The sequence below is a fragment of the Monodelphis domestica genome, chromosome 1 (genome assembly GCF_027887165.1).
Source record: "Monodelphis domestica isolate mMonDom1 chromosome 1, mMonDom1.pri, whole genome shotgun sequence".
Taxonomy (NCBI): domain Eukaryota; kingdom Metazoa; phylum Chordata; class Mammalia; order Didelphimorphia; family Didelphidae; genus Monodelphis; species Monodelphis domestica.
The window spans coordinates 205,748,564-205,820,208 of record NC_077227.1 but is presented as its reverse complement, the minus strand read 5'-3'; the positions used below and the strand labels follow the sequence as shown (position 1 = coordinate 205,820,208).

The 71,645-nt window shown below is 39.3% G+C and overlaps 3 protein-coding genes across 7 annotated transcripts in view; 1 reads left to right on the top strand and 2 right to left on the bottom strand.

Annotated features, from left to right (window-relative positions):
- Positions 1–22,792, bottom strand: part of STARD9 (StAR related lipid transfer domain containing 9) — a 181,729-nt gene extending 158,937 nt beyond the window's left edge. The window contains exon 1 of one of the 2 annotated variants that reach the window (XR_001629692.2): positions 22,656–22,790. Coding sequence is in view for 1 of the 2 variants with exons in the window: in XM_007472427.2 (XP_007472489.2) it covers positions 22,656–22,702 (47 nt within the window). In the remaining variant the exon portion in view is untranslated. Of the gene's footprint in view, positions 1–22,655 lie in introns of both variants that reach the window. The other variant, XM_007472427.2, reaches the window with a different exon arrangement.
- Positions 22,793–32,230: 9,438 nt separating this feature from the next.
- Positions 32,231–63,541, bottom strand: HAUS2 (HAUS augmin like complex subunit 2). Of its 3 annotated transcripts, none has more exons than XM_007472424.3 (6): positions 63,520–63,541; positions 46,452–46,544; positions 46,064–46,133; positions 41,242–41,374; positions 34,313–34,421; positions 32,231–33,645 (listed from the first exon to the last, which is right to left on the bottom strand). In XM_007472424.3, the coding sequence occupies exons 1-6, from the start codon at positions 63,520–63,522 to the stop codon at positions 33,493–33,495; spliced, it is 561 nt and encodes a 186-aa protein (XP_007472486.1). In that variant the 5' UTR covers positions 63,523–63,541; the 3' UTR covers positions 32,231–33,492. The 3 variants fall into 3 exon arrangements, with proteins under 3 accessions (XP_007472486.1, XP_007472485.1, XP_001363338.1); XM_007472423.3 differs by lacking the exon at positions 63,520–63,541 and adding an exon at positions 61,426–61,557; XM_001363301.4 differs by lacking the exon at positions 63,520–63,541 and adding an exon at positions 60,658–60,832.
- Positions 60,945–71,381, top strand: LRRC57 (leucine rich repeat containing 57). Of its 2 annotated transcripts, none has more exons than XM_007472425.3 (6): positions 60,945–61,255; positions 61,860–61,988; positions 62,099–62,237; positions 64,147–64,415; positions 69,720–69,905; positions 70,297–71,381. In XM_007472425.3, the coding sequence occupies exons 2-6, from the start codon at positions 61,905–61,907 to the stop codon at positions 70,336–70,338; spliced, it is 720 nt and encodes a 239-aa protein (XP_007472487.1). In that variant the 5' UTR covers positions 60,945–61,255; positions 61,860–61,904; the 3' UTR covers positions 70,339–71,381. The 2 variants fall into 2 exon arrangements, with proteins under 2 accessions (XP_007472487.1, XP_001362682.1); XM_001362645.4 differs by lacking the exon at positions 60,945–61,255 and adding an exon at positions 61,625–61,762.
- The last annotated feature ends 264 nt before the right edge of the window (positions 71,382–71,645 follow it).

The window sequence follows — 71,645 nt, the reverse complement described above, 5'->3', positions numbered from 1 at the left end:
CTTACTTCACCGCCTGTTATTTTTCCACTTTATTGGCTAGCTATGCTCGTTCCTCCACAGGCTCTAACACAGTTATCTAAGGTCACTGGGGCAGCTGGGTGGTGCAATGGATAAAGAACTGGGCCTGAGGTTAGGAAGACTCATCTTCCTGGGTTCAAATCTGGCCTTGGACATTTATTAGCTGTGTGGCCCTGGGTCTTAAGCCTATTAGCCTCAGTTTCCTCCCTGGTCCAATGAACAAGAGAAGAAAATGGCAGACCACTCCAGTCTCTTTGCCAAGAAAACCCCAAATGGAGTCATGAAGAATTGGGCATAAATAAAAACAAATCTAAGGCCATGGTCACCGCTGGTAGCTAAAAGCTTACCTCTCGACCCAAGTCCCCGAGGACATACTTTCTAACTCCAAATCCTAGTGCCACCCAAACCAGAGATAAAACCAAGAGACTCAAGCATCTGTCCTGCTTTAGGAAGATCATGGCTGGCACCATTATGAAATGATAACACTGATCAGGGTGTTCCAACAAGCCAGGGGAGATCTGATCCCCAAATCTGCCTTGAGGTGACTGTATTTAGGCGACCCAAGCATACCACTGACAGCAAAACTGTAGCTTGGTTTGGTAGAATTCCATTTTTTATTTTTTTTGTCTTCTGACTGAGAATCAATACTAAGTATTAGTTCCAAGGCAGAAGAGTGATAAAGGTCAGGCCATGGGGATTAAGGGACTTGTCCAGGGTCACACAGCTGAGAAGTGTCTGAGGCCAGATTTGAACCTAGCACCTCCCATCTCTAGGCTTGGCTCTATTCACCAAGATACCCAGCTGCCTCTTTTTTTTATTTAAATTTTTCTTTTTTTCTTTTCTTTTTCCCCACAGGTACACTTGGAACTAGAGTAACAGAGGAGAAAAATCTAATGTTTTACAAATCCACTCCTTGCACAATCTTATTAAAATGGGTAGAACTCTCACTTGGGAAAGAATGCCACTGACCCATGACAATTCTTTCTCTGTTATACCTATCCCCAGCTTCCCACAGACAATGTACCCAACCTCCTGAGGACCTTTCTCTTGAGTCCTTTTTATTTTATTTTATTTCATTTCATTTGATTTTTTAAACCCTGACCTTCCATCTTAGAATCAATTCTATGTATTGTTCCTAGGCAGAAGAGCAGTAAGGGCTAGGCCATGGGGGTAAAGTGACTTGTCCAGGGTCACACAGCTGGGAAGTGTCTGAGGCCAAATTTGAATCCAGAGTCCAAGGCTGACAATCCACTGAGCCACCCAGCTGCCCCCTTGAGTCCTTTTTATACTGTCTGGATACAGGTATTATGATCCACTCTTGCCGTATAAGTAATGAACTTCCTTTTCTAAAAATATACATCCTAAATAGATTTTGAACAATAATGACCCATGTATAACTCAGTGGAACTGCTTGTCAGCTTCGGGACGGGGGAGAAGAGGGGGGAATCATGAATCAAGGAACCATAGAAAAATATTCTAAAGAAAAAAAATACATCCTACACTCCTGAAGGACTTGGGTGAAAGAATGCTATCCATATTGAGAGAAAGAACTATGGGAGTAGAAATGCAAAAGCAAAACATATCACTTATCACATGTATATGTAGGTATGTGATTTGGGGTTTAGGCCTTAAAAAAATCACTCAATAGCAAAAATGAGTAATATGGAAATAGGTATCAAATGACAACATTTGTACCATCCAGTGGAATTGTTTGTTGGCTCTGGGAGGTGGGACAGAAGAGGGAGGGAAAGAAAATGAATCAAGGAGCCACGGGAAAATATTTTTAAAAATAAATAAGTAAACATTTTAAAAATTAAAAAATAACAATATACATCCTAGGTAATATTCTTACAACACACTTCTTGTGTATGGGTCCTTCTTGAAATGTGCTACAGCCTACTTCCACCCGCTGTTTTTCGTTTCATTGACCTTTGGGGCCACCCACAACAAATCTGACCTCAGACACTTCCTAGCTGTGTGACCCTGGGCAAGTCACTTAACCCCCATTGCCTAGCCCTTTCCACTATTTGCCTTGGAACCAATAAACAATATTGTTTCTAAAATGGAAAGTAAGGGTTTTTTTTTTTAAATGATGTTCAGTATTTGTGAAAATATTTGTGTTTAAAAAAAAAACCCACAGGTTTGTATATTAGAGAGCATGAGATACTCCAGTGAAAGTTCTCTGCAGCTGGTGGTACACTGGATAGGGGTCTGGGCCTGGAATTAGGAAGACCTGAGATCAGAGATGGCCTTCCTGGCTAGGTGACCCTGGGTAAGTCACATTACCATTTCTTCAAGTATAAAATAAGGGAAATGATAGCACTTAGTTTCCAGGATTGTTGTGAGGATCAAATGAGTTAATATTTGTAAAGCGTTTGCACAGCACCTGGCATTTGCTGTTCAGCTTTTTTTCATTTGTGTCTTCATGACCCCAATTCCCACTTTTATTGGAGTGGTTTGCCATTTCCTTCTCCAGCTCATTTGACAGATGAGGAAACTGAGGCAAATAGGATTAAATGAGGAAGAGTCTTCCCGACTCCAGGCACATCATCCTATCTCCTTCACCACCTAGATGACACATAGTAAGCATTTAAGAAATTCTTATTTCCTTCCATCCTTCCATGTGTGAATTTCAAAACTACTCAACCCTATTCAGACCATTCTTTAGAGGATGGGATTTGGTTATTTCCTGATCAATAACAATAGAGATACTTGGAATAACATAATCAGGTCTTGGAAACTACAATCTCCACCCTACTCAGGGTAACAAGATCAGGAAGGGCTACAGCAAAACTCAAGATTTAATTATTTGAGAATATGGCCTTCAACATAGTGGTAGTCTCTCGGTGATTGAGAATGACTATTGTCTTTGTGCAGTTTCATCTACGGTGTACCCTCATGTGGCTTTGGAGTCCAAAGGCTGAGGCGCAGAGTTTGTGGCACATGGGGTGCCAGTTGTTACGGGAGGTGCGGTTGTGGCCTGGTGACTGCGTTCACGCGCAGCTGGGAGACGTTGACATCGCTCATCTTCAAAGGTGGTGGCGGCATGGTTAATGTGGGTTCGCCAGCTGCTTCTGTCAGAAGCAGCGAGTTCTAGTTGCTTTGGTGTAATGCCAGCCCACTTCAAGTTTGACTTTAGCTGATCCTTGAATCTTTTCTTTGGTCAGCCTTGTTTCCTGAGTCCAGCTGACAGTTCACCGTAGAATACCTGTCTTGGTATTCGCTTTGGGTCCATGCGGATGACGTGTCCAGACCATCGCAGCTGGGCTTTGAGGACCATGACTTCGATGCTGGTGGAGTTGGCTCTGTCGAGGACTTCCTGATTGGTGATTCGGTCCTGCCATCTGATCCTCATGATTGACCGGAGGGAGCGTTGGTGGAATTGCTCCAGCTGTTTCATGTGCTTCCGGTACAGTGTCCATGTCTCGCAACCGTACAGGAGCGAGCTGAGGACCACTCACTGCGTTATACACTTTGAGCTTCGCCACAGTGCTTACAACACTGTGTTGGAGGACTTTGCAACGCAGCCTCCCGAGTGCCTGGCTGGCCTTTTGGATCCTGGCATTAATCTCGTGGTCTAGGGACCTGTCATTGATGATGGTGCTGCCCAGGTACTTGAAAGTGTTGACATTAGAAAGCTGCGTGCCGTCGATTGTAATGCACGGCTGGTTCGTTGGCCTCCCTGGTGCAGGTTGGAACAGCACCTCTGTTTTGCTGAGGCTGATAGTCAGGCCAAACAGTTTTGTTGCGGTGGAGAACCTGTCCACAGTGGTTTGGAGATGATTTTCTTGGTGGGCCATGAGAGCACAGTCATCTGCGAAGAGAGCTTCCAGGATGAGTCTCTCTGTTGTCTTTGTTTTTGCAGTCAGGCGGCGAAGGTCAAATAGTGAGCCATCCAGTCGGTATTTGATGTAGACGCCCAGGTCTAGATCCATCACAGCATGTCGTAGTACTTGGGTGAAGTATAGGTTGAATAGTACCGGAGCGAGGACACAGCCTTGTTTCACACCATTGGAGATGTTGAAGCTGTCAGAAGTCTCTCCTCCAGATAGGACTTCCCCTGTCATGTCGACATGAAAGAGCTGGATCAGTTTGACGAATTTTACTGGGCAACCAAGCTTGCTGAGGATCACCCACAATGCGTCCCTGTTCACTGTGGCGAACGCCTTTGTCAGGTCTATGAAGACAATGTAGAGATTCAGGTTCTGCTCAAGGCATTTTTTCTGCATTTGCCTTACTGTGAAGACCATGTCGATGGTGCTGCGATCTGGTCGGAAGCCACATTGTGATTCAGGCAGGTTCTGCTCTGAAACAGATGACATCTGTTGAGTATAACACGAGCGAGGATCTTTCCAGCAGTGGAGAGTAGTGAGATGCCTCTGTAGTTGTCACAGGCTGCTCGTGAGCCTTTGTTCCTGTATAGGGCTACGATGGAGGCATCTCTGAGTTCTGAGAGCATGTCTTCCTCTTCCCATATGTTGGTCAGCACTATGTGGAATGCCTGGAGCGCCTCTCCATTTAAGGCCTTGTAACCTCGGTTGGGATCCTGTCTTTACCGGGTGCCTTGCCTGTACTCATTTGTTTAATGGCTTTTTGGACTTCCTCTATTAAAGGAGGGACGTCAAGTTGTTCAATGGAGCAGTTTTGGGGGGGTCTGGTCAAGGGCGCTTTGGTCGACTGAAGAGGGTCGGTTGAGAAACTGACTGAAGTGTTCTTTCCACCTGTTGCTGATGCCTTTTTTATCTTTTATGAGAGTGTCACCATCAGAGGATAGCAAGGGAGTGGTGGTGGGTTTTAATGGCCCATAGACAGTCTTGAGGGCACTGAAAAATTGTTTGTAGTTTTTCATATAAGCAAACCGCTGGATTTCTTCTGCCTTTTTTTCCCACCATTGGTTTTGCATCTTCCTGATCTTATGCTGCGCCATGGCTTGGAGAGACTTGAATCTGTCCTTTTTAGGAGCAGAGTTTGGGTTATTTTGCCACTCCATAAAGGCTTTGTTCTTCTTGCTCAATAGGTCTTCAATAGCAGTGTTGTTCTCATCGAACCAGTCCTGATGGTTGCGTTGTTTTGGGCCTAGGACTGTCTTTGATGTTTCCTTCACTGCATCTCTGAACTGGTTCCATTTCTCAGTTGAGCTTCCAGTGAGTGGTCCCTTGGCAGACAGCTTGTTGTCCAGGCAGGACTGGAATGTTTGCAAATAAGATGGATCTCTAAGACGACTCACATTGTAAAATGCACGAACTGTCTGGGCACGTTTTGGATGGCGAGGCACAATGCGCATTTGAAGAGTCGCTCTAACCAATTGGTGGTCTGTCCAGCATTCAGCTCCTCTCATGGCTCTGGTGATCTTTACATCCTGGATGTCTCGCCGGCTTACAATGATGTAGTCAATGAGATGCCACTGTTTTGATTTTGGGTACATCCACGTTGTTTTATATTTGTTCGCCATTCTGAACACAGTGTACATGATGGTGAGTTCGAACTCTGAGCATTTGCTGAGTAGCAGTAGGCCATTGTTGTTCATTTTGCCCACACCGTGTTTGCCAAGCACTCCTTTCCATCTTTCATGGTCCTGGCCAATGCGGGCGTTGAAGTCTCCCAGTAGTATCAGCTTGTCATTTGTGGGCACTGAGTGCAGGACGGCACTCAGGTCAGAATAGAACTGCTCGATGGTCTCCTCTGTGCTGGTCAGTGTTGGGGCATATGCGCTGATGATTGTGGCATGCCGGTCTTTGCTGAGAGGCAAATGGATCTTCATGAGCCTCTCGCTGATGCCCACAGGCAAGTCTGGCAGCTGTTTGAGCAAACTGGTCTTGACGGCCAGGCCAACACCGTGGATTCTGTCTTCATTTGAGGCTCTACCTTTCCAGAAGAAAGTGTATCCAGTGGTGGGTTCGCTGAGTGATCCCTCTTCTGGTAAGCGTGTTTCGCTTAAGGCTGCGATGTTGATGTTATATCGCGCCAGTTCTTTACCGATTAGAGCTGTTCTTCTCTCAGGTCTTGGGGTATTCTCTCTGTCAAGTAATGTCCTGATGTTCCATGCTCCTAGTAGGAGTTTCTTTGTATTTTTTCTTTGATTACGACCGCTTAGAGATGACCCGCCAGCCGCGGTATGCTGACCAGGTGTTTGTAGGGCAGACAATGTTTGGGACACCTTTTCTAGTCCCCTCCCTTGATTAGGGTGAGCAGTGCTGTCCTAGAGAGGGCTGCTCAGTTGCCCAGGATGCTGCCGAACGTCCCTGCTGCCCACAGGGCTGAGCGACCACTGGTCCATGGGCCGTCTACGTGCAGGATCGTGACTACAACTGCCAGTGGTCACCTCCACCTGTTGTGTCGCCACTCCCCCATCACTGCAGGTCTTGAAGAGGGTGGACGGGGTTAGGATAAATGAGTGTGCACAAAGATACTTGTGCGTGAAGGAGATTTAAGTGGAAAAGTCGATGCACAGAGAGAGTCCCACTCTCTCGGCATTGGAAGCCTGGGTCCAGTGGCACGAAAAATTGTTACGTCTGGAGACTTCCTCAGCTGCATTGGATGGCCGTGTTGTCCTTTGTGCTCCAACATGCCCTAAGCACTCCACAGTGCTTTGCTGCGTCGCCCTCTCAGCCGTTGAACCTTCTTATTGGTTTCTTCCGTCTGTTCAGCCGAAGCAGTCTTCACATGCTGGGTGAGCAAAGCCCTGGTTCACCATGGGTCGACAACCCGATGGCTACCCTCACAAGGTTTGGCCGGCCTGTCGAAGCCGTTGCCCGGGGTGTGGCCGTTGCCACATGCTAGCAGCTACTGGGAGCCACAAGTGTGAGAGCTGGGTGTCAGGTGGGGGTCAGAGGCTGGAGAGCTGCCCTAGGAGGGCACGACAAGCCCTCCATACTAGAGATACTACCCCTCCCTGAGTACCCCATACACCCCATGTGAGACACAGGAAGTGAGGTAGAGGACAGCTCAGGAGTACTCGGGACTTCCTGTGAGGAGGGAGAGAGGTGGTTGGAGCCTGGTGCTTGGGGTGGAGGAGTCCACAGACTGTTTCTCCATTTTGGTCACGTGAGTGATAGGAACTGATCTCTTTTCTTTGCCTTGGCTATCCAAGGCCTTGGGCCTTTTGGCTCAGCCTAAGCAGAGTGGGTGTTTAAGCCCTATTTCCTTCTCTCCCCTTTCCCTCTTTCTCTCTCTCTCCCTCTCCCTCTAATACTTTTCTTCCTCCTGTTTGTAAATTAAAACACCATAAAAAGGTTGACAACTGACTTGAGTTTTCATTTAGGAATTACATAGCTGAATTCCTTGGCGACCTTAAATTAATATATATCAGTCTTTTAAAGTGATTTCCACATCACACATGCAAATTAACCCAAATTTGGAATTTAAGGCTGCTAGACTAGATATTAGAGAAATGAGGCTCAGGTTTTTGTTTTTGTTTTTAACCTTGTTTTTCAACTTAGAATGTTGGTTCCAAGGTAGAAGAGGGGTCAGGGATAGGGAATAGAGGCTTAGTGACTTGCCCAGGGTCACCCAGCTAGGCCAGATTTGAACCCAGAATTTCCAGTCTCTAGACCTGGCTCTCAATCCACCGAGCCACCCAGCGGCCCCCATCCAAAACCTTCCATCTTAGAATCAATATTGTGTATTGGTTCCAAGGCAGAAGAGTGTAAGGACTAGGCAATGGGGGTTAAGTGACTTGCCCAGGGTCACACACAGACCTAGGAAGTGTCTGAGGCCATATTTGAACCCAGGTCCTCTGGTCTCTAGGCCTGGCTCTCCATCCACTCAGCCATCCAGCTGCTTCTGCAATTCCCCATTTCTACAAAAAGCACTCACTACCATTATCTAGCAGGAATGACTCCAGCCAGCGTGCTAAGGCCCTGACACAGAGTTCAATCCCTCTGGCCTCCTCACTCTCCCTCGGTCCACACAGGCACCTCCAGATGCAAGCCCTGGTCGCTCCATCTCCTCGCTGGCCTCCCTGCCTCCTGGGTTTCCCCACTTTGGTCTGAGGGCCCCATTTCTGCCAGAATGATTTTCCTTCCACACAGACTTGAGGTCCTACAGTGGTTAGATCGCTGAGCCTGGAGTCAAAGATGGAGTTCAAGCCGGGCTATAGACCCTTCCTAGGAAGGTAACCTGGGGCAAATCATTCCACCTCTGTTTGCCTGTTTTCTTCAAATCTGTAAAATGGGGGTAATCATGGCACCTATCTCCAAGGGATGTGGTGAGGATCAAATGAGATGATGCTTTTTAAAAAATACTTACCTTCTGACACAAAAGAAAAACATATCACTTATCACTTGTATACATGGGTATGTGATTTGGGGTTTGGGCTTTAAAAGATCACTTTATAAAAAATGCATAATATGGAAATAGGGATCAAAGAATAACCTTTGTACAACCCAGGGAAATTGCTTCTTGGCTCTGGGAGGGGAGAGAAAATGGGAAGGGAAAGAAAATAAATCATGGAAACATAAAAAAATTTTTTTAATAATAAAGTTTCAACAACGAGGGGATGCCTATCAATTGGGGAATGGCTGAACAAATTGTGGTACATGTTGGTGATAGAATACTATTGTGCAAAAAGGAATAATAAAGTGGAGGAATTCCATGTGAACTGGAACAACCTCCAGGAAGTGATGCAGAGTGAGAGGAGCAGAAGCAAGAGAACATTAGACACAGAGACTGATACACTGTGGTACAAACGAACGTAATGGACTTCTCCATTAGTGGCGGTGTAATGTCCCTGAACAATCTGCAGGGATCTAGGAGAAAAAACACTATTCATAAGCAGAGGACAAACTGTGGGAGTAGAAACACCGAGGAAAAGCAACTGCCTGACTACAGCGGTTGAGGGGACATGTCTGAGGAGAGACTCTAAACGAACACTCTAATGCAAATATTAACAACATGGCAATGGGTTCGAATCAAGAACACATGTGATACTCAGTGGAATCACGCGTCAGCTATGGGGGGTGGGGGGGGGGGGGGAAGAAAATGATCTTTGTCTTTAACGAATAATGCTTGGAAATGATCAAATAAAATATTATAAAATTTTAAAAAATAATAAAGTTTCAAAAAAAAAGGAAAAAACAAAACAAAAATAAAAAAATACCTGTCTTTTGTCTTTGAATTGATACAAGTATCAGTTTCAAGGTGGAAGAATGGTAAGGGCTAGGCAATTGTCTAAAGTCACACATCTAGAGAATGTCTGAGGCCAGATTTGAACTCAGGTCTTCTGGACTCCAGGCCTGGCTCTCTCTATCTGGCTGCTCTTGATAATAATTATAAAGCACTTCTGCCACATAGTAAACCCTGTGTGTTATTATATATTTTGTATATAGTTATGCTGTATGTATTATGCCTATGATAATATTTCTATGAATGCATTTTTAATAATAATAACCATTCTTATTAGCTGTGTGGCCTTGGGCAAGTCACTTAACTCTGTTTACCTCCATTTCCTCATCTATAAAATGAGAATAATAATAATCTCAAGGCAGTCATGAAGATCCAATGAGAGGATAATTGTAAAGTACTTAATACAGTGCCTGCCACACAGTAAGCACTCTATAAACATTAGTTATTACTGTTTAGTAGCTGTATGACTTTGAGTAAGTCACTTAGACTGTTTGCCTCAGTTTCCCCAAATATAAAATGGGGATAATGATAGCACCTACCTCCCAAAGTCATCATGAGGACCAAATGTCAAGCTAATGGTCAAGCATCTAGCATAAAGCCTGGCACATGGTAGGGCACTATAGAAATGCTTACTATTCTGTGGTGATTACCATTATTATTATTATTATATCTTTTTTAACTCCCATGGCTTCCTATTACATCTAGAATCAAGTATAAAATCATTGGTTCAGCTTTTAGCGTCCTCTAGGACCCGACCCCAGCATTACTGATCTCCTCCTGCCCTCTGATCTGGCCCCACTGGCCTTGCCTCAGAGTCTTACCCAGGAGGCTCCACCTGTCCTCTCCCTGCCTTTGTCCACCAGTTCGGTGGCCCATGCCCAGAAGGCTGAGGATCCCCCCCTTCCCTTAAGCTGCTGCTCCAGCATAACCTGCTGATGTGAAGCCTCTGCTGAGCCCTTCCACTACTACAGTCCTGCCTCCCAAACTATCGAGTTACTATTTAGTTTGGGGTTTTTTACTATTTTTAAAAAACTAATCAGAAGGTAAAAGACCAAGACAGAAGGTAAATAAATAGTTTACTAGCTGGCTGATCAATGCTGGGAAAGCCTCTCTATACTTCTCCTTGCCTGCTATTGGTATATTTGAAGTTTCTGTTGTTGTTCAGCTATTTTTCAGTTGTGTCCGACTCTTCATGACCCCATTTCCAGTTTTCTTGGCAGAGATACTGGAGTGGTTTTGCCATTGCTTTCTCCGGCTCATTTGACAGGTGGGGAAACTGAGGCAAACAGGATTCACTGACTTGCCCAGGATCACACAGCTAGTGTCTGAGACCAGATTTGAACTTGGGAAGATAAGTCTCCTGACTCCAGGCTCACCTGGCTACCCCTTGCCTTATTCCCTGCCTAAGTTGAATAAGCCACAGCCTAGATAGCTCCTGGAATGTAAGGACTGTCCTTTACCTTTCTTTGCCTCCTCAGAGCTTGGCACATAGTAGGTGCTTAATAAATAAATGTTAAAATGCTGGGAAAGCCACTCTATACCTTCTTCCTGCCTGCTACTGGCATCTGAAATTTACCTCAAATGCGAATTTCTAAGAGAGGTTGAGTCTTTCACACCATAGTGTGAATTTGTTTCTAATATTGCTGTTCTATCAGTCAGCCTTTGTCAATCCCTAGAAAATTGGGACACTACCGTGATTTTGAATTAGGGAAAATTTTGAATAAGGCAAAGTAAAAAGTACAACAAAACAGACTCTTGTACACAGTCTTAAGAAGCCATATGAAATGAGCAGGGTTTCTGGGACGCTTTGTGAAGGGGAGGAATGTTTAATGGATGGAAGTGTCCAAAAATTGACCAATCATCCGTTTTTGCTGGGAGCCAGCTCTGATAAGCAGGTGCTTGTAGAGGGGAGCTCAGGAAGGGCTCTTACTCTCAACCCCACTGCAACCTGGATTCCATCCCACTGTTCTAGTTAGATCCATAGAGCCACTCATTATCTCTTTACAAAACCAAGAGCCTTTTTATTTTTTTTAAGTTTTTATCCTCCCTCAACCTCTCCACAGTATTTGACACTGCAGATCAGCTCTTCCTTTTAGATTCTTGCTCCACCCCCGTCTCTGTCTCTCCCCCCCACTCTCTTTCTCCCCATGTGTGCCCCCCCCACCTCTGTCAACAGGAGTGAAACAAGGAGGCCCAGCATCACCACCACTATTTAACATTGTACTAGAAACACTAGCAGTAGCAATTAGAGAAGAAAAAGAAATTGAAGGTATTGAAGTAGGCAATGAGGGGACTTCTTGTAGCACTTCTTGTAGATGGCATAATGGTATACCTAGAGAATCCAAAAAAAATCAACTAAAAAGCTAGTAGAAATAATCAATAACTTTAGCAAAGTTGCAGGATACAAAATAAACCCACATAAATCATCAGCATTTCTGTATGTTTCCAACAAAAGCCAGCAACAAGAGTTAGAAAGACAAACTCCATTTAACATCACTCTAGACAGTATAAAATACCTGGGAATCTACTTGCCAAGACAAATTCAGGAATCATTTGAACATAACTACAAAACACTCTTCACAGTCTCTCTCTCTCTCTCTACACGCTCCTTTTTCTGTCTCTGTCTCTGTCTCTCTCTCCCCTCCTTTCTCCTCTCTGACTCTCTCTTTCTCTCCCTTCCTCTCTCTCCCTTCCCTCCCTCTCCCTCTCTCTCCTCCTCTCTCCTTCTCTCTCTTTCTCTCCTCCTCCCTCCCTCCCCACCCCTCCTTCTCTGTCTCTCCTTCCTCTCTTTCTGTCTCTCTCCCCCTACTTCCCCTCCTTCTCTCCCTCCCTCCCTCCCTCTTTCTCTCTCAATCTCTCCCCTTCCCTCCCTCTCTCTCGTCCCCACTCTCTCTCCCATCCCCACTCTCTCTCCCTCTCCCCTCTGTCTCTCTGTCCCCACTCTCTCTCCCCCCTCCCTTCCCTCCTTCTTATCCTCCCTCCCTCTCTTTCTCTCTCTTAATCTCTCCCCTCCCTCACTCTCCTCCCCACTCTCTCTTTCCCCTTCCCCCTTCTCTCTGTCTCTCTCCCCTTCCCTCTCCCTCTGTCTCTCTCTCCCCTTCCCTCTCCCTCTGTCTCTCTCTCCCCTTCCCTCTCCCTCTGTCTCTCTCCCCTTCCCTCCTTCTCTCTGTCTCTCTCCCCTTCCCTCTCCCTCTGTCTCTCTCCCCTTCCCTCCTTCTCTCTGTCTCTCTCCCCTTCCCTCTCCCTCTGTCTCTCTCTCCCCTCCTCTCCTTCTCTGTCTCTGCTTCTCTCTTGCCCCCCAACCCTTGCCACACAACTTGTGTTTCTCCTCTCTAAGACTCCTTTCTCTTTTACTTACTCCTTGTCCTTGGCATTCTTCTCTGGTCTCTGGTGTTTGCTCCCTTGGTAATCTCATTCACTCCCCCATCATATCTGGGCAGATGATTTTCCCAAATCTGTATTACCAGCCAGGGGCCTCTCTCCTGAGTTCCAGACCCACATCTCCAGATCACTAAACTACACATCTACTAAAAGAAATGACCCGAATCTCCGGAAAGACGTGTCCAAAATTTAACTTATTATTCTTCGTTCCAAATTTCCTCCTTCTGACTTCACTGTATCGTTTAGAGGCACCTCCATCCTCCCAGTTCCTCCTGTTCCAAAGCTTCCTGGTCTTTGTCTCTCTCCTCTCCCCTTACCTCTCAGACAGAATCTGCCAGGTTCCCCACTCATTCTTATCCTTCTGCTTTGCCATCAAATTAGAAGTGTGTCCAAGAGGTAGGAGTCCGGCCTTCTTAGGAGCATGAGGGAGAGAGGAGGTCAGTGCGCATCTTCCCTGAAGCAGATTCTTTGCAATCAGGAAAGATCAGGCACAGCTTTATGGTTCTGGGGCTTCTCCTCACCCTACTCCTCGTGGACCCAGTTCACTTAGCTCCCTAACTCGGACAACATTTTCTGTTCTAGTCCCTGATCTGTTATGATAACAGCAGCAATAAAGACTCTTCTAGTTAAGATGGTGATAGGAAAAGTCACCCATTTCTTGCATATACACCCTTGAAAACATACAAAAATGGTACAAAATAGAGCACTGATCTAGAAAATTAAAGAGACACATAAGTGATCCTTCATACTCAGGCCTATACAGCCTCTAACACTGAAAGAAAGGCCATGGAAGCCATTGAAAACTCTGGTTAAACAGATCTAAAGGGCTGCAAGGTGGCTCAGTGAATAGAGCACCAAGCCTAGAGATGGGAGGTCCTGGGTTCAAGTCTGCCCCCAGACACTTCCTAGCTTTGTGACCCTGGACAAATCACTTGACCCCCATTGTCTAGCCCTGACCACTCTTCTGCCTTGGAACTAATACTCAGTACTGATTCTAAGACAGAAGGTAAAGGTTTAAAAGTAAATAAAATAGACCTAAAGCCTGAACAATGCTCTGAATGAAGAGGCTGAGGAGAGGAGAATGAGTGTCAGAAGCCAGAGTAAAGCCCATAATAAAGTCAGTGGGATCTTGGTTTTGATCCATTCAAAAAAAAAAAGGAATAAGGAACAGAACCAGAGACAAGAAACATTAAAATCAAAAGACTGAAAAAATAAAAGGTGATCTACTATCTGAAACAACTTCCTGGAAAACAGGTTGGGGAGAAATCATTTAAGAATCAGAAAACTCCCTAAAAACCATTGATTAAAAAAAATTCTTTTTTAAAAGCCTAGGTACCATTTATCAAAATGAGATCAAAGAAAATTGTCCAGATCCATCAGATCCAGAGGTCAAAGTGAAAGCAATTACCTACTAAAAGAACCCCATCAACTGAACACACAGAAATGTTATAGCCAGCATGTGGAATTTTCATGCCAAAGAAAAAAATACTGCAAGCAGCAAGAAAGAACTTCAAAGTACCAAGGAATAGTCAGATTATATAAGACTATGCTACAACTATTATAAAGAAGAGTAAAATCTTGGGATTTGACCTTACAAAACTGAATAATCCCGGTGCAGGGAGGGGGTACAGATCTCTTTAATAGAATAAAATATTCAAGTTTTCCTGATGAAAAAATCTTAGTTGAGTAGACACTTCAAAAGGCAAACCCAGGAGTTATGAGAAACCTAGAAAGGTAAATACTTTTGAATAATTAGAAGAGGCTAAAAGATAAAATGTAAATATTCTAACATGGAAAAAAGATACAAGCATCCCTTCAGAATTCTAGTGTCTTCAACAGTCGCAGAGGAGATTAAGACAAGCAGGGGTCATAGGTGGTTTTTTTGTTCTATTTTGTGCTTTTTAAGAGATTAATGGAAAGGAACATACAGGGTAGCAAGGTGGCTTAGTGGATAGAACACCAGGAGTAGAGACAGAAGGTCTTGGGTTCAAATGGGGCCTCAGACACTTCCTAGCTGTGTGACCCTGGGCAAATCACTTAGCTCCAATTGCCTAACCCTTAATACTCTTCTGTTACTGGTTCTAAGCCAGAAAATTAAGGATTTAAAAAAAAAGGGGGGGGAATATACTTAGGGAAGAAATGAAGATGGGGTGGGGTTAGTATTTCTCATAACTGATATTTATGAAAAGAACAGTAGGCAGGAGAAGATGGATAAACATGAACCTTCTCTTTACCTGAACCTGACAAAGAAAGAGTACAAATACATACATTATGTGCACACAGAGAATTTGGTATAGAAATGTGGTGGAGCCAGTTCAAACCAGCTTGGGAGAGCCAATTTTTAAATTTTCAATGTTTGCCTCAGTTTTCTCATCTGTCAAATGAGCTGGAGAAGAAAATGGCAAATACTCCAGGATCTCTGCCAAAACATTCCCAAATGGGGTCTCGGAGAATCAGACATGACATGACTGAAAATGATTAAACAATAACAATGACATAAACACTAAAAATCCCAGTTGTCTGATCAAAGTTGTCATTGCTGTTATTTTAAAACAATAGCAAAAAAAGAAAAATTCCCATGCTAAAAATAAAAATAAAGAGATATAAGAGGAGAAAAGGGAGGAAAAAATATAAAGAATATAATGGAGGGAAATACATAATTAATAATAACCAAAAATGTGAACAGGGGGAAAAGAAGGGGAAAATATAAGTAAACAACAGAAAAAGAAAACAGAAATTACAATTGGCATCTTCTTTCCAGGCAATGAACAAAGGAGGATCAAGGAATACCAAGCAAAAACACAGAAACTCCAGCGAATTGGACATAGGCTTTGGAAGAACTCAAAATAAAATTCAAAAAACAATTAAAAGAGGCTGAAGACACCTGGGAAAAGATCTTAAAAAGCAAGATAGAATACTTCCAAGCATTCATAAAGAAAAGACCGGACTTAAACAGAAAATATGATGCCCAAACACAAAACTCAAGAGAATCACCAAAAATTAAGAAAGAAGGAAAAAACAAAAAAAACTTTTTTAAAGGGACCCAATAAGTTAAAATGATTGGTATCCCCACAAGAAAAGAGGATACTGGTAACTCTTAAAAATTGTTATTATCACCTGGGTAGCTAGAAGAATTATACTTGGAGGGAACAGTGACAAACTGTATAGGATGAAATGCAAAAACATATATAACTAGAGGTAAAAAAAAAAAGAGGTTAATACTAAGAGAAATGGGAAAAGAGACAAATGGGGTAAATGTATATGTCATAAAGAAGCTCATGGCGGGAGTGGGAAAAACACAAATACAATGGAAGGGTAAAGAGGCAGGAGACAGGAAATACTTAATTCTTATGGGCCCTGAAATTGACTCAAAGAGGGAAGAACAATCAGATCCATTGGGGTAGAGAATTGATTCACACCCTAAAGGGAAGTAGAAGGGTAACAAATGGACTGGTGGGGAGGGAAGCAATACAAGGGAGGGAGAGGGTGGGGGTAGTTTAAAAAGACCGTAAAAAAAAATAAGGGGGGGGAATAAGAAGGGAGGGGGGTAGAAAGGGAAGTAAAATAAGGGTGGGAATTAGGGGGACTGATTAAAAACAAAACACTGGTGTAGAAGGAAATAGTAAAAGAAGAAAGGGCAGGACTAGGAGTGGAAATCAAAATGTTGGGAAATACACAGCTGGTAATCATAAATCTGAATGTGAATGGAATGAACTCACCCATAAAATGGAAGCAAATAGCAGAATGGATTAGAAACCAAAATCCTACCATATGTTGTCTACAAGAAACACACATGAGGAAGGTAGACACACATAGGGTAAAATTAAGTGGATGGAGCCAGATATATTGGGTATCAGCTGAGAAAAAGAAGGCAGGAGTCGAAATCATGATATCTGATAAAGCCAAAGTAAAAATAGATCTGGTTAAAAGAGATAGGGAAGGTAATTACATCATGATAAAAGGCAGTATAAACAATGAGGAAATATCAGTACAACATGTATGCACCAAATGGCATAGCATCCAAATTTCTAAAGGAGAAACTAGTGGAGCTCATGGATGAAATAAATAGAAAAACTATACTAGTGGGAGACCTGAATCTTCCTCAATGAGAACTAGATAAATCAAACCAAAAAATAAATAAGAGAAGTGAATGAAATCTTGGAAAAATTAGAGTTAGTAGATATGTGGAGAAAAAGAAATAGGGACAAAAAGGAATATACCTTCTTTTCAGAAGCACATGGTATATTCACAAAGATTGACCAGGTAGTAGGGCATAAAAGCATTGCAAACAAATGCAAAAGAGCAGAAATAATAAATGCAACCTTTTCAGATCAAAATGCAATAAAAATAATAATTAGCAAGGGTACATGGAGAGGCAAATCAAAAATTAATTGGAAATTAAATAATACGATACTCCAAAATCATTTAAAGAACAAATCATAGGAACAATTAATAATTTCATTGAAGAAAATAACAATGATGAGACATCCTTTCAAAATCTATGGGATGCAGCCAAAGCAGTACTCAGGGGACAATTTCTATCTTTGAGTTTATATATTAACAAATTAGAGAGGGCAGAGGTCAATAAATTGGGCATGCAAATTAAAAAACTATAAAGTGAACAAATTAAAAATCCTCAGATAAAAACTAAATTAGAGATCCTAAAAATTAAAGGAGAAATAAAGTCAAAAGCCAAATAACTATTAATTTCATAAATAAGACTAGAAGCTGGTACTTTGAAAAAACAAATAAAATAGACAAAGTACTGGTCAATCTAATTTAAAAAGGAAAGAAGAAAACCAAATTAATAACATCCAAGATGAAAAGGGAGACCTTACCTTATGAAGAGGAAATTAAGGCAATCATTAAAAACTATTATGTCCAATTATATGGCAATCTAGATGATATGGATGAATATTTACAAAAATATAAATTGCCTAGACTAACAGAGGAAGAAATAGACTTCCTAAACAATCCCATATCAGAAAAAGAAATTGAACAAGCCATCAAAGAACTCCCTAAGAAAAAATCCCCAGGTCCAGATGGATTCACAAGTGAATTCTATCAAACATTCAAAGAACAACTAATCCCAACATTATACAAACTATTTCACAGAATAAGCAAAGAAGGAGTTCTACCAAATTCCTTTTATGACACAAATATGGTACTGATTCCAAAGCCAGGCAGGTCAAAAACAGAGAAAGAAAACTATAGACCAATCTCCTTAATGAATGTAGATGCAAAAATCTTAAATAGGATGCTAACAAAAAGATTCCAGCAAGTGATCACAAGGATTATTCATTATGACCAGGTAGGATTCATACCAGGAATCTAAACAATTGGAAAAACATCAATTGCTCATGGGTAGGAAGAGCTAACATAATAAAAATGACAATTCTACCCAAATTAATTTACTTATTTAGTGTCATACCCATCGAACTTCCAAAAAGTTTTTGCTGAATTAGAAAAAAAACATAACAAAGTTCATTTGGAAAAACAAAAGATCAAGGATATTCAGGGAAAGCATGGGAAAAAATGCAAAGGAAGGAGGTCTTGCAGTCCCAGATATCAAACTATACAATAAAGCAGTGGTCATTAAAACAATTTGGTACTGGCTAAGAGACAGAAAGAATCAGTGGAATAGACTTGGGGTAAGTGACCTCAGCAAGACAGTCTATGATAGACCCAAAGATCCTAGTTTTGGGGACAAAAATCCACTATCTAATAAAAACTGCTGGGAAAATTGGAAGACAGTATGGGAGAGATTGGGTTTGGATCAACATCTCACACCCTACACCAAGATAAACTGAGAATGAGTGAATGACTTGAATATAAAGAAGGAAACTATAAGTAAATTAGGTGAACACAGAATAGTATACTTGTCAAATCTTTGGGAAAGGAAAGATTTTAAGACCAAGCAAGAGTTAGAAAAAATTACAAAATGTAAAATAAATAATTTTGATTACATTAAATTAAAAAGTTTTTGTACAAACAAAACCAATGCAAACCAAAATTAGAAGGGAAGCAACAAATTGGGGAAAAAATCTTCATAATAAAAGCCTTTGACAAAGGTCTTAATTCCTCAAATTTATAAAGAGCTAAATCAATTGTACAAAAAAATGCAATCAAGCCATTCCCCAATTGATAAATGGGCAAGAAACATGAATAGGCAATTTTCAGATAAAGAAATCAAAACTATTATTTTTCATAATATTATCTCAATTAATCCTGAGTTCAACTCAGCAAAGAAAATGAATAATATGGAAATAGGTATTATCACATTTGTATAACTCAGTGGAATTGCTTGTCAGTTGCAGGAGGGGGAGGGAAGAGGGAGAGAAAGAAAATGAATCGTGTAAATGTGGGGAAATATTTTAAATATTAAAAATAAATAAATTGAGGCCAGATTTTAATCCAGGAGGAGAAAATGAAGTAATGTGGGTAAATGCTATATTGACAGTCAGAAAAGCGGGGGTTGAAATCTCACCTCTAACACTTATTAGTTATGTGACCCTGGGTAAGTTCCTTCACCTCTAGACCTCAGTTTCCTCATCTGTAAAATAGACATAACACCCTAATGCCAACCTAGATGGCACAATAGATTATATTTTAATGTTTACAAAACAGTTTCCTCACAATAATCCTATGAGGCAGAGGTAACAAAAAATCTTTCCATTTTTAAAGAGACTTAAAGCTCCAGACCTTACAAAGTTCTTTAGTCTGGCTACTTCGATATTCTGGCCCAGAACCAGTAACATATGGGTCTAGAACAGATCCAGAAGGTACACACTAGACCAAGGTTACTCTTAAGTCTTCCAGTGCCACTTGAAAATGTACTTGAGGTAGCTTTAGAGTAAAATCTCATACTGAAGCACATCTTCAGGCCTGCCCTTAAAATAACAATATATATACAGAAATAGAAACAGCTCCAATTATTAGGATCCAAAATTGGCCCAAAGCAGGGTCCCTCACAATTCTTATGGTCCAGAATAGAACTTACCCTAAGAGATACCGAGGACCAGACTTGCTTCCCAAAAGCAAAGCCACTTTTACAAAGCTACTTTTACAAAAATGATGGCAGATATAGTTCATAAAAATATTCAATATTCACTGTCAGAGATGGCCCAAATTACATATTTATTGTTGTTCAGTTGCTTCAGTCATGTCTGATTCTTCATGACCCTATTTGGAGTTTTCTTGGCCAAGATACTGAGTGGTTTGCCATTTCCTTCTCTAGCTTATTTTATAGATGAGGAAATTTATAGATGAGGAAACAGAAGCAAATAGGGTGAAGTGTTTTGCACAAGGTCACACAGCTAGTACATATCTGAGACTGGATTTGAACTCAGGTTTTCCTGGTATTCTACTCTCCTACCACCTAACTTCACAGACTAGGTTTTTGTTTTATCAAATTACCAAGGAAAATTTTTATGGAATTAGACTAAATAATAACAAATTTCGCATGAGGAACAATAGTTCAACAACATTAAGGCAAAGAATTTTTAAAAAGTAAGAAGGAAGGAGATTTGGCATAACCAGATTTCAAATTATATGTCAAAGCTATTATAATCAAAATTTCTCTGGGAATGAATAGAAATTAAAAAATAGATCAGTGAAACAGAATTACATAAGCAAGGTCCAGAACTGTAAATTCAGAGCTGGCTAAGTGTTCACAAGGGTGCTCACTTCCAATAACAAGAGAAAATTTAACAATGTAAATGGCCTTGGCAATCATCATCTTTTCTAATCAGGTTTCTAATCCACAGAAGACTGAAGAAGTCTTCTAGTCTAGAAGACTAATCCACTCTTCATTATTCCAGTAAGGAAAATGAATAAGGAAAAATGTGAAATGTTACTTTAAAAAAAATTCATTTTATGTCCCCAAACTCAAAAAAACTATTTTGGCCCAATGCTTTGTGGGGGAAGGGAGGGGGGACATCTGCCCCTTGATGTTTTAAATGACATCATATTTAAATCAAACAGTATTGTATACATTTAGACTCAGTTCCTGAGAGACCTGTTTGGCCATAGGAATACCTGAAATTCTCAATCGGTTATAGTTCTCCAGGTCAGGTTTAACTAAATACAGCAGCCTAACCAACAGTTTTTCCAAGTAGAGTAACAACAATTCTATGACAAAGAAATTCCAAAGGGAGGGAAAAAGTAGTAGAGAAGGGCACAGAAAGTAAAAATATAAGAGTCCCAAAAGGGGAAAGGGAGACTAAATGAGTCAAGAGCCAATCTATTGTTTTGTTGTTTAAAATAACAGCCCTAAGAGAAGTAAGACTTCAACCCCCAAAGGATGACTATCTGCAGCTCTCTATCAATCACGTTTCTCTCTCAGAGAGTTGTGTAGTATGTCATTGAAATAGCCCCAAGGTGCAGTTAACTTCCTGACTTTTTTCCTTAAAGGCCAGGAAATCCCTCTTGGCCCTGGGATCCCAGTCTTAAATCTCCCTAGAATCCACTGTGGATGAGTTTGGTGGTTCCAGTGGAACTGAGGTTTCACTGAGGTTTACCACTGTAGTTTTCAGGGTCCCTGCATCCTTGAATACAGGGCTAAGGCTAACTGATAGATGCCATGAGGCAATCTAATTCCTTCAGAAAGATGCCCCTAGACTCTAGCAACACCAGAGAATATGAAGAGACTCCTATTTAAATTTTCTAGACATTTTCTGGATGATGCTGGAAAATGGAACACTTTTTAATAGAAGTCTTAAGGGAATTGGCAACAAAGCTGATTCCCCATCTTAACCCCAGTTCAGATGATATAAATTTAGTACAGACTTCAAGATTTCGTCCATGTAAGAATTTCCTCCACAGATAAATCTCAAGGTGTTTTAAACCTCAGAAGATAAGTGTTCTTGAGTTATTGTGCCCCAAAAAATTCATTACCTGATGGCTGGCTGTTTGGGGACAATCCTCTCCAAATTTAGTTAAGCTAGACCTCACAAAGGGCACACACAAAGTGAGGACTCTTATGTCTCCCTCCCTCCTCCATTAGCCCTCTTTCATTCTTTCTTCTTCCTCTGTTTCTGTCTCCCTTTCCTTCCTCTCTCTCTCTCTCTGTTTCTTTCTCTCTCCCCCTCTTTCTCTCAGCTGGCCAGAACTCCCCTCGGAGTTATTCCTTTGTTTTAAAAACCTAATTAAAGCTTGCATAATCCCAGGAAACATAAAACTTTAAACTAACACTCACACTTTATTAAGAGTGAGTTTTAGATCTTTGCTTCAAAATAGGTTTGCAACCAAAAAGGAACTAGTGGAATAGGAAGGAGACAATACCACTCGTTAGGGGGAGGACAGAGTTTAACTTCCCAGACTTCCTAATTCTGCTCCCCCAGAGCTTCCTTCCACAATCCCTGAAGTCTCACTGTTTGAACAGTTCTATGTGCGTAAGAGAAAACAACAGTCCTCTCTTAGAACTTTCATGCATACCCAGAATACCAATAAAAGAAATGGTTAAAGAAATTATTTAAAAATGAACTATTTTAATGAGCTTTTGCAAACATGAAAATGCTCTATAAAAACCAACTCTAGATACTACGGGTGCCAATCCTTCTCCCAGGCTGTGGATAAACTGTCTTTCTTTCTTTTGATCAACAAAAAAAGGGCATTAAATGAACCGGGATCTAGCCCCTTACCCTGAAGTCTCTTTCCGTATCCCCAACAACCTGTTAACTTCGGCCCAAGCTTGCAGGAAGCTTAGGGAGGTAGTCAGATGGACTGATAGGAAAAGGACACACCCTACCCAGGGGACTTCTGCTCCACTGCGGATCGGTTAACAGGCATTTATTAAGCGCCTACTAGATGACAGGCACAGTGCTGGGAGGTGGAGGCTAGAGCGGAGCACGGACCCCGAGCAGGCGCAGTCCACTCAGTTCCCCACAGCAGTCCCACTACGTGCGCCCCACCCCCGCCTCCAGTCTGGGAGGGCAGAGCCCTGCAGGCCCGGGTCTCCCTTTAAACTTCCTTGGACCAGGCTCAGAGGTGATACCCGAGAACCTGGACCACTCTTCTCCATCCCAGGGCGGGCCTTCCATCCCTGGGTGGGTGCAGGCAGCCCCACATCGCAGTGGGCTCGGACCTCCACTGCCCGCTGTCGTCCCTGCTGCACCCTTTGGTCCCAGCCTCACCTCTTGCTGAGTGGCCGCACGCGTACAGCCACCCGGACGTTCGCCATCCGCCGGCTCCAGCCCCTGAAAGCCCCAGAGCTCCGACGCCCAGGCGGCCCATCCGCGGCATCCCCCAGCCCCAGCCTCAGCCCGCTCCGCCCCACGCATCTCCTCGAACAGCTCCGCCCAGCTCCATACGGGGGCGGGGCCTCCCCAGCCTTAGCCAATCCCAGCAGGCTTCAGCCCCAGCGCCAGAGCCAAGAGACCCCAGCAGAGAGGGCTGCAGAGAGACTTGCGATGCCTTCTCCCACTCTTTTTTTTTTTTAGCTCTCTTTTATGTACTGTCTTTCCCCCACTGGTCTGTAAACTCCCAGAGGACAGAGGCTCTTCCTTTTTTGCTTACATCTGTATCCCCAGAGTTTACAGTGCCTGGCTCAGAGTGCTTAACCCATCCAGTGGACTAGTAGTCGTGGTTCTTAGAGCCCGCCTGCCTGCTGCAGCCTGAGTTCCTCTGGCTGTCACCTTCCTAAAAGGCCCAAATTTCCTTCCCACCCACCCCAAGGCCGCTGTGGCAGGAGTCTTGTGTTCTGTCCTTCTTGGCCTGCCGTAGAGGGCTCTAGTCCTAGGGACCCTTAAAGGAGTGCCTCCAAAGGCTTCTCAGAGAAGAGGGCTTGGAAGCTATAGTTAGAGATAGAACTCCCGCCGACTCAAGTGAGCTTATTCAATTCAACAAACATTTATTAAGGGCCGGGGGGGGGGGGGGGGGGGGGGGGCAGCTGGGTGGTTCAGTGGATTGAGAGCCAGGCCTAGAGACAGGAGGTCCAAGGTTCAAATCTGGCCTCAGACACTTCCCAGCTGTGTGACCCTGGGCAAGTCACTTAACCCATTGCCTAGCCCTTATCATTCTTCTGCCTTGGAACCAATACACAGTATTGACTCCAAGAGGGAAGGGAAGTATTAAAAAAAAAAAAAAGCCAGTGGGGGCAGCTAGGTGGCTCAGTGGATAGAGAGTCAGGCCTGGAGATCGGAGGTCCTGGGTTCAAATTTGACTTCAGACACTTTCTAGCTTTGTGACCCTTAACTCTTACCGTTGTGCCTTAGAACCGAAATGGATCCTAGGACAGAAGGTAAGGACCAAAAAAGAGAGACAGAGACAGAGACAGACAGAGAGAGAGTAAGTACTTGATAAATTCTTGTTTTGCTTCATATATATAGTAGTGTGACCTTGGAGAAATCATTTAGCCTCCCTAAATGCATCAAGTAATTCTCCCAGAAGACATACAACTGTTGATGAAATCAAGGTCTGAACAATAAAGACATAAATAAATAGGATATTGTGCTTTGTTCTGGGGCTGGAAGGAGAATGAGGTGTAACAGGACTAGGTCAATTTAAATAATCTAATAGGAATATACTACTTGTAAACAGTAAATGTGATACAGGCTGGAATGTTATAAGGGCAAGGAGATCCAAAGAGCCCTAAGAAAATTCAAAGTGCTATAATCTGAAGAGCTATTCCATCTCTAGTACCTATGCTACAAAAAAAATTCAACACAGCTATTGCATGCATACTTCTGTTGCTTAGATATATCCAACTCTTTGTAATCCTCTGAGATTTTCTTGGCAAAGATACTGTGTGATTTGCCATTTCCTTCCCTGGCTTATTTGATAGATGAGGAAATTGAGGCAGTTTCACAACTAGTAAATGTCTGAGGACGGATTTGAACTCAGGAAGATGAATCATGCTGTCTCCAGGCCCAGTACTCTATTTACTTCACCACCTACCTACCTATCCCCTCCCATATTGTCTTCCTGATATCCTAAAGGAAGAAAAAAATGAAGATGGAAGGGCAGTGAATGATTTGTCTAGAATTATTCAACTACTTTCATCCCTTCAATTAAGGGACTTTGCATTGCACCCTTGCAGTTTTTTTTTTTCTTTAAACTCTTGCCTTAACTTAGAATTAATTTTGTTTATTGGTTCCAAGACAGAAGAACAGTAAGAGCTAGGCAATGGAAGTTGTGACTTTCCTAGAATCACACAGCTTGGAAGTGTCTGAGGCCAAATTTTAATCAATGACTTCCCAACTCTAGGCCTGAATCTCAATCTCTTGAGCCACCTAGCCATACTTATGTTGAATTTTCAATAACAAAAATCTGCTTCATTTTTATTTAACAAGGGTAGTGTAGTGTACCTACACTAAAGATCCAAAGCCAAAAACTAAAAGTCTCTGCCTTCAAGGAGCTTATATTCTCTTGGATGGTCAACTGATGCTCAGCGGTCCACAGGAGCCCTAGAGTGGACCTTCTTAAGGTCTACCTATGTTGTCTCTGCTGAAATTCCTCCATCAGAGAGACCTTCTTTTGAATAACAGTGCCTCTCTTTTTAAATGCAGAAAAGGAGAAATTTACCCCATTAAAGCCCCTAGATGTCATTAATACATACTTTGGTCAGACTTATACCGGTTTCATGCCTGATATAACCTAGAGATTAAAAAAAAAATAAAGGAGGAAGTGGAGTTGTTAGTTATGTCTGCATCACAGCAATAGTACACATCTTTCAGACAGAAAAAGACATCATTTGAGACAAGCTGGCTTTAAATTTATTTAAATTCCTGTGATTTTCCCTCCCAGTTACCTCTTTGTAAATGTTTGTTTTCCCATAAGTATAATATCAACAAGTAGTGTCCACAGCTACCAGAAAGTTATACTGCTATGCTGCCATCTTTAGGTAAGAGATGGTTTTTAAAAAGCTTTATATATACACAGGACAAGTTAGGAAAGGATTTCCCTGAAGGGGAAAGAGAGAGAGAGGGAAGGAGGGAGGCAAAGAAGGAAGGAAGGAAGGAAGGAAGGAAGGAAGGAAGGAAGGAAGGAAGGAAGGAAGGAAGGAAGGAAGGAAGGAAGGAAGGAAGGAAGGAAGGAAGGAAGGAAGGAAGGAAGGAAGGAAGGGAGGAAGGGAGGTAGGGAGGGAGGGAGGGAGGGAGGGAGGGAGGGAGGGAGGGAGGGAGGGAGGGAGGGAGGGAAGGAGGAATTTTCCTTTCAGGGAATTGAGGTTTTAATCTTTCTTCTGTGATAAGTCTCCATTTTATCTCTACACTAAACCACTTTACCTTTAAAAATTAAGTTCCTCTATGCCCAAAGGGTGCTAAAAGACTGCCTACCCTTTGATTCAGCTATAGCACTGCTGGGTTTGTACCCTAAAGAGATCATAAGGAAAAGGACTTGTACAAGAATATTCATAGCTGCGCTCTTTGTGGTGGCCAAAAATTGGAAAATGAGGTGATGCCCTTCAATTGGGGAATGGCTGAACAAATTGTGGTATATGTTGGTGATGGGATACTATTGTGCTAAAAGGAATAATAAAGTGGAGGAATTTCATGGGAACTAGAATGACCACCAGGAATTGATTCAGAGTGAAAGGAGCAGGACCAAAACATTGTACACAGAGACTGATACACTGTGGCACAATCAAATATAATGGACTTCTCTACTAGCAGTAATGCAATGTTCCGAACAATTCTGAGGGACTTATGAGAAAGAACACTATCCACATCCAGAGGAAAAACTGGGAATAGAAACACAGAAGAAAAACAACTACTTGATGGGTCGATGGGGATATGATTGGGGATGTAGGCTCTAAATGATCATCCTAGTATAAATATCAGTGGTATGGAAATGGGTCTTGATCAACAACACATGTAAAACCCAGAGGAATTGCATGTGGGCTATGGGAGAGGCATGGGGGAGGGCTGGGAAAGAACATAAATCTTGTAACCATGGAAAAATATTCTAAATTAATTAATAAAATAAAATGAGAACATCAGGAAAAAAATTAAGTTCCAGTTTGGGTACAAGAGTGCTATTTTACCTGAGGTTAGGTTATAGAGTGAACCATAAGGCAAAAATCTTGAATAATGAAAACTAGAGGAAATAACTAGACCAGTGGTTAGATTGCCATAGGGAACTCCCAGAGGGGCAAACTCCATCTGCTAATGCAAGTCAGCCATCAAGAGGCTATGGTTGAACCCTTTATCATGTTTTTATCTAATTCCCTAGAGATACCATTTACTTTATTCTTCTTCAGAGTGAACTTAAATTTAAATTTAAAACAAAATGGCTTTATCAAATCCTGGTGGCTGAACTGAGAATGATGGAGAGCTGAATAAGGGGTTAAATCAGATTCAAAATGCAGCTCCCTTCCTCAACCTTTATTCATGTGGCTCACCCAAGGAAGAAAGTCACAGTGTGACCTCCTAAGGAGGACCTGGCAGGCCAGCCTGAGCACTTTTTCCTCTGGTCACAAAAGCTCTAGCCAAGGGACCCATAATGCCAAATGTGGTCTCTCTCGTTGGGAGTGTGGCTAACTTGGAGTTTGGGGCCTCACAAGGTTAACAGAAACTTGAGGTACCAAGACAGAGGAAGCCCCGGGAACTTTCAGATGTGCAAGGTTGAAGGATAAGAGCTCCTTCACCCAACAGTTTGGCTTAGCTGCTTGGTCTGCCTAACAGGGAGAGGAGGGAAGGAAAGGATGGATGGATGGATGGATGGATGAACTGTCCATTCACCAGGAAAGTACCTAGTCAATGACACCTACATCAAATGCTCATACAATACTGCAGTCATTGATTTATATTATTATACAAAAGCCTGCGCAGCCACATTAGGGATCTGCAAAACCAAGTCCACCTTGGGTGTCTGAAGGGCTCACTTAGAGGCTGCCAGCTTGTGGAGGACTGTGCCAGGGCATACCTTTCAACTAACGAGTAGGCTATACAATAGGAAAGTTAGTTGTAGAGCTGCCATCTCTTCACACTAGTAGCCACTGAATAAATTCTGATAGTTGAGAGCAAGAAAAGAAATGGTTAATTTCCTTTTGGTATGTGCAGTGGTCAGTATCTAGGGAATTCCAGAGCTCACAGGATTGTAAATTTAAAGTTAAAATGGACCTTGAAGTCTAAGTTCAACCCCATTTTACAAATGAGGAAATGGGCACTGAGCAGTTAAATGACTTGCCCAGAGTCACACATCAAAATAAGTGCTTAATTAAATCCCAGGGAATTTAATAATTTGGGCTGGGTTTTTTTTTTCAACTCTTACCTTCTGTCTTAGAATCAATACTTGGTATTGGTTCCAAAGCAGAATAGTGGGAAGGGCTAGGCAATGGCAGTCAAATGATTTGCCCAGGGTCACACAGCTAGGAAGTATGGGTTGGGTTTTGATCCTAGTTCTTCTTGATTACAATTCCAGCACAATCTCTACCATAACTACTCTTCCTCATTATAAATAAAAGCTGCTAACAGTTTTTTTCTGGCTTGGGAATATTTTTAATTCAGTGACCACAGCATTGCATTTAAAACTCTTATTTATTCAAAACCCCAATTTAACCCTTACAAAATCAAAGCTATCTATATTCATATGAAAATATGCTCCAAATCACTATTATTTAGAGAAATGACAATTAAAAAAACTGAGTTACCACTTCACACCTATCATACTGGCTAATATGGCAGAAAAGGAAAATAATTCAAATGTTGGAGAGGCTATAGGGGAAAAAATGAGATGCTAATGCCCTGTTGGTGAAGTTGCAAACTGATTCAAATATTCTGGAAAGCAATTTGAACCAGAAATACCACTATCAAATCTGTATTCCAAATAAATTTTTTAAAAAGGAATTAGACTTATATGTAAAAAAAAAAATTATAGAAGCTCTTTTTGTGAAGGCAAAGTATTAGAAATTGAGATGTACATCAGTTGGGGAATGACTGAACAATTGTGGTATGTGATTATGATAGACTACTATTATAATATAAGAAATGATGAGTAAGATGCTTTTATAAAAATCTGGACTTACCTGAACTGATGCAAAGTGAAGTGAACAGAACCAGGAGAACAGTGTACAGTTATAGCAATATTATAGAATGAGCAACTTTGAATGACTTAGCTATTCTGAGCAATACAATGATTCAAGAAAATTCTGAAGGATTTATGATGAAAAATGCTATTCTTCTCTAGAGAAAGAAATATTCTGAATGTAGATCAAAGCATAGTTTTTACTTTTTCTTATTTTTGTGTTTTCTTTCATAATAAAAATAATCTGGAAATGTTTTGCATGACTGCATATATATAGCCTATATCAAATTGCTTGCTTTCTCACTGAGGAGAGTAGGGAAGGAGGGAGAGAATTTACAATTTTAAAAACATTAAAAATTGGGGGCAGCTGGGTGGCTCAGTAGATTGAGAGCCAGGCCTAGAGATGGGAGGTCCTAGGTTCAAATCTGGCCTCAGACACTTCCTAGCTGTGTGACCCTGGGCAAGTCACTTAACCCCATTGCCTAGCCCTTACCATTCTTCTGCCTTGGAACCAATACATAGTATTGCTTCCAAGATTGAAGGTGAGGGTTCATTAAAAAAAAAGTTAAAAAATGTTTTTACATGTAATTGGAAAAACATGAAGTATTTGCAAATAGAAAAAAAAATTACTTTCTAGCTCATGAATCCTTCCTAAAATGTAACCATATACACTGGAGACATTATTTTGGGATTATTCATTCTTCTGCTCAATTAGATAAACATTTAAGTGTCTACTAAATGTAAGGTACTGTGGTAGACAATGAAGATACAAAGACAAAAATGAAATAGACACTGTCCTCAAGGAGCTTATTATTCCACTAACAATATTCTTCCATTCAAGGAGTTCTACCTGAATCCGTCTAATATGTTAGAAAAAAAATCAAAACATTTCTTTCCTCTAACCACCCCCCTCACTTCTCCCTTCAAAAAAAAAAAAACAACAAACCTGACTCCCACTCCAACCTGGGTCAAGTTAGAGCTGCATTTGATGGCAAAAAAATTTCAGTTGAGAAGGAAGAATCTTTTCTGATATTGCACAAGGGCAAGTTTAAGGCTCTAAGAGAATATAAAGTTATAGTCTTAAAATGCCTTGAATGGGAAAGGTTTATGGTTTATTTCCCAGTAGTAGAAATCAAATATTCATTCAATTTTAAAACTTTGAAAGAAATAGCAAGAAACAGGACATATCCAGAAATATTTGCATTTATATTTTATATAAATTTATTTATAGAGATTCATAGAGTATAGAGACTGGACCTGTGATTTCACTAACCCAGGGAACTCCTGAATGAGGAAATTCCCTTTACCAGCAAAGGCCAGCATCTTCTCTATAACTAAGTCCAATGATGGTGAACCTTTTAGAAAATGTGCTGTGCGCCTCCCCCCCACCCCACCTGGAGTCCCCACCCTACCCCACCATAGGGGAGGGAGAAAGAGAAGTAGCCTGAACATTCTGTTCAAGGGAGGGGGAGTAAGTGTAGAGAGGCAGTGAGAGCAATGGAGAGAGGATAAGAAGCAGCTCTGCCTGTGTCCCTCTGCCTTTCTAGTAATTCTGCCAGGGATGGTGTGCATGTGTCCACAGAGAGGTCTGTGTGTGCCATCGTTGGCACACGTGCCATAGGTTCGCCATTATGACCTTAGTCTTTGAGAGCTGCCTAGGAAACTAAGTTAAATGACTAGTCCTGAGTAAGTGAAGCCATTCAAGTGTCAGGGGCTTTACAACTCAGGCCTTTCTGACTTCTAGGCCAGGGCTTTTTCTAATCATGCCATGATGTTTCTCCTCAAACTTTTTATTTTAATAAAGATGTTGATATATCCATAAATGTGTGGGTTTACACCTAATGTAATAATGTACTTTATCTGTATTTCAGTTTTCTATTGTATTCTCCTCTTTGGTGTGAATCATCAATGGGTGACTCTATACGGAGCACATCTGACTATAGAAGACCAAACAAATGACTACTTGGCTCCTTTGGAGCCACTGCAACTGTACTTTGATGCCCCAGCACTCACTTCATGCATTGAGAAGTAGAACAAGCTATAGAGGTACCTAAACCTCAACAGTCTATTAGTATAGGATTCAGATGAAGTCTGCATATCTTAAATGATCATTTGTTTTGATGAAGATAAAGTTTATTTTTGTCCCTGTAATTTTAGAATATGTCATCTCAATAGTCCCAATAATAATTACAACCCTCCTATTATTTCATCCACAGCCTTAGAGATGTATTGAGCCTGAAAAATGAATCACTATGTAGCCTATCTGGTCATGAGCTTCTTCAACTCTAAGCTGAGCCTCAAAAAACCTATGCTTTATTACCAGGTCCAAACTCAAAACCTTTTCAGTTTGACAGAACCTACCCAAATTGGCATTGTCATCTAGAGATGTTGTGACAAGGAAATCACTTTAAAAGACTGATATATATTAATTTAAGGTCGCCAAGGAATTCAGCTATGTAATTCCTAAATGAAAACTCAAGTCAGCCGTCAACCTTTTATAGAGTTTAATTACAAACAGGAGGAAGAAAGGAATTAGAGAGAGAGAGAGAGAGAGAGAGAGAGAGAGAGAGAGAGAGAGAGAGAGAGAGAGAGAGAAAGGGGAGAGAAGGGAATAGGGCTTAAATACCCCTTCTGTTTAGGCTGGGCCAAAAGGCCCAAGCCCTTAGATAGCTGGGGCAAAGAAAGGAGATCAGTCCCTATTACTCACGTGACCAAAATGGAGAAACAGTCTCAGCGGCCTCCACCTCCAGCTTCCTTCAGAGCAAGCTTCTCAGAGCACACTCCAACCACTCAGAGCCAAAACTCTCCAACCACCCCCCAGTCCTCAGACCCCTCTATCTTTAAGGAAACCATCCAGGTTCCCTCCCCTCAGTTCTCACATCTACCAATCACTGTCCATGTCTCCCTGTGCCAATGGAGGCTCTAGCTTAACCCAGGACCGCCCAGAGGTCTCTGGCTTTGCACATGTCTGTTGAAGGTCATATTCTCAAATAATTAAATCTTTGATCCTTTGCTACAGCCCTTCCTAAATCCTGTTACCCTGAGTAGGGTAGAGATTGGAATAATTAAATTTTGATCTATGCTGCAGCCCTTCCTCAATCCTGTTAGGACTGAGTGGGGTGGAAATTGTATTTTCCAAAACCTGTTTCTGTCATTCCAAGTATCTCTATTGTATCAATTCTAAAATCAATCATGACTCAAAGAAATTCCTGTTCTGTGCTTAAGCATAGGTCAAAGCCCTTTCCATTGTTCAGCAAAAGGTTTCTGTCCTAAAGTAATCTTAAGTAGGGAGAAGGGTCCTTCTCCCATGCCAATGGGGTTCACATTCCAATAGACTATCAGTAAGAAATTTTCCAAGTATGAAATTTCCCAATGGTGAAATTTCCAACATTTATAAGTCTAAGAAATTTTGAGGTTTACAATGTGGAGGTAGAAAGACACTAAATACAAGGGGCAGGCAGTTAGGTGGCTCAGTAGATGGAAAGCCAGGCCTGGAGACAGGAAGCCCTTGGTTCAAATCTGGTCTCAGATATGTCCTACCTGTGTGATCCTGGGCCTCAGATATGTCTTTCCTGTGTGATCCACTTAATCCCAATTATTTACCCTTACCACTCTCCTGTCTTGGCACCTACTTAGGATTAATTCTAAGTTGGAAGGTAAGGGTTAAAAAAAGAAAGACAATAGAGAACAAAAATGAACAATTTGGATTCATTTATAACAATTAAAAACCACCCACCACAAAGTGTTCAGGCAAATCAAGAAGCATTTATTAGGCACTTGTTATGTGCCAGGCTCTGTGCTAAGCTCTGAGGATTCAAAGGAAGGGAAAAAAGTCCCTGCCATAGATGACAATCGAATGGAAGAGAGCTTATAATTACCTGGCAGAGTAGAGATATACAGTTTTACATGTAGTCCTTTTTTTTTCTGTTCTTTGGATAGAAAAATGTTTATGTTGGTTGATTTTATTAAATTCAATAAAAACAAATGAACAGAGATAGGCAAGTGAAAAGACATCAAAATCAGCTAACACAATTTACCTCAATCACACAGAAAAAAAATCCTGACAGTATGATGTTTTAGAGACAAAGATTAATGTTAAAATATTTCTGGAAATAATGGGGTTTTAAGTTGAGTAACAAACGGGGATAATTATGATCAAAACCATTAGATCTCAACATGGAGATACACATCAATTTACCAGGAAAATGGATTTCAAAAAGAGTGATTGGGTTCTTAATGACTTCATACTTTACACTGTGTAGTAAAGTCATCTGATACAAGGTGCTTTTATAATACCTATATAAGTTAGCAGATGTATAAACTGAATCTTCTGACTATGTAGGTGAGTGAGTGTTGAGGTATGAAGGCAGATATCAGAACTGCAGAAATGCCGATTACTTTCTATTTAATAAAAAACAAAAATAGGAGAGGATATTTATGGCACCAGTAGGATCAGATGTGTCTGAAGCAATTATTAGTGCCAATTCCTACAATCTGCCCCTTTCTTGTCCCATTTTTCTTCAAATTACTTGTTCTTAGTTCTTTTTCTTCCTCCATGACTACTCCTGTAGACCATTCAGAGATAACTCTCAACCTAGTCAGTAGAAGCAATGTCAGATTCAACTAGCTTTCTGCTTGTAAAGATTTCCCCTAGTTTGGATGATCTGTTGTGAGTAGGGTAACTACTGTAAATAGATTTAGGCAACTGGTTTCTTGTCACACCCATGTGTAGTCTGTGCGGATCAAATGCATTATCCTTTATGTTAAATACATCAATCCATTTATATGGAAAAAAAAGGAGGTAAAATCAGTTTTGGTCACAATGGACTCAAATAAAACTAAGAAAAAGAGGTTTCATGAGTAGAATTAGCAAGAAAGCCTGTAAATTCTTCTGTTATGAATGGACATCAACCCCACATGTTGGTAAACAGAAATAAAATCATCCATCATCATTTGGTATCAAGAGTCAGATGGCTCTGAGTTTGGGTCTGAAAGGTGGAAGAGTGGTTACAGTCTTGTGCTTTTTTTGAAGAGATCTTCAGAAAACAATTTGGTGATAGAAGAAGAAATTTCCTTTTGTTGCTCTCTCCACTTCAATATGTTTTCTATCAGTTGCTCTGTCTCTCCCTCCAAGACAGTCATTCTTGTCAAAGCCCTATCCTAAAACATTTGAAAGGAAAAAGTGAGAAAATACATATCAGTGAACATGCACACAAGTTTAAGGTATGAAAATTAAATACTAATATTCAAAACTTCAAAGTAATTTACATTTACTATATGAACAAATGAGCTAACTTCTGAAAAAGAAAGCTTTAAAGAGAAGAAGTATGCCAACTTCAAAAGTCAGCAATGCTAGACATTTAAAGATTGAACTAAAGAGGGTTGTTTGGCATGCTAAGCTGTTGGTTGTAAAACAGGACTATCAGTGAGATAAGGAAGAACAAAGGTGGAGGTGTGGAGATGTCTCCATGAGAGATACTATCTCTCATGAATTATGTTAACTTCAGGACCTAGAAGACAAAGTTAGCCAGGTGGTGGGTCATAGAAGGCATAGATCTCAGAAGTACTTTTTACTAGAGCATGGGCAGAATAGAGAAGATTATGTGTTTAAAGTTATTAAAGGAGTGAAGAGAAAAATATGCAGATAATCAGAAGAGAATAGTATCTTAAATGGGAAAAGGTAGGAACAGGAATCAGGTTTTCCTGGGTTCTAGTCCCATCTCTCATTATATATATTTTTATATATATAGCATGTAATTTCACCACTCAAGGCTTAACTAAAAATGAAGTAAAAATAATTTTAGAAATGATACTAAAGTGAACTTACCATATTTTTCACACTGGAGTCTAAACAAGGAATGTTTCTTATGGTCTCAACATGGGATTCTAGTTTCTCAATGAAATTCACTGCCAGATCCAGCAATTGTACCACATACCTAGGAGAGGATCAAAGTTAATGGAGGGGTTTTCTAAGTTGTCTCTAGTTTTTCTTTCAGCCAGAACTTTTTAAATTTTAAAAATTTTAATAAACTTCCACATAAGTTTTTCAAAGTCATATGATCCATATTATCTCCCTCCTTTCTTCTCTCCTCCTTCCTGGAGATGACAAGCAATTAAATTTGGATTATATATGTATTATCACACAAAACATTTCCATATTATTTTTATAAGCAAATAATCTTATAGAACCCAAACCCCCAAAATATATAACCATATAAACAAGTGATAAATCATGAATTCATCTGCATTTCTACTCCAACAGTTCTTTCTCTAGAAGTGGATAGCATTCTTTTTCAAAAGTCCCTCAGAATAGCTCCCTAGGTCAGTGAAATCACAGGTCCAGTCTCTAACTCTTTGCTTTGGTAGCAAAGTCTATCACATCTGATCATTCCACAATATTATAGTTACTATTTATGATGTTCTCCTGGTTCTTCTTATTTCACTCTGCATCAGTTCATATAGGTCTTTCTAGTTCTTTCTGAAATCATCCTGTTCATCATTCCTTATAGTACAATAGCATTCCATCGTCATCACATACCACAATTTGTTCAGCCGCAATTCTTTGCCACCACAAAAAGAGTAGCTATAAATATTTTTGTACAAATCAGTCCTTTCCCATTTTTTTTTTATCTCTTTGGGATACAGACTCAGTAGTGGTATTCCTGGATCAGAAAGTATACATTCTTTTATAACCCTTTGGGCATAATTCCAAATTGCCCTCCTGAATGGATCAGTTCACAATTCCATCAGCAATGCATCAGTATCCCAATTTTGCCACATGCCCTCCAAAATTTATTACTTTCCTTTACTATCATAATGGCTAATCTGATGAATGTGGAGAGGTACCTTAGAGTTGTTTTAATTTGCATTTCTCTAATCAAGGGAGATTTCGAACATTTTTTCATGTGATAATTGATAGCTTTAATTTCTTCATCTGAAAACTGTCTATTCATATCCTTTGACCATTTAACAAATGGAGAATGACTTGGATTCTTATAAAGTTGACTTAGTTCTTTATATATTTGAGAAATGAGATCTTTATCAGAGAAATTTGTTATGAAAAATGTTCCCCAATTTGTTGTTTCCTTTCTAATCTTGGTTGCATTGGTTTTGTTTATACAAAACCTTTCTAATTTAAGATAATCAAAATTATTCATTTTACATCTTATAATGTTCTCTGTCTTTTGTTTGGTTATAAATCCTTCCTTTCTCCACTGATCTAACAGGTAAACTATTCTATGTTCCCCTAATTTACTTATACTATCTCTCATTATGTTTATACACTCATTTTGACCTTATCTTGATTTCAGTGTGAGATACTGATCTAAACCTAATTTTTGCTATATTGTTTTCCAATTTTCCCAGAAGTTTTTGCCAGAAGTTCTTATCCCAAAAGCTGGGATCTTTAGGTTTATCAAACTCTAGACTACTGGGGGCAGCTCAGTGGCTCAGTGGATTGAGAGCCAGGCCTAGAGACAGGAGGTCCTAGGTTCAAATATGGCCTTAGACACTTCCCAGCTGTGTGACCCTGGGCAAGTCAATTGACCCCCATTGCCTAGCCCTTACCACTCTTCTGCCTTGGAGCCAATACATAGTATTGACTCCAAGATGGAAGGTAAGGGTTTTAAAAATTAAAAAAAAACAAACAACAACAACTACTCTAGACTACTGAAGTCATTTACCCCTAGTCTCCACCCTTCTATTTCTTAGCCAATACCAGATTGTTTTGATCACTGCTTTACATACAGTTTAAGATCTGGTACTGCTAAGCCACCATCCTTCACATTTTTTTTCATTAGTTCCCTTGATTTTCTTAACCTTTTCTTCTCCCAGATGAATTTTATTATAATTTTTCTAATTCTATAAAATAGCTTTTTGGTAGTTTGCTTGCTATGGCACTGAATAAGTAAATTAATTTAGGTAGGATTGTCACTTGTATTATACTATCTCATCCTACCCATGAGCAATTAATGTTTTTCCAATTGTTTAGATCTAATTTTATTTGTGTGAAGTGTTTTGTAACTGTGTTCATATAATTCCTGTATTTATCTTGGCAAATACATTCCCAAGTATTTTATATTGTCTAGAGTGATTTTAAATGGAGTTTCTCTTTCTAACGCTTGCAGTTGAGGTTTGTTGTGAATATAAAGAAATACTAATGATTTACATGGGTTTATTTTATATCCTGTATGCTAAAGTTATTATTTCAACTAGTTTTTTAGTTGATTTTCTAGAATTCTCTAAGTATGCCATTATATCATCTACAAAGTGATAGTTTAGTTTCCTCATTGCCTACTTAAATCCCTTCAATTTCTTTTTCTTCTCTTATTGCTATATCCAACATTTTTAGTACAATATTGAACAGTAGTGGTGATGGGCACCCTTGCTTCATTCCTGATCTTATTGGAAAGGCTTGTCCCTATTGGAAATTGGAAACTTGTCCCCATTGCAGGTGATACTTGCTGATGGTTTTAAATAATTACTGTTTATTATTTAAAGGAAAGGCCCTTTTATTCCTATGCTATCTAATGCTTTCAATAAGAATGAGTGCTGTATTTTTGTCAAAGGCTTTTTCTGCATTGAGATAATCATGTGATTTCTGTTAATTTGATTATTGATTTGGTCAATTATGCTGATGGTTTTCCTAATATTAAACCAGCCTTGTATTCCTGGTATAAATCCCATCTAGTTACAGTGAATAAACCTTGTGATATATTACTGTAGTTTCTTTGCTAGTATTTTAATATTTTCGCATCAATGTTCATTAAGGAAATTGATCTGTAATTTTCTTTCTGTTTTTGGTCTTCCTGGCTTAGGTATCAGCACCATATTTGTGTCATAAAAAGAACTTCGTAGGACTCCTTCTTTGCTTATTTTGCCAAATCATTTGTATAGTATAGAGATTAATTATTCTTTAAATGTTTGATAGAATTCACTTATGAATCCATCTGTTGGCCAGAACTGATCTCAGTTGAGAGGATTAAAACCTATCCTATAATTTAATAAAAGATAATTAAGTAAAAATTGGATTATATGTACATATGCAATAACTTGGTTTTTAAAGAAATGTATGGATTAAAAAATTCAGAAATTATTTGGTTGTTCTCCCTGTCTTTCAGGAGAACCCTGTCATTCCATACAAACAAATGTTTATTCAACTAGTTCTTACAGCTCCAAAAGGAAAGAGACCAAAGAATCATATCTTCATTATCAACAATTTTGTGTGTGTGTAAATTAACACTCTCCCATAATTTCAATCTATTTCAAACTGATCTTGATATATTAGGTAGAACAGAGTAAAACTCTACATTTAAAAATATTCTGAGGGGAAGCTAGATGGCTCAGTGAATACAGAGCCAGGCCTGGAAATGGGAGGTCCTGAGTTCAAATCTGACCTCAGATACTTCCTAGTTGTGTGACCCTGGGCAAGTCATTTAATCCCAATTATTGTTCTGCCTTGGAACCAATACTTAAAATCAATTCTAAGTCAGAAAGCAAGGGTTAAAAAAAATAATTCTGAGGTATTTGTAACCAAAAATACTTTAAAATAATTATTTCTCTTTGGAGGTAGTGCTCTGTAATATTTATTCACTTCTATGTGCCATGCACTATATAAAGATATTTAGAATATTCATGCATTACTTTAATACTGGATTGGAAAAACTTCATTATAAAGAGTGGCAGTGATTTGCTCAGGGCTAAGTGAGAAATCACTGGTAGAGAAAACATAAGGAAGCAGATGCTCAACTTTTTGTTCTTTTGCTTAATTTTTAAGACCTTATATTTGTATAGCTTTATATTTTTCAAAACAGTCCCACATATACTATTTCATCTAATCCACACAAAACTCCTTGGAAGGAGGTAAACAATGCAGGTACTTTCTCATCTCTGTTCAGAAGATAGCAAAACTAAAGCTCAGAAGACTGTCTCACCCATGTTTCATGACCATTAAATGGAAAAGGCCCATTTAGATTCATGGCCTTCGAATTCCTAGTTTAGCAAAAGCATTTTGTCTGTACACATTCTGCTGCTGATAAATGAAAGGAATAAATTAAAATAACATAAAGCAGTTTCTTTTCTAAAGTTAAATGTCAGAATTTGTCAACTAGATGTACTAAAGAATACTTTTATCCATTTAGTGCTCTCAGCCTAGAATTTTAAACTCATCCCAGCTTTGAAAATTTCTTCCTGTGGAAGCAGTAATAGCTCATATTTCTATAGCATCTTAAAAAAAAAAAAAAGCCTTACCTGCTGTCCTAGAATTTATATTAAGTATTGGTTTCCAAGCAGAAGAGCAGTCACAGCTAGGCAATTAGGGTTATGTGACTTGCTCAGGGTCACACAGCGATGAGTGTGAGGCCAAATTTGAACCCAGGACCACCTGTCTCCAGGCCTAGCTCTCTACCCACTGAGCAACCCAGCTACCCCTATTTCTGAAGCATTTTAAAGTTCCCAAAACACTTAGTTCACAATAATCTTGTGAAGTGGCTGCATGGCTACTCATTGAAGAAGTTCATGCAAGTTTTTTTTTAATCTATTTTACAGATGAAGAAACAGATTTAGGGAGTTTACACAACTTCCCAAGGGTCACACAGAATCTCAAAGTTGGAAGGGACTTCAGAAGTCATCTAGTCTAAGCCACACTGGAAAAAGAATGCCCTCCACAAGAGTATAGACACAACAAGTAGTCAACCAGCCCTTTCTTAAAGACTTCTCCTGGGGCAGCAAGGTGAACAGTGAAAAGAGTTCCAGACCTCCAGTTAAAAAGACCTGGTGGGGGCAGCTGGGTAGCTCAGTGGACTGAGAGCCAGGCCTAGAGATGGGAGGTCCTAGGTTCAAATCTGGCCTCAGCCACTTCCTAGCTGTGTGACCCTGGGCAAGCCATTTGACCCCCATTGCCTAGCCCTTACCCTTCTGTCTTAGAGTTATTACTAAAATAGAAAGTAAGGCAAAGTTGGGACATTAATTCATTGCTGGTGGAGTTGTGAACTGATCCAATCATTCTGGAGGTCAATTTGGAACTATGCCCAAAGGACGCTAAAAGACTGTCTGCCCTTTGATCCAGCCATAGCACTGCTGGGTTTGTACCCCAAAGAGATCATAAGGAAAAAGACTTGTACAAGAATATTCATAGCTGCGCTCTTTGTGGTGACCAAAAATTGGAAAATGAGGGGATGCCCATCAATTGGGGAATGGCTGAACAAATTGTGGTATATGTTGGTGATGGAATACTATTGTGCTCAAAGGAATAATAAAGTGGAGAAATTCCATGGAGACTGGAAGGACCTCCAGGAAGTGATGCAGAGTGAGAGGAGCAGAACCAGGAAAACATTGTACATAGAGACTGATACATTGTGGTACAACCGAAGGTAATGGACTTCTCCATTAGTGTCAATGCAATGTCCCTGAACAATCTGCAGGGATCTAGGAGAAAAAACACTATCCACAAGCAGAGGACAAACTGGGAACAAAAACACTGAAGAAAGGCAACTGCTTGACTACAGGGGCCAAGGGGATATGATTGGGGATGCAGACTCTAAATGAACATCCTAGTGCAAATACCAACAACGTGGAAATGGGTTCAGATCAAGGACACACATGATACCCAGTGGAATCGCGCGTCAGCTGTGGGAAGGGTGGCGGGAGGGGAGAGAGGAAAAGAAAATGACTTTTGTATTCAATGAATAATGTTTGAAATTGACCAAATAAAAATAATGTTTAAAAAAATAAAATAGAAAGTAAGATTAAAAAAAAAAGACCACCATTGAAAGGAAACCAAGTATTTTCTTTTTCTTTTTTTTTAAACTCTTACCTTCCATCTTGGAACCAATACTGTGTATTTTTTACAGCTCTACTAATTAGGAAATTTTCCCCATATCAAGTTTGAATTTCCCTTTTGCAACTTCCAATCAACCTTCAAGAGCCAAAGAGAATAAGTGTGATGCCTTCCCCAGTTTTAGGCTCAACCTATTACCATTTTCAAAAATTTCCATAAAGAATCACTAAATACATTGATCAAAGGAAATCTTAGTAATGCATAATAAAAGGCAACACGATGAAATAGAGAAGGCATTGAATTTAAATTCTGAAGGAACTAGGTTTGGATTATAGCTCTGTTTGCTATGTGATCTTTGGCAAATCTCCTAACTTCTCTACACCAATTCCTCATTTCTCAATTTCCTCCTGAACAATGAGGGGCTATACTAAATTAGGTTCTTTTAACCTGAATGGGGGGGATTATATATTATTTTTAATAACATATAACTCAAATTTAGCATTTCCTTCAATTGTTTAAAAATATTATTCTTAAAAAGGACCTAGAGGCTTCACCAGACTACCAAAGTGGTCCACAATACAAACAAAGTTAAGAAACTCTAGGCCACACGATCTCTCTTCTTCTAGCCCTGAATCTTTTGATTATTCTAAAGGCAAAGTATCATAATGGGAAGAGCATTGGTTCTAAAATGTGATGGTCGGCATTTATATCCTGAGCACTGATCTAGATTAGATGTGTGGATTTATTCAATTCACTTAAACTCTGGACCTCAGTATCCTTATGAAAATGGAAATAATACTATTTATGTTGTTTACCTTGCAGGATGGCTGTGAAGAAAATCTCTTATGAACCCTCAAGTCCTATGTAAGTTTATTTCATGTCACTAAAATTATTTATTTACAAGTGGATTGATTCCATATCACAAGATCGCAACTATCAAAATAATAGAGACTCATTATTTATATTTTCCAAGTTCTGACCTGTGGTAAATGGCTTCAATGGCCAAGTTCTCCTGGCACAAGGGCTTCATCAGTCGATGTCTGAGGGCTTTCTTTTCCTTCAGCACAGTCTCCAAGTGCTGATTCATGTTTTGCAGGGCCTCACACTTTTGAGCTACATAAACCAAAAGTAGTGAATGTAAAAAAGTAAACAGGGTAAAGGATGTTAGCTTTGAGTTCGCTAATCATTTCTTCCCGCTTTGTCACTAGCAGTGATTTTATCTAAGAAACTCTCCCTCTTTCCCTATACCTAATCAAGATCACCAAATCCCAATTACTTTCCCTTTCTCAAATCTGCCCTTTTTAAATTTCATAAATAAAGCCTTCATTCTCACATATGGACTCTGCCTTCACATGTCCAATAGTCTGGGAAATCAATTACCTTGAGTGCTGTTTTGACCTACCCAATACATTCTCTCAGAATCCTACTGTGGTTTCCAATTGCTTACTACTTCACATGAAAATTTGTGACCATGATCTCTACACTTTTCTCAATATTTAATAATTATTATTTTTGTCTATTTTGTAGCTCAAGTGCTCTATTCTATCTAGGCAAATATACTTAGCACCTTTCATTTATTTTTTATTTCTGGGTCATTGGCTATATTATTTCTCTCAAGTGAAATATTTTCCCTATTCCTCAAATCACATCTTGTCCTTTTAACTTAATCAGAATTAGTTAGCATGTATCTGCAGAGTAAGATGCTTATTTGTTTGTATTTCAACTACTCATTCATATATAATTAACTACTCCATTTGTCCCACCTCTATAGAACTATCTTTCTAAAGACAGGACCACTAACTACTCCTTCCTTTGTAACTCCCACATATGCTTTATTGAAACAGAAATTCATTCACCAGAACTGTGAAGAACTTAAGGCATTTATAAATTAAATTGCTAACTCATTCTTAGGCAGAGCTCTTAACCTAGCATTCTGTGAACTTTCTTTTCAATATTTCAATAACTATTTCAATACTGTTGGTTTCCATTGAAATGCCATGTATTTTGTCTGCATTAAAAAATGTTCTTCTACGAATAGCCCATAGCTTCACTAGAATGCCAAAAAGGACCATGACCCCCAAAAGTTAAGAACCCTGCTCTAAAAAAATAGCATTACTTTAACAGAACTTCATAGTTTCCTCTAGCTATATCCTGCCCATCATCTTGTCTGTTACTAAGTCAAGTTCCTGTTTCCCTACATGGTGTTGTATCTAAGTACTAGCAATTATATATGGATTGGTACTTTTGAAAAATTATGTGTGTATGTGTGTGTGTGCACATCTGTGTTTACATACATGCATACACACACTTTTATTTAGTAAAAATTTGTCTTTTTCACCTTCTCTTCCCAACTATCCTACATTAGGAGGAAATAAGCATTCATTACGAGCCAACTATGTGCCAAAAACTGTGCTAAGCAATTTACAAATATATCATTTGATCAGAAGAACTAAGGAAAAAGAAAACCTTTGTTTCAAACATGTATAGTCAAGCAAAACAAATTTCTTCATTTGGCCATTTCCAAAAAGAATGTCTCATTCTGTATTTACCTCTCTCTCAGAAGATATGTAGCATGTTTCATTTTTAGTCCTCTAGAATCATAGATGGTTGTTATTACACTGTTCAGAGCTCCTAATTCTTTCAAAGTTACTTTGTCTTTAGCATATTATTGTCTTTGTATAAATTGTTCTCCTGGTTCTGTCCATTTAATGCTGTCAGTTTATGTCTTCCAAAATTTCTCTGAAACTATTCCCTTCATTTCTGATAACACAATGATATTTTATCATATTTATTATGCAATAACTTGCTCAGTCATTCCCCAATTTTGGGGCACTTCCTCAGATTCCCAAATTTTATTACCTCAAAAAGAGCTGTATTTTCATACATCCTTCTGGTTTGTTTTGCTTAGGACCAAACCCCACCCCCCTTAATCTACCCTTCCTCTAATCCCCCCACCAGTCCTCTCCCCTTTTCCTTCTCTTTCTATTGAATGATATGCATTTCTCTATCCAATTCTATGTGTATATTCTTCCCTTCTTTAAACATTTCAGATGAGGCTGAGGTTCAAGTGTTCATCTCCTCCTCATCTGTATTGATGTCTATTTGTATAACCTGATTTTTGGAGATAATTTCCCCTAAACTTCTTTTCCCTTCCCCTACTCCCACCTCCAGTGGATTCCTTTTCTCTTCCTTTTCTATTTTTAAGATTATCAAGACATGATAAAACCACTTCTAAGCCTTCTGTCTTATTAGATTCCCTCTATGTCTCATGATGATGATAAAGTTCATAAGCAACACAGGTATCATCTCCTCGTATTAAAATGTAAGCATTTACCTACATTTGGTCCTTTATCACTGTTTCTTCTGTTTAACTTTTTAATGTTTCTCTTAACTCCTATGCTTGAACTTCAAAATTTCTACCCAGCTCTAGTCTTTTCATTATGAATACTGGAAGTCCTCCCTTTCATTAAACATTCCATTTTTATATTCAGTTTTGCTGGGTCAAGTAATTGTTGGCTTTAAGCCTATATCCTATGCCTTCTGAAATATAGTACTCCAAGCTCTTTGTTCCTTGATAGTGATGGTTGCTAAATCATATGTCATCCTGTCTGTAGCTCCTGGGTACTTTAATTCTTTCTTATCTGGCTGCTTTCAGTATTTTATTCTTTAATCTGTAAGCTCTTAGTTTGGGCTACATTACTAAGAGTTTTCATTTTATGGTTTCTTTTAGGAAGTGACCAGTGGATTTCTTCTATTTCCATTTTGTGATATATATTTTTTCAGAAAGGAATGGGAGCATTTTCTTACTTTCCATCTGTTCAAACAAGTCTTCCCTAATTTTCTCTGAATTCCTTATTATATTCATTGTTTCTTGAAGTACAATAGTATTCATTATCACATACAGACCACAATTTATCCAGCCATTCCCTAAGTCAAAGGACCCAACTTTGTTCTCTTTTTGCTACCACAAAAAGTGTTATGGATATTTTGAGGTCTTTCTCTGACCTCCTTGGAGAATGATTTAGCCTGTTCTATGATACAGCAAAATTAGGTGACTTGCTGCTGATCATACATGACACTCTAGCTCCTGGCTCCAGGCCATCTCCAAGGCTCTTGGTTGCTCATGCCTACAATTCTCCCTCTCCCAATTTCTACTTCTTAGAACCCTTAGTATCCTTCAAGTCTCAGGTCTATTACCTCAAAGGCCTTTTTCTGTTTAAAGAGTCACCCTACATTCACCCAACCCTTAAATTACTCCATCTTTATTTGGTATAAATACTCTATTTACCTAACTACCTGGGGTCACCATGTGCCCCTCAACAGGCTGTAAGCTCCTTTCATGCATATTCTATCTTGGTTTTGACTTTGTAACCCCAGGATTTAACACAGTGCATTACACATAGCAGAAAATATATATGTTGAATTAAAACAGTACTTTTATCAGGTGTATGCAAACATAACTCTATAATGCTAATAGTATCTAAAAAAGTACAAGCTATAACTTAAGTCAATGTGAAGAATACACAGGAAAAAGAATCAACTGAGTCATATAAGAAAAAAGCAAATTTAATAATTTTTTAATCAAAGAAAAGAAATGCTACACATTTACTTTTAAAATTAGTAAGAGAATACAAATTTACTTAATAAGCCATAATAATAATAATAATAATAAGGCCAATATAATAAATAAAAAATAAATTAAATATACTCCAGTTCTAAAGCACAGGTAGTTAAGAAATAGAGAATATAGTGGGAAGACAGAGACAGATACATTCCGAAAAAGGGAAAGGGAGAGATTGTAACACAAAAACCAACAAAAACAAATATAAATACAGACAAACTTAAATCATCCTTCATATATGCACACACCCACTTTTTAAAGAATACTGTGGTACAGAATTTTAAGGTCATGTTGAATTTTCCAACTATATATATAAATGGGGATATAGCATATCAGTACTTGTTTGCCCCATGGAACTGATGATATTAAGTATAAAACTAAAAATTCCCAATTTCTGATTTAAATTAAATTTAAATTTAAAAAACCATTAGGATAGGAATTGTTTAATTCACTTTTATTTTATTTTTCTCTTCCTTATCAACAGAGATCTAAGATTTGCTTCTCTTACTATATTTTGCATACAATGTTTCAACTTATGTGTATAATAAATGAAAGATTAAAATAGAAAGAATCATAACCTTTGCATCTTGTCACCATCTCCTATTGACCAGCTTTTCATAAGCTTATTTTTTCATAAAGTTCTATCAGAATATAGGAGATGGGGGGCAGCTGGGTAGCTCAGTGGATTCAGGGCCAGGCCTAGAGATGGGAGGTCCTAGGTTCAAATCTGGCCTCAGACACTTCCTAGCTATGTGACCCTGGGCAAGTCACTTAACCCCATTGCCTAGCCCTTACCACTCTTCTGCCTTGGAACTAATACACAGTATTGATTCCAAGACAGAAGGCAAGAATTAAAAAAAAAAAAAGAAGATGGGGAGAAGATTGTTAACTTTTTTGCCATACTTGTAAGGGTTATGGGCAAATGGTGAGGATAAAACTACCAATAAATAAGGTTTTTTATTTCATAATTGTTTGTTCCTGTTTACTACTTGAAGTGCTCAAGATGTCAGAAAAGATATAGAACAATGACACTATAAAATCCCACATCTCTCAAAAATATAAGATATTATGCCTTATTATTTTTACATTTTACTTACAGGTTCTTGGTCTCTTCTGTTAACAAAGATAATCAAGAGATGGCTGAACTGTCTAGCAACTGTTCACTAATTAAAACCACTTACCTAGAAAGAAAGGATGAACAACATCTGCTGTATCCTTTTCTAATGTTAAGAGGTCAAGTTCCAAAGTCTTCTATAAGAGACACAAAAATAATATATGGCTCATTCATAAAGTAGCTTAGGAAAAAGACTCACCTGTGGGCAAAAATACAGCACTTGGGCCATGCTGCTGATAAGGGTTCATTGCAAGAAGGGAAGGAGAGAAGAGGCTAAGTAAATAAAAGGAGATAATCTGTGGCCATCCCCCCTTGTAATTTAGTGAAATATTCCCTTGGGAGGATATAAGGCAAAAAGAAAAGGGGATGTTGATTTTAGAATCAATAAAACTTTCTTTCTGGCAAAACTGTAAAGTAAACATGAACACATTAAATGCTAAAAGTGAAGACTTTACCTGTCTGATTTCAGCTTTCAAATCTTTAATCTGCTTGATTCTGGAGAAGTTTATAAAAAAAGGAGCAGGACTCTTACAAGAATCTAACATTTCCTATTATGAGAGAACAAAAAACAGCACAAAAATTAACAAAAACAATAGCAAAGTATTAGAAGTCATTTCTGTGGGACACAACCAATTCTTTCTCTAAATACAGAGGAGTGTGTAACTGAAGCAACACATATTTCCTATTTTTCAAAATATCTACTATTTATAAGGGTAATAACACAATTATCTTCAAAATAAGACTGAAGAACCAGCAGAATTTATGCATAGGAACACACACATACACTATATATTATCAATCATACATTCCCAGCTGAAGAGGTTGGGAATAACAACTTAAATTATCAGAAAATTCTAAACTCTTCTATTTTTCCAAATCAGAATCGATCTCTGATTTCTTTTAACTCCTTTGGGGTTATTCAGGTATAAGTTTTCACAAATATATTTGCTCTTTTTGGTTAAAGGAAATCTGACACTTTTCTCAAAGGGAAAGATTTTTGTATAAAGTACACAAAACTAGGTTAAAGCTAAGAGTGACTACACGACACTCTTTTTTGATCACCCCCTTATCCCAGGAGCCAGAGGAATGTGTGGTCAATTGCCAGAAAAGGAAAGTACATGGAAAACTGAAGGTTAGGACATAATGTAAGAATTCATCCCCTCATCCTTCACATTTCGTGGGGCTAACAATTTCTAAAAGTAAAACATGTAAAGGAAAAGAAATGAATGGTACCCTTACTAATCATCTTTCTTTGACTTCTGCCCCCTTTGCACAATTAAGGGTTCCTTCTCCTTTATGCCTTGGTGTAGTAAAGTAAGTACACAAGATCACGTCTCCTAGTTAAATTTACCAACTTTCTTCAACACTTCAAGTTGTCATTTCACTGGTATGAGTATTCCTTCCCCAAAGTAGCTCAAATCTTTCTGAAAATTATTATATCATATCTGAGAATTTATGACCCTATGCTCAGCCTGATAATCTACTCCAAATTTAGTCAGACTGATCCTTGAATAACAGGCATACAGTCCATTGCCAGGAATGAACACTTAAATTAGTAATCTCCAAAGTGCAGCGGGAATCCTGGCCTGACACCAAGTGTGAGTAGAAGGATTACTTTCTATCCTCCCTGAAATAGTCAATGATGGGGTTTACCTCCAACACATTTCACCACTTCCTCATTTAACCCCTTTCTGTCTACTGTGCAAGCTCCTACCTCCAGCCAGCTTTCCCCAGTTAAGTTAGAGCAAGGGATTAAGAATTCCCTTTTACACTCCTTAGATAGGAGGTATAGTGTGTCCGAGTGCTGGGTTTGGTGTCTGGAAGAACTGAATTCTAATCCTGTCTCAAACACTTACTAAACTCTGTGACCCTGTGCAGTCATTTAATCTTTTTCTGCCTCATTTTCCTCAACTATAAAATAGGATAAAAATAGAACCTGCCTCACAGAGTTGTTGAGAGGATGAAATAAGACAATATTTTTAAAGAGCTGCACGAAGTGCCAGGTACATATTAGATTCCTAATAAATGTCTGTTCCCATTCTGGAGGACAATGTGGAACTATGCCCAAAGGTCTATAAGGCTGTGCATACCTTTTGATCCTATAATGCTGGTGTTGGGTCTGTATCCCAAAGAGGTCATCATAAAAAAGGGGAAAGAACCTACTTATACAAAAATATTTATAGCAACTCTTTTAGTAGTGGCAAAGAACTGGAAATTGAAAGGATGTCCATCAATTGGGGAATGGCTGAACAAATTGTAGTACATGTTGGTACATTGTGCTCTAAGAAATGATAAGCAAGATGATTTCAGAAAAAGATGGAAAGATCTGTGGGAACTGATGCATAACAAAATGAACAGCTCTGGGAGAACAATGTACCCAATAATAGCAATACTGGACGATGATCATCTGTGAAAACTTGGTTATTCTCAGCAACACAATGATCTGGGACAATTCTGAAAGACTTATGAAGGGGAATGCTATCCATTTCCAGAGAAAGAACTGTTGGGGTTGGATGGCTGTGAATCAAAGCATATTACCTTTCACATTAGTGTGTTTATGGTTTTATTTTGGGGTATTGGTCATGTACGAGTGTGCTCTTACAACAATGACCAAAATGGAAGTGTTTTCCATGATAATAAAATAAAACAAATGCTTTTTCCCTTCCCCACTCCTGACTTTACTCAATTTCACTACCTTACTTAATAAATTCTAGTGAATGACAGGAGAAAAGGAAGGTACACCTGTGAAACCCATTTATCCTTCTGTGTATTTATTATCTTTCCACATATAAGGATACATACAAACACATATAGGATCAGATTTTACATTAATCACTGTGGATATGTGAACCTAGTGAATCCTATGTCCTCAGTCAGCTGATATCTTCCTACAGTGTGAAAAAAGATTGATTTAGGGGTAGTTCAACCTGGTTTCTATCAGTGTAAACAGAGGTGAAAACAGACAAGGCTAGCAAGACAAAAATCAAAGAGCAGATATGCATGGGGTTGAGAATCTCCAAACTACCCTGAAAAGTCTAAGTCATGACAGTTTTAGGGCTGTAACTTAATCCTAGGGAAACCAAGCTAGAGGATACAAAATGCACCTGCTAGGGAGAAAAGTTTCTATACTTTGAGAATAGCTAGTTTTTTCACATATTCTGGTACTACACAACAGTACATCAGAACACAAAAGGGATAAGACCCTATTTTAAAATAAGATTGGAAGACAGCTAGTTGGTTCAAGGGTAGAGAGCCAGCTCTGGAGTCAGGAGGAGTTGGGTTCTACTCTGGCTTCAGATACTTCCTAGCTGTGTGACCCTGGGCAAATTGCTTAACCCCAATTGCCTAGCCCTTGCCATTCTTATTCCTTGGAATTACAATTAAGGGGTTTTTGTGTTTTGTTTTTTTTAATGCAATTAAATATGTCCCAACCCAGTAGGGGAAATGAAGTACAGTGTAAAATAGCCTAAACACAGAATTTTTACTTTTTTTTTTTTGTACTGGATAGTTGGATACAGGATAGGCACCTGAAATCTATAGACAACTCAGAATAATGGTTTTAAATAATTCAAGGAAATGCTCAATTTCAGTGAGAGGCTAATGAAAATAAAGATGTACTGTTTTTCTCACTTAAGTTCACAGACTCTGAAATCTACCTTGGGACCCCAAAGAGATAGGATTCTAGGTTAAGAACCCTTGATCTAAATTGAGAATAAATGTATCATGCTTTGTAAAAGGGTCCTCCTCTAGTTTTTTGCACAAAAACAAAATCCAATTTCCCCCATTTATTTCCATTATAATGTCTTAAAATTGCTCTTCCATTAAGAATGGCTCCTATCACTTTAGTTTTAAATTTTATTTTGATTCAATTTCCCTATCTCTCAAGCAGTTAATGTTATGTAAATAGACACTAAGATACATTAGGGGATATTAGTAAGTAAATATCCTTTTGTAATGGGAGTAAATCTTTCCTTACTGATTTCTCTCTTTTAATAAAAAAGATCAGTAAATAACAAAAAACTATATTTAAATGGAACTTACCTATGAGATAGGTTATCTATAACCAATATAATTTCCCTGATAGGGCAACTCAGACAGACAAATCTGAGTACTAAATCATAACTGTAATCTAAAACTGCTTTAAAGAAGTTCTTTACCTTTGCTGTTCAAGGTTGACTGCCTCATGAATAGAAAAAAGTGAACAGATTAGGGAGATTTAGAGAGGTAGAATTGCCCCAACTCAGCCATTGATTGAATGTGGTAGTTGATCAAGAAGGAAGGCCACAAAACCTAGGTGAGAAGATGGAGTGCCCCTGAAAGAGGAAATTATGAAGGAAAAGCAAGTTTGAGGAACAGATAAATAAGGTATAATGAGTTCTATTTTGGTCATGTTAAGGCTTAGTTGTCAAAAGGATAACAAAGTTAGGATCTCCAGCAATTTGTTGGTGATAGGCAAATGGAGTTTAGAAGAAGGCCAGAGACTTGATAGTTTGGGGAGTTATCTGTATAGTTTCATAATAAAAACCAGTTGAATTTATGAAATCCCTAGAAGAAAAAGTATAATAAAGGAATAGTAGAAAAGTCAAGGATAAAACCTTATGGGTCACCTATGAAAAAGAATGGGAAACAGACGATGAAACAATAAAAGAGACTAAAAAGGAATGCTTAGAAAGACAGAAGAACTAGACAACACCACAGGAGGAATAAAAGGAAGAATATGATAATCTGAGAGAATATCATAAACTGCAAGAGAAGTCAAGGAAGATGAAGTCTGAGAAAAAGCAACTTAATTAAGCAGTAAAAAAAGACTAAAATATCCATTTCATTAGAGTGGTAGTTAAAAGCCTGGCTCGAAGAGGTAAAAACAGAACAAGTTAAAGTGGAGGACATGAGAATAAACATTTCTTTCTAGGAACATGGCAGTGAAAAGGAGGAGAGATTTAAGACTAAAGCTTAAGGGAATGGCAGGGTTAACTGAAGGCTTCTGTTGTTTTGTTTTTAAGGAGCAGGTGCACTAGACATACTTATAGGCAACAGGGGAGAATCCAATAGAAAGCTCCAAGTTGAAGGTGAGAAAAAGATGGAATAATCTCTGAGGTAAGCTTCTTGAAAAGACAAGAAGGGGCCTTTTCTTCTGGCTGAAATCATGGTGGGCACAGATGAAACTACCCCCTGTTCTAGAATCTTTTCTGAAACAGCAAAAGGCATCAGCAATACTGAAGGCCAAACACTTGAAGAAGGCTATAAAAAAGCTCTGAAAAATATGGAGAAAAGTTATCTATGAAAAAGCTAATGCCTATTAAAAGTACAGACAGATATACAGAAGTGAAATCCAGCAGAATGGCATGCAAAGATGGCAACTACCATGTACCTGCTGAACCCAAGTCGGCTTTTGTGATCAGAATCAGAGGTATCAATGGTGTTAGTCCAAAGGTCCATAAAGTATTGCAGCTCCTTTGTCTCTGCCAGATCTCCAACGGCACTTTCTTTAAACTTAACAAGGCTGCCATTAACATGCTAAGGATCATGGAACCATATATTGCATGAGGTTACCCAAACCTGAAGTCTGTGAATGACTTAATTTACAAGTTATGGTTATGGTAAGATCAAGATACAGAGAATGGGGTGGAGGGTAGGGGGCAGTTGGGTGACTCAGTGAATTGAGAGTCAGGCCTAGAGACAGGAGGTCCTAGATTCAAATCTGTCCTCAGACACTTGCCAGCTCTGTGACCCTGGGCAAGTCACTTAATCCCCATTGCCTAGCCCTTAACCCTCTTCTGCTTTGGAACCAAAATATGGTATTGATTCTAAGGTGAAAGGGTTAGGATCTTAAAATAAAGAAACAAATAAATAAAAGAAACAGAATTGTCCTGATTGATAATGCCCTTATTGAAAAATCTCTTGGTAAGTATGGAATTATCTGCCTGGAGGACTGATCCATGAGATCTACACTGTTGGCAAGCACTTCAAAGCTGCCAACAACTTCCTGTGGCCCTTCAAATTATCATCTCCATGGGGTGGAATGAAGAAAAAGACTAAACATTTTGTGGAATGTGGAGATACTGGTAAAAGGGAAGACCAGATCAACAGGTTTATTAGAAGAATGAACTAAAGGTCTCTACCATGATTGTTTTTCTAATGGTCTGTTAACAAAAATGCCTGTGATAAAAAAAAAAGAAGAAAAAGCCAAAAAGTGATGGGACTCAAGGGCAAAAGATGAGTTAATCCCATTCCAAATAACTATGAAATGCATAAAATAGCTGGGGAAATCTACCAAAGCATACAAAGGGCTTATATAGATTAAATCACAAATTATTCTTTGAATATAATAAAAATGACAATATTAACAAATCATTTCAAAATCAAAGGAAATAATGAAAAGAGGTAAGGGCTCAAATGATACTATAAAGAACCAGTCATCAATTTCATTTAGTAAAATAGATAGGTAGAGCAACGGAAAAGAGACTATAGTGGCAGTAAGGTGGCTCAGTGAACAGAATACCAGACCTGAAGATGAGAGGTCCTGGGTTCAAATATGACCTCAGATACTTCCTAGTTATGTGACCCTGGGCAAGTCACATAACCTCACTTGCCTAGTCCTTACAGCTCTTCTGCCTTGGAACTAATTCCAAAACAGAAGATAAGAGTTTAAAAAAAAACACACACACACAAAGAAAAGAAAAAAAGATTAGATAAGGGAGAATCAGAAACAATGGGACTCAATAACCCAGTGTTCAATAAACTGGAAAACATAAATTACTTAAGAAATAACTTTATTTGATAGAAATTACTGGAAAAACTGGCAAGTCAAAACATTATACTACATTCTGCAATACATTCTACTTAGATACATGGCCTTAATATTAAAGATCATGCTGTTTTTTTTAAATCAGAAGAAAAATAGACTACATACCTCTCATACCTATGGGTAAGAGATATATTCTTAACCAAACGGGACAGAGACAATTATGAAAAATAAAATAAATTACTCTGGTTACATTAAATAGAAAAGTTTCTGCACAAACAAAATTAATGCATACAGGTTAAGAAGGAAATGGTGAAATGGGAAAAAACACTTTGTATCAAATTCCTCTGATAACAGTTTAGAATCAAAGGATATTGAAGCAATTAACATATATTCAGTATAGGCATCCACAAAGTCCATCTCTAATTTTGACCTATCAAAGCTTAAAACTGCATTAAGACTTTTGGGATGCCTTTTATAAGACCAGACACCATTCCCAGTAGACATGAGATCAAAGGATGTGAGCAAAGAACTACAAACTATGAAAAACCATATAAAAATTTACTCTAAATCACTAATAAAAGAAATATAAATCCAAACAACTGTGAAGTTTCACCTTACACCCTGCAAACTGGCAAAGATGACAAAAGATGGAAACGGTTAAGTTTGGAAGGGTTTTGGGGAAGTCAGGCATATTAGTATATCATAGGTGGAGCTATGAATTAGTATAATCATTTTGGAGAATAATTTGGAATTATGTAAATAAAGTTATTAAAATGTTCATTCCTGTGAAGATTGGATTTAGCTATCTCCTGATTGTAACAATGAAGGTACTTAGCTCTTCCTTGATTGTGAAGATTAAATTATAATCCTCTGATTATAACAATGAAGGTACTTCTTCCTTTATTGGGAAGATTGAATTGTAATTCCCAGTCTATTTTTAGATTTTAATACCCAAAAGTGTTAACTCAGTATTTGAAGTATATCTACCCACTTTGATCTACAAAAAAGTAACTAACCACTAAAGGTATTGAACTAACTACTAAGGTGCCAACTAACTACAAAAGGCATGATATAACCAAAAAAGGTATAATCTAACCAAAAAAAAAAAAAGGTGCGAACTAAAGAGTGGGCTGTCCTGGAGAGAGCAGCTTCTGGGATTGGTAGATGTCAAATTTTGGGAAGAAGATACAAGAGAAAAAGATCTTTAAATAGAGAACCACAGAGACCAGAAGGGGGAGATCCGAGAACACAGACTAGCAGATGGTCTAGAGATCAGTCACATGGGCATGGCATGAAGGATCAGGCACTCAGAGCTGGAGGGAAGACAGACACTTGAGGAGAGACTTGAAGACAGACACACGGACTTGGCCCCCAGGAGGAGCTCATGCAGGAGACCTCAGACTGCTTTCCTTTTAGACAGGTCACCATGGTGAGTAAAAGCTGACTTAGTTTTCTTGCCTTTCTGGAGGTGTGAACCTCCGAGAAAGGCCCATTGTCCTTTCCCTGATTAGGGCCTTCGAATTTCTACCTGGCTCAGAGGAAGCCAGAGTTTTGTTTTTTGTTTTTTTTTCTCTCTCTCTCTCATTTCTAAATATTTTCCCTTTATGGTAAAATAAACTATTATAAATTCCATTCTATTTTAGTAATTCATTTTGGGATTTAGAAATTAAATCCCTGGCAACCACCAATTAAATATTTCAGTCCGACCATACATAAATTTAACATTCCTTTTGACCTAGAGAATTTTTTATTACCAGAATTATAGCACAAGAAGGCCCATGCATAAAAACAAAGTTGCATATGCATTAAAATATTTATAGCAGCACTTTTACTAATAGCAAAGAATTAGAGGCAAAGGAAATGATTATTGATGGCTAAAGACATTATAGTGCATGAATGCAATGAAACCTTGCTCTGTGTAAGAAATGTAAGGGGTAGAAAATATATGGGGTTTTTATAAAAGGCTGGAAGGGATTATTTAAGTATAGGGTCACCAGGAATTTAACTAATTACAAAGAGATTTATTTTAACAATTTATTTATAAAATATAAAAAGAGTTTAAGTAAGGAAATCTGAGAGAGGATAAGGTAAGATACCTAGCCTATACACTAAGTATTTTGCTCCAACCCCTGGCTAAACCCAGGCAGAGCTAGTTAGTCCTTAGCTGCAGGGGCCTCAGTCTTAAGCCAAGGACCTGGGAATGCAGGGAGCCTCTCTCAAGGGGGATGGTCTCTCCTGAGGCTAGTTCCTTCAGAAAATCCAAGGAAAGGAGTCAGCCTTTTTTTCACTCACCATGTGTCAGTCCAAAGGGAAGCAGTTTGAGATCTCAAGCCTGAGCTCCTCCAAAGTCAGGTCAAGACTAAAGAGAGAAGAGCTCCCTTGCCGGAAGTTTCTTGGCATTTTTAAAGACCATTTATTTTTTGTCACTTCCTTCATTTGATATGTACCAATTACACATAAAGCTTTTAGGTAGGACTGCCCAGGGGGAAGTCAGACACTGATTTGTCACCCACTATAGCACACATGGGTCACAGACCTCCCTCACTCAAGCTTGAGTGGGGTATATACACTTTTGGTGATTAAATTTACAAATAGTCAGGGGAGAGTTAATTAAATCTTCACAATCAGGTGAGAGTTAATTTCACTTTCACAATCAGAGGAGAGTTAATCTTCATAGAAATGATGAATGTGATGAATACAGAGAAGCATATATACATAAAGCATATATACATAATGCAGAGTGAAGTAAGCAAAACTAAGAATATAACACATACAATTACAATACAACAGGAAAGAATCACCAAAAAAAAAAATCAAAAGTGAATGTTGCAAAAATTATAAAAAGCCATTACAGCCTAAAAGAAGATAGAAGAAAACCCCAACCCAACTTTTTGCAGAAGTGAAAGGTCCATGACTATGTGTACATTGTACATATTTTCACTTTTTCAATGTCAAATCAGCTGAGCTTATTTTTTCTTTTTCTTTGTCTTTAAAATACATTATCTTTTGTGTGAGATAGCTTTGGGAAGAGAGAAAGATACTGGGGGAATTATGGTGATGTAAAAAAACAAAAAAATATATTTTAAAAAGTAGAGAGGTTAACCTTGAGAAAAAGGGCTACCTGTTGCAAAAAAAAAAAAAACAAATAAACAACTAGAACAAAAGAAGAAAGGATAGATGAGCATATAGAGGAGATTTGATGTATAAAGTTGGAGTTCATTAACAGTTGTCTTTAAGCCTAGATTTGGAAGGTCCTAGGTTCAAATCAGATCTAAGATATTTCCTAGCTACGTGACCCTGGATGAGAAAACTTAACCTCAACTGCCTAGTCCTTACCACTCTTATGCCTTGGAACTGATTCTAAAACAGAAGGTAAGGGTTTAAAAAAAAAAAGAATGAAATTCTGAAGAAATTAAAGATAAACAAATCCAATGAGAAAGAAAAGTGGTATTTGAGAAGGCTAATGTGTATCCACAATGAAGTCACCAATCAATTTAGATTTTTAAAAGATAGGGAGAGAAGATAGAAACAACATAACAGAAAATAGATATAAAAACACATGCTAAAGCTCATAATGGACTGAGGTTGGCAAAGGAAGCTAAAGACAAAAAAAAAACTAGGGGTTTCCCTCTATCTTTTGTGTAGCTATAGTGAGAAGAAATGAAGCATATCAAAGAAGAGATAGAATTTTTAATCAGGATGGCTGAGACAACTGGCAAAAGAGAGAAGGCCGATTAAACTACTTTGCTTCTGTTTTATCTACAAAGCAAAGTAACCTTTACATTAAAAATTATGAAACAAAAAGTTCATATGCCAGTAAGGAGACAGTAAAAAAGTATCTAGTGGCCCCTGACAAATTTAAGTTCCCTGGCCCAGATGAACAACTTTTTTGGGTCTTAAAAGATCTGGCAGATGTGGCTGCTATCAGTGATATTAAAAAAACAAAACAAAACATGGAAAATGGAAGAAATATGAGCTTGGAAAAGGGTAAATATCTTAATTTTTTAAAAATGCATGAGAAGAGAGTCTGAAAACTAGAGAGCACTTAATTTTACTCAAATTTCTAGGAAAATTCTAGAATAAACTGTTGAAGAGGTGGCTGTCAAACATCTAGAAAGGGAAATGATGGTTACAAAAAGTCATTATGGTTTCATCAAGAGGAGGTCCTGGTTCAAATCTAGCCTTAGCTACTTCCTAGCTCTGTGGCCCTGGGCATGTCACTTAACCCCTATTGCCTAGCCCTTACCACTCTTCTGTTTTAGAACTGAAACTAAAAAAAAAGAAAAAAAGAAAAAAAAGAACTGAAACTAAGACAGAAGGTAAGGGTTTAAAAAAATAATTGTTTGTTAACTGATAAAATGAATTAGCAAAGGGAAGCTGCAGTCAAAAAATCTAATGACACCTTGGGATACATGAAGAGGGATATAGGAATAGGAAATATTTCCACTGTACTCATCAAATCTCATCTGGAGTACAGTATGGTGTTTATTTCTGGGAACCATGATTTAAGAAGTATACTAATAATCAGGGAAGTGTCCACAGAAAGGCAACAAGGGTGAATAAAGGCCTTCAATTTACAACACTGAGGACTAGTTGAAGGAAACGGGCATATTTATCCTGCCCAGAAGAATACTAAGGGGGCAATCAAATCATAATAACTATCTTCAAGTATGTGAAGGGTTGTCACATGAAGGACAAATAAGACTTGTTCTGTTTGAGTCTAGAACCAATAATAATAGATAAAAGCTACAAACAAGAAAATTTTTTCTTGGCTTGAATTTTGGAAAAAACTTTTGAAAATCAGCACTGCCCAAAATGTAATGCCTTGAGAGGTAGGAAGAGGAGGTCTCTAAGCAAAGGACAGATGATAGCTTGTTGGTATATTATAGGAAGGATTCCTTTTAGCTATGGATTAGACTAGTTGCCCACTGAAGCTCCATTAAATTCTTAAATTCTATGATTCTATGACTAACTTTAAAATTTTATACCTAAGATCTAGCATAGAGAAGTTAATGTCTTATTCTGCATAGCCCCAAAGTGCAGAACTAAGAGCAATGAGTGGAAGCTATAGAAAAGCAAACTTTGATTCAACATAAGGCAAAGACAACAACTAGAACTCTATAAAAACTTAAATTAGGGTCTCTTGAGAGGCAGTGATTCATTAAAGATGTTTAATCAAATGTTACATGGCTCTTGTAGAGATGTTTTAAAGGAGATTTCTTTTTCTTTCTCTCTTTTTTCAAATCCTGTATTGATTCTAAGGCAGAAGAGTAGTTAAGGGCTAGGCAATGGGGGTTAAGTGTCTTGCCTAGGGTCACACAGCTAGGACATGTCTGAAGTCAATTTTGGCTCTGGGCCTGACTCTCAAATACATTGAGACACCCAGCTGCCCCATTAAAGATTTCTATTCAGTGAAGAGTTAGTTAATTTTTGAGATTCAATTGGGTTCCAATGAAGTCCTACTGTGAACTACTACCATTTTTCTATTTATTCCTTTTATTCTTCATTCTACTCATTCTTGTCCACTAAAATAAACATTAAGCTGTGTATATTCTATACAGGGCAGCTAGAAAGTCTTTGCTGCCTTCAAAAAGAAAAATAAAATATCTACTCTACTACCAAGCATAAAATGTTAAAAGAGCTAGAAGATACCTCAGATACAGATCATTTAATGCAATTTCTTCACTTTACAGATAAGAAAATCAATTCAGAAAAGACAAGGAACTTTGCCAAAGGTCACATAGCTATTAAGGAGCAGTCAGAACTGGAATATAAGGAAACGAGTGCCTTTCCATTAGATACCTTGTTGCCTCTATAAGAAAAAGAGTTAAAAAGCTATCTTGACAGTTACTCCTATAGCTAAATCCCAAGTTTGTTGTACCCTGACATAAAAAGCCTTACTTTCTTTTAGGGACTGAAGGGACAGAAAGAATCTGAGGATATATAACCAATAAGTTTCTGCATACCTATACCTCTCTAAAAGCAAGACTGGAACATGAAACTAGCCCAGCAGGACCCCCTAGAATAATGGGGATGTCAGTTACAATATGACAATTCTGCAACCAAAAAGCACAAAATCAGGACAAGGAGAAACCAGGAGACACTTACTGCCTGGGCAGAATTACTAAAAAGGCAAAGCCTACTACTCAGGGCCACCTACATAGCCTTCTTCTCACTCCTTTTTTTTTAAACCACTTTATCCCTATTCTATGTGCTATGTTTTATTCTTGTAGTTTGCATATAAAAGATGGAAATTATTTGATATTCACACTATGATGTTCAGGAATTACTGGTACCCTATCTTTACATTATCAGTGGGCAGAAGGAAAATGCTTTCCCCAAAGGAATTGCTTATTTGGGACCTCAGTGAAAGAGATTGGATTAACTTTATTCTGGGAACTCCAAGAGGCAGAGATAAGAACTAATTATAGAAGATGGAAAGTTTGGAAGCAAAGTAGTAATTTCCTTGTTTTTAAAACTGAACTTTTAAAGAAATAATTATTTCTTTGGTCTAATAAAAAGCTCTTCCCAAACTTCTTTGTTTAAAGATGGAATGGAACAAAAAGGTCTTTTCATAAGGTCCCCTAGATATTCTCATTGCCTTCCCTTTTCCTTCTGGAGCATAGCACATATTAAGCATTATATGCAAAATATTATTTTTATTACCATTAATATTATTACGGAAATAAGTGCTTAGTACATGCTAGTGTTTTAATAAATGCTTGACTGTATGTTAGTAGATGTGTTCACAGAGACTAGATGGACGAGATATCAGAATGTAAGCACTAAAAGGATCATTAGAGGTCATCTGGTCCAATGTCCTTATTTTATATTTGCAGAAAAAGAGGTCCAGAAAAATGAAGCCTCAAAGCTAGCAAATGGAACAATTCAAACAAATTCAGACCCTCTGAGGTACAAGCCACCTCCCCTTTTGTTGGTGATACTCTAATAAAGATTCTGGCAATTTAAGTGGGAGGTTGACCTAAGTAATCTTTTAAGTCCCTCTAAGATTTTATAAAACATTTTCGGAGCAAAGGACATATCTTCCTGATACTCTTCAAATCTGGGGTTATCCATTATAAATCATTAGATTCTAAGCATCTTGGGGGCAGCCACTATCTTTGATCTCTTTTTGTAACTCCAGGAGGCTTAGCACAGTGCTTGACATAATAGGCACTTAGTTTTATTGAACGGTTAACAGATACTATGTAGACAATCAGATTCAGAGATTCTCCAAATTTTATATTTTTCCCCTCAACTCTTCTCTATTCATTTTTAACTAGTGGAATTACAAAATCATAGAACTATAAGAAACTCTAGAGATTATAATTTTCAGATAAGCACAAGGCCCAGAGAAATCAAGTGACTGTCCAAAGCTATGTGGCTGGCTCCTCTCCTTTTTAACCCAGTATACTCTTTTTTTTCTCATCCCATTTTTAAATTACATTTACTATTTAGACACATACCACCTTTCAAACTACAATTCTCCCCCCCCCCCCAACCACAGCTGGCTCTCTCATACTCCCCCCTACAATGATACAGAATGTAAATCACATCCCAGTCCTGTTTCCAGTGGAAAGAAGATTCCTTGAATGCAGAGCCATTTTTTCTTTTCTCTTTCTCCCCTCCCCCTCCTTTCTTGTTATTCCTTCTGTTCACTAGTCTTCTGGAAGATCTCCCAGAGCACACTCCATTTCGTCCCTTGTCGTTATTATAGTATATATTTTCTCAAGCTGGGAATCCTCTCTCTCTCTCGACCTCCACCTATTCGTTTCCCTGACTTTCATGAAACATCAAGATGAAGCTCAAATCCTAACTTCTGCAGACGCCCTTTCCCAGTCCTCCAAATGCAATTACCTACCCCTCTTGAAATTACATCTCAACAACTCTGCCCAATATCTGCCTAATAATACCTGTATGTCCCTAGTAACACACGAAGTTTATAGGTGGTCGGGGTCTCCACTTGGATTGGGAGCGTCCTGCGTGTAGGGTCGCTGAGACCTTTCTTGGTGAATGTCTGCCCCCTCCCCCAACCTTTGGAACACACAGTAAACACTTAATAAATAAAATGCTGCCAGTAGTTGTTTTGGAAGGGAGGGTGGTGCCTTCCTTCCCTTAGCAGCCTATGGAGAATCAGAGAGAATTGTGACGTTAGAGCTGTGTCCCAGAGTGAAAAGCTATTGGAAAACGCAGGTGCCTCTCTCCTCCTCCCCCTCCCTCCCGGACGCGCAGAGGGAAGCTTCTTCCTGCGAGGGACTCAGCTTTTCTCTCTCCAGGCTAATCTTCATCCTCACTAACTCGCAGGGACAGAAAGGTTCATGGCATTGAGGGAAGGGGCCTTGAAGATGATCTAATGCCACCCTTCCACGTCTTACAGTGGAGGAAACTGAGGCCCGAATGTGACTTTGCCAACATCACCCAGGTAGGACGCAACGAAGGCGGGATTTGAATCCAGGTCCTGAGACTCCAGCTTCGGTGTTCCTTGCACGATCATCCACTGCTCCGACTTGAGTAAGCACCGCACTCTCTTGGCGGACACCTCCTCCCGCTTTCCTCTCGACCCGTCTGGGACCTATTTCTTCTTGTTTCGCGGCTCTCCCCAACCACTCGCCACCCAGGATACCTCTCGAGGGATATTGCTCCCAACATGGTCTTCCATTCCCAAGCCACCACCTACTCACCTGCGTGACGAGTCCCGAGTCTAAGCATTCGGCCAATAGAAGCCCCGCGGCAGTTGGGGCGGTCTCCGGGACCCAAGGGTTAGCAGCCGCCATGCCTCCGCGAGCTGTCTTTTCTTGCCGTAGGGAGAGCCGGGCGGGAAATGCAACTCAGCCCTGGGGGGCGCCACTGCGCGCGCGTGCGAGAGGGGAAGAGCAAAACGGCGGCGGTCTGGGTCGGCTGCGCAGGCGCGTAGTGATGACATCACAGGGTGTTCCCGGCCCAAGCCTCCCCTTCAGGGGCGGGGCCCCTAGGCCTAGGGCCGTAGGGGTCGTGGGGCGTTTGACCGCGGTGGAGACGGTAGGGCTTGGAAGGCGGGTGGGTGGGACGGATCCCGTAAGGGTAGCTGCCGCGCCCCCCTCGTTCGTGTCAGTTACCGGAGCTACTTCTCTCGCAGGGTGAGTGACGCCTGGGCCGGCGGGCCGGCTGCAGCGGCGACAGGATGGGGAACAGTGCCCTCCGCGCCCACCTGGAAACGGCGCAGAAAACGGGCGTGTTTCAGCTTAAGGATCGCGGCCTGACGGAGGTGAGACCGAGCCCGGGGCGGGGGATGGAACCCGGCCGGCCCCGGGAGGCGGCGGGGGAGCGGGAGGCTGGGCTGGGCCGGCCCGCGCTGCGACGACCCCCTTTCTCCAGTTCCCCGAGGATCTGCAGAGGCTGACTAGCAACCTCCGGACCATCGACCTGTCCAACAACAAGATCGAGCACCTCCCACCTGCGCTCATCGGGAAGTTCACACTGCTCAAGAGCCTGTCCCTGAACCACAACAGACTGAGTGAGTGCGAGGGGGTCGTTTTCCCAGGCCAAACCACCTGTTGTTGAGTGGCATCCTCCTCAAGTCTGGGAATAAGAGAAGTGAAGGGTGGCTCATATTAAATCCAAATGCTGTTTTGTGATAGTCCTCCGGCATAAAGGGTGCTCCTTCTGGGAGGACAAAGTCCCCCTGGCCTTCTTCAAGGGCTGCTTTAGGTGATAACGGTCCATGTTCAGGAACAGAGTCTGTGTCAAAAATGAGGCCCTTAGATGTTGAGGAAAACAACCTCTTAATGGCTTCGGATGCTGAGAATGGCATGCAAAACAATAAGAATCAGTTCAGTGCACATTTAGTGTTTTTTTTTTTAACCCTTGTGTCTTAAAAACAATACTAAGTATTGGTTCCAAGGCAGAAGAGCAGCAAGGGTTAGGCAGTGACAGGTTAAGTGACTTGCCCAGGATCATACAGCTAGGAAGTAACAAGCCAGATTTGAATACCCACCCACCCAGGGTCTCCAGGCCTGGCTCTTAATCCACTGAGCCAGCTAGCTGCCCCAGCTGGGAAAGAAGGAGAAGGAGATAACTCAGGCATACACCCTCCCTTAGAGGATAACTCATGTAAGGTAGTGCTGCCTTAGGGAGCATAGAGACATGAGTTCAGTCAACAGGAAGAGGTGTCCTTGTTGAAGTGGAGAGTGCTCCAAACAGCCCTTCTGAGAGTAGGGTTCTTATACTCTGATTTTGGGTGTGCTCCCCTTCCCCAAGGTGGCTGATTTGCATGTCAGGGAGCAAATATTTTAGGAATTTGTTATCAGAAAGAAAAAAAACAAGCTGGTGGTAGATGCTATTTGGGGGACTTAACTGAACTTTTGAAAACTGCTATTATCTATATTGTTCTATGAATATATTCTATAAGCTTATAGCTTCCCTAAAGGGGAAACTGTCAAGCTTAGTCTTCTAAAAGTTTCTCTGGTTTCCATGCATAAATTCTACAAGCTATTATCTTCCCTCAAGGGGGAAATGTCTTGGTGGTCTTAAGACCAATCTTAAATAGCACTAGAAAAATTGAAACTACTATTAAGGAAAAGATACAGAATTAACTAACGCCACACTCATTGGGGCCATTAGCTCACAAAATTACCTTTCAACAATCCAGCAAACATTTAAGTACCTACAGGAATTATAGTCTAGGCCCTGGACATAAAAAGAGGCAAAAAACATTCCCTACCCTCAAGAAGCCCACAACCCTATGGGGAAGACAATATGCAAAAAAAAAAAATTGTATAAACAAGACATATACCTACCATTAGCCCTCTGAGAACATTTAAGAGAAGATACTAGCATGTAATGGAGATGGGGGAAGGCTTCTTGCAGAAAGTGGCATTTTAGCAGAAACTTTAAGGCAATCAGGAGGTAGAACTGAGGAGGAAAGAGGTCTGGAAATGGTTAGTCTTGTTCACAGAAGAGCAAGGAGGCCGATCCATCCTATGCCAGGGGAATCTGATAAAGGAAGACTAGAATGGTAGGAGGAGGCCAAGTTGCCGAACAACAGCAAATTTTATATTTGATCTTGAAGGTAAAAAGTAGCTCCTGGACTTTCTTGAACAGAAGAAGAATGTATTACGCCTGTGCTTTAGAAAGGAAAATCACTTTGATGGACTGGAAAAACTTGAAGTCAGGGAGACCAACCAGAAGGCTATTGCAGTAGTAACAAAGGATACCCCTATATTGCTTTGTGTCCTTTATTTTCATTGTGACCTTTCAGAGGACAATATGGCAAAATACAGTATTTGAAAAATAGCAGTGTGGAGGCATTCTAGATGAATTAAGAGAGAATTTATTGGCAAGACCGTCTCCAACAGAATTCTTGGAAGCTATATGAAATTGTTCTTTCTGCACTATATTTAATTGTTTCTGATCATCTTTGCTAGCTGTTCTTCCAGAGGAGCTGTGCAAGTTGAAAAAGCTAGAGACCCTACACCTTAACAACAATTATCTGACACAACTGCCAGCTGCTTTTGGGCAATTGTCTGCCCTCAAGACACTGAACCTCTCTGGGAATAAGCTCCGAGCAATACCTCCTCAGCTCTGTAGCCTGCGACATTTGGATGTGGTCGATCTTTCCAAGAACCAGATTCAAAGTGTACCTGATACAATAGGGGACCTACAAGCCATTGAGCTCAACCTCAACCAGAATCAGGTCTGTAACTTAAGATTTTCCCTCAAATGTGTATGTGAGTTTATGAATTTTTGAATAACCTTTTTTCCCTTTCACTTGGCTATGTGAGAGAGAATGTCTGTCACCCTCTCCCTTGATTCAAAGGACCATTTCTTTGCATACACCTTAGGATCAAGTTAGCAAGACCGAATCCTATGTGCGGAAAAAGAAAAAAGCCCAAGCAACCATTTCTGTTCATAGTGTTTAAGTTCACATTATTCTCTAAAGTTTGAGTGAGATGACTATAAGAAGTAAACTGTTTTTATAGATCTTCATGGACTCCTCAGTCTATACATTCTTATCTGGAATGATTCTCTTAACTACCTGACTCAGGAACTTTTTTAATAGATACTAAGGGAATTCAGTAAGAACATCTCCATTCTAACTATATTTTGATAAGGACAATGCAACAAAAAAGGTGACGATGTTATGGAATGTGTGACTGATTATCTAATAAATTGTTTATTATGAGACTTTATCTTCACTTTTGAAGGTGAGATAGAGATGTCTTTCACAGTTATTTTGACGTCCCTTCTTGATATAGGTGAAAGGAATAATGTTGAAATGTGAAGTTGAGTAAGACTGAATTCATCCCTTGTACTTCTCCAGTGACTAAGCCACTAGATGCTAAGAGGTTATCCCTTATAAATATGTCATTGGACTTCCAGGATTTAGAGGCTTTTGGGGGGAATGTGGTGGCAGAGATTAAAGGATTAGGTAGGTAATAAGCATTGGGTGTTCGATTGAGTTTTCAGTTTGTGAGGTACCCATATCTCTATATTGATCCATCCCCTTTAAGCTACTAGTGTCTTTCCTCCCAAATATTATGGCTAATGTTTCCCTCAGTTAATTGTAAACTTCTTAAGGGACTCTCATTTTTATGTGGTATCCCCAAAGGAATAATCCTTAAGTTAACAATGTAGTTGAAGAATTAAAACTTAGTATATGAAAGAAAAAGCAACTTGTGACTGAGTTCTAAGGGAATTCATAGGAATTTGGTTGTGAACAGAGTGGAAATGTAGTGAAATGTGGTAAGAGTAGGAAGATTGATGTATTTGGAGTCAGAGGCCTTAGGTTTAAGTCTAACTTGGCTACACTGTATACATATTGAACTTTTCTGAATCTTGGTTTCCAAGGGTCAAAGATGATTTTTATGGTTCTATGAGATGAAAAGAACCTAAAGGATGAATGGGATTTGGCAGGTGGAAAGGGGAAGGAGGTGTTCAAGGATATTCTAGATAAAGAAAACAAAGTAAAGCAATGAAGGTGGGAAATGAACCTACCATATTTTGTGGAGCAATGAAAGGTCCAAATTAACTAAAATGAAGCATGTCAGGGAATAGGAAGTAGGAAATAGGAAATAGGTAGGACTAAATAGTGGAAGGGTCTATAATTCAGGTGGAAGATTTTAGATTCTTTGTATAGGAAATTAGGTTGAACCAATGAGACAGTTTTTTACAAGAAAACCAGTTTTAAGGGAAATTACTGTGACATCAGGAGAGATGAATTAGAAGAGAGATATTGCTGATGTCAGAGGATCAACTAGGAGGTTTGGTTTCGTTTTTAAGAGTAATGTAGTTGTGTGGTGATGAATCAAAGAGGACATTAAAGTTTAGAATGTGGATGACAAAATAGTGGTATTGTTGAATGAAATGGAAGTTGGAAATATTTTAATTTTAAGCTTTTTGAATTTGAGTAAAAGAACTGACTACAGACAAGCATGTCATAAAGCATATCTAAGTTTGAAGAGTTCACTCACCATAGCTGGGGATAACCTAATCTATCTAATACCTTCATTTTTCCGATGAAAAACCCTAAGGTCTATAGAAGTGACTTGCCCAATATCACACAGATAAGCAGATTAGATGATAGGAAGAAGTAGACTTATAGAATCTTCTAATTAAATGAGTGTGAATGAGAGATGAGCAGAATACCCATAATTAAGGGGACAGAGGTAATAGATGACCCAGTGAAGGAAAGGAAACAACTGAGGGTAATAATAAAATAGTAGCTACATTGCATTCTAAGATGTGTTAAGTGCTCAATCTGAATTGGGTAACTTGTTAATGCAATGACTAGAACTCTTCCTTGAGTTCAGATCTGACTTTTGACATAATTACTAGATGTTTAATCCTAAGCAAGTCACTTAACCTCATTTGCCTCAGTATCTTTATCAGTAAAATAAGCTGGAGAAAGAAATGCAAACCATTCCAACATCTTTGCCAAGAAAACCCCAAGTGAGGTAGGTCACAGAGAGTTGGACACAACTTTAACTGAACTACAACAAATACATTGTCTCTTTGGGCACTCAGGGCATCCCCATGAGAATATCCTTTCTGTCCTTGGCTTTTCTTGGTTCTCTTGTTAGCCAACTATTCCTCTCAGTATCTTTTAGGGATTAATCTTCCTCCAACCCCTTCCAAATATGGGAGTGTCTGACTATCATAGCCTTTGGTGATCTCTTAGCTTTTATGGATTATCACCTCTGGGCAGATAGCTTTCTATATTCTGTATATAAACGTTTCCAACCTTAATTTTTCCAAGATCTAGTCTCATAATCTTCTTAGCCTGCTTAAATTTTTCTAATCATATGACCCTGCCATCTCAAACTTAATCTGTCCAAAATAAAACAATTCAATTTTCTCTCTAAACTTGATTATAGGTGGAATCATCATCATGCACGGTTCCATCAGCCTTGGTAGTTGCTTAATGATCTCTATTTTGGAGGATGGAGCCATGAACCCTAAACCTCTGTTAAGGAGGGAGCTTGGTTCACATCTCATTTTCCCCCCCTGGCTGTACTGTACCCAAATCTACCCATCCCTCTCTTTTTAGCTTCCTTTTATGTTATTTTTCTACTATTAGATTGTAAAAATACTTGGAAACAGAGACTTATCTTGTTTCTCCAGCACTTAGAATAGTACCTGGCACATTGTATGCACTTAATAAATGCTTGCTGACTTGATTTGATATGGGCTGATAGTGGGCAATAAGAGGTGGTAATAAGAATGGGACCCTCACACTCTGAAATCTTGCATTTCTCACTTGTTAACTCTGGTTAAACATCAACTGTAAAATTTAGTTTCAGCATTAGTCAAGCATGAATTGCAGATTGTTCAGTTACCCATTCTGTGTACTGGATCTTTAATATATAGTGGGCATCAGCTTTGTGCCTAATCTGTTTTAGTAATTACTCATATTCTTAGAAATAATTACCTATAGTGGTTCTCCAGTGTACTGCATCCATTCTTCCCCCTCCACTCCCTAGCCATATTCTCATTCTAGAAGGTCAGTGAGACCCCTCCCATATCTACAAGTGATGACAAGGTGGACAATGGGGGAACAACTGGGGGCTCTGGCATTCCAGAACAATAGCCCAATCTTGCACACTGTGGCCACAAACCCCAAAACATACTTCCACCTGATTTTGGAAAGGGAGATGCTAAGCTACCAGACCCAATAAATATGCCAACCCTGATTCACAAGGAATGGAAGCTCCACTCCTCAGAAGCTGCTACTCCATACTATAAGCTCCAAAGAGGCTACTCTGCTAGCCCTTGGGCTTATCCATCAGTTTTAAGGCTACCTGATTAGCTCCATAACTACTCCACCACTATTAGGGTATTATACCATCTTAAGACTCTTGATCAAATAAAATTCTTTTATTACTTCTGGATTGAACAGAGTTTGAGTCTCCCATTCTGGGGGCAAGACCCTACTACAAACTTGGGCGTGTTTCTCCCCCATCAGACTCCCATCCTCCCAATCAACTAGGCTTCAGACTTTTTTAGGGTGGGAGGTGAAAAGTCATTCATTGGATAAAGCTTTTGTTGATTCCCTCTCTACTTCATGTTTGACATGTTTGCTTCTTCTCAATTGGCCTCCATCACCTTACCTAGATTATGTTAACTTCACTCATCCTCTGTTCCCAATATAACCTTTACACAGCTTTCCAGAATCATCTTCCTAGGGCACAAGTCTAATCATGTCACAGCCTTGCTCATAAATTTTCCATGGCTTCTTGTTGTCCAGTGGACAAAATAAACTCCTCAGCCTGATACTTAAGACCCTCCATAGTATAATTATTATCTGCCTTTGCATATTTACTTTTCATGCCTCTAACACCATTCAGCCAAGAGAACCACTAGCTGTTTCCCAACTCAACATACTGCCTTTTCATCTCTTTCCACACCATCCCTCATGTTTAGAATTTATTTACCTGTAGAAATCATTCAAGGCCCATTACTCTTTGTACAACTTGGTAAGAGCCCTAGGAACATGACCCAAAACTAAGGGTTATGAGTCCGAGTCAGAGAGACTTTGGTTTCTGAGATGGGATAGACTAGCTCAGAGAGACAGGAAGGGGCGTGGAATAAAGGGCAATAAAACACAAGACTATAGAGGAGATCGAGGTCTTTTGCATGAGTTTTCTTGGATCGATTCTTCTACACCATTTCCGCTGGAAGACACCCTTATGGGCTGGTAAGAGACTCTTGCTCTGAAGAGACTACTGGACTTCCATGTGGAGATCAGAACCTTGTTGGGGATCGAACTGAAATTCTATGGATCAGACTTTAGGGCGATACGCTAGGAAATGATTTTCTACTTCCTTCCTTATGTCTTTCTTATATTTATATTAAATTAAATTGTTAAAAGCTACTAGCATCCTCGTGACTTATGATATAATTTTATGAACGTCAACTACAACAATTTTTTACTAATTAATGAAATCAATTTCTAAATATTACATGTAGCATTTTAATTACATATTACATTTATTTTCATTATTACAACTCCTTACTGAAGTGTCTTATACTCAGTAGAATTTAAAATTTGAATGAGTTGTTAGAGACAGGAGAAATCAGGATTGAGTAACAAAACACAAACCAAAAATGGGAGTCACATATGCCACAGAAACATTAAGAAAATGAAGACAAAGAAACAGCACTGAATTTAGCAATAAGGAATTTGATCAATAACCTTTGAGAAAGCAGTTTCAAAAGAATGGCAGGGATAGCATTTGAACCCCTAAAAATTAATTTAAGGTTTTTTTTTTTACAAATAAAAATCTTTTCCACATCCCCCAGTAAAGAAAAACTCTATCATAAATATGCATAATATCAAGTAAAATAAGATTCTCACAAAGGATATCATGGACCACTTAAGTTTTTGTCAGTAAAATAAAGAGGAATACAATTCTAAGAGGAGTTAACTTTCAGTAATATGTTGGGGTTTTTTATCCAAGACTCTAAACAGAAAGTAATGATTTTGTTACTTTCTTGACAGATTTCTCAGATATCACCACAGATATCTCACTGTCCACGCCTCAAGGTCTTGCGCATGGAAGAGAATTGTCTAGAACTCAACATGCTTCCACGAAGCATCCTTAGCAATTCCCAGATCGCTCTGCTTGCAGTAGAAGGCAATCTTTTTGAAATAAAGAAACTCCGAGAACTGGAAGGCTATGAAAAGGTTTGTGAACAATTCAAATAATTATTTCCTATTTGTGTCCTCACAGAAGGATGTTCAAATGCCCCTTGTAAATTTTCACATTTAGTGTTAACGGAACAAGTTCTAACCCATTTTGGAATTAGAGTCAGGGTAGATTTTTAGTAAAGCTTTAGAATAACCTAGGTGACCATGAACTTCTCCCTCAAGTATTAGGTTTTTTTGTTTGTTTGTTTGTTTTTGCTGAATGGGTCAGATCTCTGAACTTTAAAATTGGATCTAGAATTGTTAGAAACGGAAGGACAAGAAGGAAGTCTTACAATAATAATTAAATGAAAAGTTAGGCTTTCTGGAATGCTAAATAAAGGCAAATTCATCTCCTGGCTAAGTGAATAATTAATTTTTTTTTCCTTAGTATATGGAGAGGTTCACAGCCACCAAGAAGAAGTTTGCATGATGTTCCCCAGAAGCACAGGCACCTCACGGGAAACACACTTTGAACCAAAGTTGGGACGTCTGACTGAAAAGAAGACTCGTGTCATTGCCAAGGAGATCTGCAGTTGAGGATATGATTGAAGGAGGAAATGAGCACTTGAGTACCAAATGGTGTCTCCCAAGAGCAGATTATGTTACATCTAACATTCTCTCACCCCTTTCAGGACTTGCTATAAATAAAGCAGAAGAGAAAGGGAAGGGGGAGGGGAGGGGAAGGGAGGTTGAGTCCACCAAAGTGCATTAGAGAAGAAAGGCCAAGCAAATGTTCAGGCTGAGGGATGGAGGGGGCCTGTTTTTTTACAACTGTTGCCAGTTTTACTTTAAGAAATGACAAGTAGGTAGCTGCTGTTTTATATACCAAGGTGGCTGTGCCTAGTAACTGCCCTGAGGTTCTGTCACTAGAATAGCTCCGCGCCACAGCTTGAAAGGCTGCTTAATTCTGATGTGTGAGCTGCCATAACAACAACTACAGATCCACCTCTGCATTTAACACTTCTTGTATTTCTTTGGAACACAAATAGTTCATGAGATGCTGCTATGATTAATCACAGCATTCAGTGCTTTTATTCCAATATGTCAGTTCAGTTGAAAGTTTAAATTGCTGCTTTGAGAAAAGTGCTTATTCTGCTTGAAACTTAAAGTATGATATGTGGCAAATGTCTCGATTTAATATGTATTTTGCTGATTAAAAAATGCTTAGGAGATGAGCCCCAAGCTGCAGCAAATAATTCATTACTATTGTAGGTGCCTTACTGGTGAAGGTACTTGTATGCAAAACATGTAAAATGAAAAGAATTGTAATATCCAAGATTTTTCTAAAGCTTCTTTAGAAATGTCTAATTTCCTATACTTTTGCCCTTTTTGTATTATAACTTTACTAATCAAATTACTTATCCAAAAGCTATTGCTATAAGATTTTCAGAACATCCCATTATGTAAATTAGGTGTGCTCTCTGCATAAGATGGATAAAAGGATATGAAAAATAAATAACTTTTTAAAAAGAACTTGGATGAAGTGCAAGAGAAATTAATTTTGATGAAGAGGGTGAGAGATCAATAAACATTTATATTAACAAAAATGAAATAGTGAATGCCCCCCTAAGGGAACTTCTATTCTGCTAGGAGACTCCTAGATACAAATATATTCAAAGTAAGTCCAAGTTCATTTCAGGGGGCAGGCATTAGCAGCTGGAGGGAGGTGTCAGGGAAAAGGAAGGAAAGGCCTCATGAAAGATGAAACACTTGATCTAAACTTTGCAGATAATTAAA

Coding starts and splice junctions, on each gene's coding strand:
- LRRC57 (XM_007472425.3), top strand. CDS start 61,905: ATGGGGAACAGTGCCCTCCGCGCCCACCTGGAAACGGCGCAGAAAACG. Junction 62,238..64,146: donor CCTGAACCACAACAGACTGA/GTGAGTGCGAGG, acceptor CATCTTTGCTAG/CTGTTCTTCCAGAGGAGCTG. Junction 69,906..70,296: donor AACTGGAAGGCTATGAAAAG/GTTTGTGAACAA, acceptor TTTTTTCCTTAG/TATATGGAGAGGTTCACAGC.
- HAUS2 (XM_007472423.3), bottom strand. CDS start 61,518: ATGGCGGCTGCTAACCCTTGGGTCCCGGAGACCGCCCCAACTGCCGCG. Junction 41,375..46,063: donor TGTTCATCCTTTCTTTCTAG/GTAAGTGGTTTT, acceptor TGGTTTATGTAG/CTCAAAAGTGTGAGGCCCTG. Junction 33,646..34,312: donor ACTCCAGTGTGAAAAATATG/GTAAGTTCACTT, acceptor CAAATGTTTTAG/GATAGGGCTTTGACAAGAAT.